We start from the raw sequence: 72,089 nt of genomic DNA, 5'->3' as shown, positions 1-72,089 counted from the left end.
AAGCCATCCCAAGCGCAGTAGGGGTCTCGAGCCAGACAACAGTCGGCACATTCGGAGCCATAGAGGGCGCACTGGTGCAGTTTGACCTGGGCCACGCCTACGTCCGAGCCCACATACAACTGTTGCTGTGAGCCCCCAACAAACACAGACAAGATGTTTAATGTGCCAACAATTCTAATCCCAGTATTGATGACAGAACACAGCCATGCAAAGTGATGCAATGTTATCATCTGGTGGTTAAGAAGCAGAATTGCAGGAATGGGGATTTCGAATAAAGCCGATATGAACAGGGAGGGAGCATATTGGGTGTATTATAACTGCACAAAGTGCACAACCAGTAGATAGTCAGTCTTACCCGTTTAGGTGATATAATAATCTCTTTTATTGGAGCTGGAACCTGGGAGTTAAAAAGAAAGATCTGTGTCAACATGTTGGTAGCATGGGGACATGCATACAATGGAAAGATATATGTACATTGGCTTTTGGTAGTGTAGTTGTACATGTAGTTCATTTCTGTTCAGGGACTGTATGGGAATAGTTCTTATCTTGTAATTTAATTTAATTGTCTAAAATTGTGAAAACAAAAATAAAACAAAGCAAAGATTATTTAATCTTGTATAAAATTTAAAGAAAAAAATTAATGCCAACTTTAATCCGGATTTTTATCCAGATATAAATTTGAAAGCAGTTTTTTTTTACCCTGCATTGGTTGATTGAAACAAAGTTTGCTTGGTGTATACTGAGTTAACCAAAAAAAAAGTTTAGCCTGGATTGGGTCCACATTATAAATTTGGCAGCAATTTATAATTCCCATAGGTGAAAACAACACACAAGAAAATATATTACTTTTTTTGCTGCCAAGTATAATTCGATTTGAACAAATTAATTCTTGTTCAGTCACCATCTATATATAAATGCATGTGAATTGTTGGTGTATTGGTTTTGATTGAATTAAAACAGGATCAACAAAAGACATTTATGGATGTAATGTGCATTTAAAATTTAAATATATAAAGTAATGTTAAATTTATTCAGAATCTGATCCAGATGTGCATTTGGAACCAATTTCCCTTTAACACCAGCACTCCCGCCCCCACTTTTTATTTTATTTTATACATATCACCTGATTTGGACAAAATTTGCTTGTTTCATCTGGATCCGGACCAGATTACAACAAACTACATTGCTCTCACATTCACACCTCAAACACTTGCAGTTCCTCCAGCAACACCTCTTCCATTGTGTCGGCGTCTTTGTTGTAGATTGTGATAACTTTGAGCACCAGCGAATCATCTGAAGGGAAGAGGCAGCAATGATGGATTGCTTAGATAATTTATAGTACTTCATTCAGTATACTATCATTCAAAAATCATATTGTCTACCACTTTACTTATGATACTCAATTGGATCCTAAAATATACCTCTCATACCATGTCATAACATTAAAAAAAAATTATACCGTGTCATATCGCATTATATATTGTCTTGTACGTATCATACTAAATTGTATCGTATTGTATAAAATCCTTTTGTTTTGGACTGTTACATACTATATCAGACCAATATCATATTGTTTGGTCGCGACGTATTGTAAAATGCTGTTGTTCGTTATTGTGTCATACTAAATTTTATCTTATTGTTCCATAGCATAATTTACTGTATCTTAACATATAGTATGAAGATGCATAGTCACTGTGTTTCATGTTGATCTTATGAATGAAGCAAATCTGCATTCACATTTATATTTTATAGAAGAGCTATGTGAAAAAAAAAATAATAACAAAAAATAAAAAAATAAAAAATCCTTACAACGTTAACTAAAAAGCTGTTCAGCAATGTGTGTTGATATAACCAGTACCTGTCCCAATGTAGAGAACATGGTAGTGTCCATCTTGGGCTTGAACCCTATCCACCGCAATCTGTGTCAACTTTCTCCTGCGTGGCTGTGTTTGCAAGAAGACAGGCCTGCGATGTTGCGGAAGAACGGGATGATACATCATAGGGTGAGAGCGCACGAAGCGCAGAACCTCATCTGGAAACTCCTTAGAGCTTGAAAAGCCGCCACCATTGACTTTGCTGGCACACTGTCAATGAGATGACAGATTTAGAGCGGAGCAAGCAGAGAAGGTAATTCATTGTATTGGCAAGGTTTTGCTGTGTAGATACAAAAAAAAAAGCGGTATGCTGTGGTCTGACTGCGACTGCCCCCCGCGGCACGGCATAACCTGCAGGAGGTTGCTAGCATTCGGCATTGTGTTCCACTCAAAAGGCATCAGTCAAAGGCAAAAACCGTGTGCCGTGAATGCATAATTGTGGTGCTATTGGAATCAACCCAATAGAGAAGACCAATACTGTAAGGACATACACAGTAAATTTTGCTCTGAAAAAGACTATATTCCATCCCAGACTTTATACTCGAAAGAGAGTAAAATAATAATAATAAAATAATAAAATAAACAATCCTCAACAGTTTGAGGAACAATCACAGAACCTTCATGTTGGGAGACAGCGAACCTAACCACTAACCCATGCCACTCCTAATTGGTGTCAATTAATTGCAGGTGTCAGGCGGAATCCTCATAGTTATACCTCGATTTTTGGCCTCCTTTGGGACACATCAGCATTATCTCAAGTGGTAGAGTGGCTGTCTTCCTGAAGGTTGTGGAATTGTTTCTCACCCCTTTTATTGTTGTTTACTCCGTTTAGACTGGGACCCAATATAGTATTTTTACAGTAAAATTGACTGCATATTAGGTCATCAAAATAGCCTGTTTTAAGTGTGAGGTCGTGTGTCATTTGAGAACGGCCTTGGTCATCTTGGCAACGAGCAGCCAGTCAAAAAAAGTGAGTGCACACTGCAAATTGTTCATGAGCTCTTGTAAAGACAGTATTAGCATGGATTGTATTTTAACGTTGTGGCAGCAGAACTTCATCACCAATCCACCAATTTTACATAGGTCAACTAGTTTAGTGATCCTAGGCCTCAGTTGCTTCAGCCTTCCTGTTTGGAAATCAAACAGCATCTTCGCATAGCCTACACAGTTAATCCTGTAGAGTAAAATCGACTCTATTTAGGGTAAATTTGACTCTATTTAGAGTGGGATCAAATAGACTCAGTTTTAGAGTCATATTTACACTTGGAAAAGAGTACGATAAAGAATTGAGAAAAAAAAAGTCAGTCAAGGTTTGAGGAACAAACTCACAACCTTCGGCTTGGAAGACTGAACCACTACCACCTGAGCTATGCCCCCCCTACTGTTTGCTTATATCCAAGACTTTTTTTTGGTCTCAGAGTTACGGAAATTCCAGCTGACACGCGTGATATACTAACACACAGCAGGAGCCGCATGGCTCAGGGAGTAGATCGGCTGTCTCCCAAGCTGAAGGTTGTGAGTTTGTTCCTCAACCCTTGAGTGACTTTCATTTTATTCTTATTTTCAATTCTTCATTTTACTCTCTTCCAAGTGTAAATATGTCTCTAAAACGTGAGCATATTTGGTCCCACTCTAAATTTAAATGTAGAGCATTTCATATTAGTTGTGTTAGTCACACTGAAAAAGCTCGAATCAAGGTGACAAATGATAACTGCCTGAACATAGAAGACAGTCATCCATGTGATCTTATTACAGAGATTAGAACACTGGGTGCATGGGTTACTCTTGTACTGCTCGAAATTGGTTCAAGTCCTAACTTGAGGACAGGACATCCTTTTCTGCAATTGGTAACTTTGTTTTAAGGCTTTGACTTGTGGGTTCCTCAGGGGTCAATCTTGAGACTCTTTTAGCTCAATCTGTACATGCTTACAATCGGTCAACTGATATCAGCTGTTCTACCGCGTGTTACTGTCAACAGATGGGCCTGCAAATTTATTTTGGAACTGCATCAAACCGATCAGTGTGTAAATGCAAAACGGTATTCTTTGTTAGGTTGGATTAAAAAGTGCTAGTAAAAAGTATTCTTTAAAAAAAATCTTCTTTGCTATTTGCCCTCATTACGGGTGCGGGTAAACTGGACTATACAAGTAATAAAAAGTCAATTAGTAAACTGGATTTACAGATCCAGGCCGTGGGTAGGGGACTTTATCCTCAGAAGGTGTCCAGTGATGCTCAGGTCTCTCTCTGAAGGCAAAGGGGCCGTTAAACGCTGCTCGGATGTCATCCATGTGATAGACACACACCGCATAGCCTTTAAATACCGCACTGCAAAAGAAGAATTGGAATGATCAGTTTGCCTTCATGCCATGAAACATCATCTTCCTCACCTTGTTGTGCTAAAAAGGCCAAAGATTCCTGGGTTTTTCCCATCTTTGTTCTTCAACACATAGACATCCTCTGGAAAACAAAATGGATGTTTTTTTAAGCTCCACCAAGGAGAGAAATTTCCGTTAGCATAATTTCAGATTCTTCATTTATTTGTGATAGTTGATAGTTCAAACAGGGCAGGCATTCTCCTAGGGAAGCGTACAGTATGTAAGACGAGACGGTAAATTGTCTAAAGTTTGATGTGGATCTGATCCATAATGGGAATTTGACATCAATATGAAATATCCTGTTTAAATCCTTCCCCCCCTCCAAAAAAATATCTCATATGATTTGATCTTTATGATCAAACCAAGTTTAATCTGGTTTGGATCCAGATGGATCAACAATTTAAATGTAAAAAACAAAAAACAAAAAAAGCCTTTTACCATGTTCCGACACTTATTTCGCTTCATCTGATTTTTTTGTTTGTTGTAAAAGCAGTTTTAGTAGATGTAGTTAGTGATGGGAAAATGAAGCTTCATGAAGCACTTGTAATATTTTTTGACTCCTCTAGATGCCACTCTTGGTTGAAAGATGCAGTGGAAATGTAATCAATTTCCTTTGCACGAGCCTTTATATTTAAACCAAGAGCACCATCTAGGGGAGTTAAAAAATATCACAAGTGCTTCATGAAGCTTCATTTTCCCATCACTAGATGTAGTAGATGTCCATATTTAATCTGGTTCTAATCCATATTTAGCATTTTACAGCCATTTCAATTTAAAATTTACAAAAAGGCCCCTTTCCAAATCCAGTTGTTTATGTTTCTTGAGTTGGACGTTTTGTTTTCAGGAGCTGTAGAATACCTGTAATGCTGTGCCAAGTCTAATCTAAATCAGATCCAGATTCAGCATTTGACAGCAATTTCCATTTAAGATTTACAACCCACTTTTTCTCTGGAGAGCTCAGTATTGTTCATTGTTCATTCGGTAATTTTTCAGAGAAAAAAAAAAGGAAAAAAAAGAAAAAAATGTACAACCCTTTTCTTGAGTTAAACAGTTTGTATACAAGTGAAATAAATTGTGTTAGCTGTAATGTGTTTTACTAGATTAAATTTAGTTTTCTCAAGTTTGATATGTTTAGACACGTTTACATGTTTATATGTTTAGAGACTCGATACGATTTATTACTATTATTATTATTTTGCTCGAATGTCAAATGTTAATTGTGAATCTAATCCTCATTGTGAATTTGGCATTCTACATTTGAAATTTGACAAATACAATCATTATAAAATGTTTAGATGCCTACAATCCTTACGTCTTTGTAATGTTGTCATTTTATTTTGCTCTGTGCTAGATACAGTGATATCAAAACAAGTTTAATCTGAATCTGATACACATAGGGCATTCACATACATTTGATGGAATTTTGTCAAATCCTTTTTGACATGTTGATCAGATGCTTATTTATCTGTCAAATTGCATCAACAAGGAATATGTAGTTGTGCTTATGTATATATCCCCCAACTTTGCACATTGTAAATTGTATAAAACAATGATGTACACCACACGTTCTCACCAAGTAAATCAAAGTGAGTATCAATGCCATCAGGTCCAGCCACAGAGCAAATGAGTCGAGTTTTCAGAAAGGAGCTCCATCTGTTCACCAGCATTCTCTGTCCTCCTTGATCATTCTGAGAGGCGATAGGATACAAAATGACGAATGAGTGCGCTGCCAGCACTATTGGCTTCTTGATGGATTTCATCCAGAAAAAGCCTTAACAATATATCAGAGCCTTACCGCGCAGACTCGTCCGACGCGGGTGTACACAGCCTTGTTGACCCCCTCTGCATCCACCTCACGTTCAGTGAAGAAGAAGTAAACTTTGTCATCATCTTTGTCGTCGTTATCAGGAATAACCGCTGAACCGACAAATCTCGGTTCTGCAGACAGACAAATGTCTGAAGTTAAAGTAAATCAAGATACAGTATGTTATAGTCTGCGCTTCTCAGTATTGCAGTTGAAAGCCTACACCACTAAGCCCCTTGTTGGGCAGCCGCAGTTCCCACTCTGTAGGTGTTAACGTGAGGGTGAATGGATGTCTGTCTCTTTATGTCTATTATATATATGACTGGTGACCAGTTAATGGTTTGGCCCGCCTTTTACCCAAGCTGAGGGATGCTCCAGTGGCCCTCACCTTGAACAGTATAAGTGGTCTGAAAAATGGGTGGATGGATTTTAGCTGACCGTTAAGCTGCTGCCTGTCGTCCCTCTCGGTGCGCGTGTAGGTGCGATTGTTGAGTCGGCACAAGGCAGCATCGTTCTCCCAGTAGTCTGTATAGAGGCCCACGTACAGCTCTCCACCTGATTCAAACGAACAAGCGCCAACACAGCATGTCATGACACAACATGACCGCAAGATGGCAGCATTGAACGGCTTTTAAATGCCATCTTAAATCTTTCTGGTATGTCGTATGACACTTGAGATTTTAGCTCTGGTTCTTATTCACCTGAGAGTGTAGAGGTGCAGGGACTGTTGTGGTTGAACGGACATCGTCCTCTACCGCTTGTAATGCTCTCCTCTTGCAAAGTAAACAGCCTGTCCTGTCAGCACAAAGCATCACGAGCATTATTACGCATCAAAATGACAAGCAACTAAACAAAACAAGCTGTGTGATTAAGGAACGTTAGAAGAGGTGAAGTGTGGATAGAAAGTGATGGATGAGAGGGAGGAGGAAATGATGGATGAGCCAAAATAGAGGCCTGTTGCTCTTACAGGTATATATGACTTTAACACATATGCACGACTGATTGTGGAGCTCTGACAACCAGGTGGCAAACGCGCACACACACAAAACTATTGATGCACAGCCGGCATTTTTACTACCGTCACTGGTGGTTCAGAGCAGTCATTGATTTATGTGGAAGGTCCTGGAAGCCCGCTGTGCTGTGAATACGGCCCCTCGGATGACTGTAACAAAGGCCAGCTGCAGGTCACCACTTACCAGACAAACAAGCACCCTCACTCACATTCACACCTTTATTTAATCTATCATGCGTATTTTTAGGAAATATGGAGGGAAAGTAGGGGATCCAGGAGATGAATGGACACAATTCACAGCCGAGATTTGAGTCCAGAACCTTTTAGCTGTGAGGCAGATTTGCTAACCGCGTTGCCTCACCATGATTTGAAATTTGATTGTTTGATTAATGTATGAAATTTGAGCAAGTAGTCTTTAATCACTAAAGATCCTGTGAAGTGAAGTCAGAGATTTGTTTCTAAACACATGATACATGTTAAACGATAATTGCCCATTTACAAAGATTGAGGGATATGTAGTAGTCAGTTGTAAAGATATAGCATTTGATTGTTTTTCACCATTTCAGTTTTGCTGATATTTTATATTTTCTCATCAGCACAATTTCGATGTGCAAGTCTTTGTTTCGGATTCTCCGCTGGCATGGCCGTTTTAGAGTGCCTCGTTGTTGCAGTGTGGAAAAGTCCAGCGACAACAAATGTTTTGCACTTTAAGCAGATAAATTTGCATAGCTCAAACATGTAGTTATGTGGAGGCTTAAAATGCTGGTCGACGAGGTAGCATGTATTTATTTTGTCGTCGTAGTGAAGTTTGATTGACAGTTGAGCAAGATTTGGTTTCAGCGTATTGAGCGAACCTGCCCGCAGTGTTCAAAGGGGGAGAAAATGCCTTGATTTTTCAAAATTTTGAAGCCTCACTTTATTCACTTGGTGAGGTTTATTAATAACATTCTTCCCTGTGGTGCGTCAAATGTACTAGAGATATTTATTTTCACTTAACAGGGAGCATGTTGTTATTGTGGTTAGTACTAGCATGCCACAAAGTCAAGAGATCTGGCTTTGATTCTTCTTAAGAACTTGTGAAAAAAAAAAACGTGTCTCATTAAAAGGAGACTAAAGCCATGAAGAAAAGAGACCAACGCAGCGAAACGGAGATTGTGGAGTGTAATAGTGCAACATCTAGACATAAGACATTAAAGCTGTGAATCAAGCGCACAAAGAAAATGGACAAATGCAACTAATTGGAGACTGACAAGCTCAGTACTGTTATGACTCACCTTCCCTGTGTGTCCCACGTGCACCAAGGCACAAATGGGGTTGAAGGATGCCGTCCCACAGACCAAGAGATGGGTCTGGTTGTACTGCTGCAAAACCTTGATGTAGTTTGCGCACTCCATCTGTTGGAGGAATTAGGACAAATAAATCACCGGGGTGATGACATTGCATCAGGGGGCTGTGAGGGGGGGATGTGTGATGGAAAAATGCCAGACGCTTACTGCATTATCAATAATGTCAATAGGGCAGGTGAAGCAAAGGTCAGTGTGCTGTAAGAGAGCTACAACCTTTATTGGTCTACACTACATAACCTACTCAAGGTGTGGTGATTTACGACAAGTAATACTGTACTGTAATATGAAATTATTGACATACTTTTTCCCGGCCCTTCATCAAGCATTCTTCTATTTGGAATTTAGTACTGGCCCACTGGATCTGGAGGGAGCAGTACAGCATTATTGACATTACTTAAAATATGACTCAAGTTACATGCCTGTACTTGGAGTCAAAATACAGCCCCGTATATGTCCAAACACGCACATTTAAGTAGGTCACATGATCCAGTAATGGGTTTAAGGGTTCATTAGTCTTGGACCAGGAGTACCTCTTTGTGGTGCGTGTTAACCTGGTCCAGGTTGAGGGAGAACAGAGCATTCTTGGCCCCGATATAAAGCCTCTCGTGGCCCTCGTCCAGTAGCATGGTCTGGGGCTGAAGAGGCACTCCATTGCCCTGGAACACCCACGTCCTGTTCAACTGCCAAAGTTCTGTCGCGATAATATCAACACGAGAGACTGAGGATGAGGATTAACAAAAATGATTATGACAACATCGCGGCGGCGGTTTGTATTGTATTTCAAACAGTGCAAAGCCTTGCATGCCCAGGTTCGACGTGGTTTACTGAACTAAGCATTATTAGCCTTGTTCTGTCAATATTCATTCACATCGTCACTGCTTTATGCTTTACACTTTAATGCAATATGTATGATGCATAATACAAGACTTCTAATCAAGACTGTTTAAAAAAAAAATATATATATATATATATATATATATATATATATATATAAATAGTGGGATGTCATAACTTGCTGAATATTTTATTTTTGTTTTTTTCCTCTTTATGATATTGCTTCAAATTGTCTATTTGCTTCCCTCTGCTCCTATTGGTTGGGTAATGAATGCAGCCAATAAGGATTTAATATTATGGTAAGTCAATTACAGCATAAAAGCAAGGTGTTCGATGATTTCAGCGTTTTCGCAGGATTTGATTGGATACGCAATTCTTGGCCATCACCTGTTGTATTTGATTATTGCTGCATTTGAGAATGGTCGTAAGTCAGACTTTTCCAAGTTCACACCAGGAAGTGTGTAAGGGAACGCCCCCTTGAACTCAAAAAGACAGGAAAAAAAAGTAAAGTACCCCGACTTTACCTACAGATTACAGACTACAATGTGATGTCACTCTATAATGGCGACCACTTTGGAAACACAGACCGTGAATGGCAAAACACAATTTACTCGAGTATAAAACTAGATAGCTTTCTTCATTCATAAATATTTAACATAACTCCACGTAACACAACGTATACGTAACAGTATGCCGCTATCTCCCTGCATGAAATCATACGGTGAACTACTGAACTGTATGAAATGCTTATGAAATAAATAAAAACAATAAATGAAGCAAAATTGCGAGAAGGCAAGTTTGCTGGAAGTCAAAATAAGTTTTGAGGACCAAAATAAAAAAGTATTTATCACTATCCGCCATTCATCTCAAACACTTTCAGGTCGGAACTGGGAAAAACCAACTCGGATATATCTGACTTTCCACCATCCTCAAATGCAGCATGAGCACCGAGCTAAAACCAGCAAAATACAAATTGACTTTTAGTGCTGAATGTTTCATCTCACTAGCCTTCTACCTCAGATGGATATCCGTCCTAAAGGAATACACACTTGAAAATTCTGTATGCTGGAATGTTAGCTTTATTAAAGCCTCAATGTCTGGACCATGAACACAAGGGAAATAAAGAAGAATGGATTTTGTTATTTTTTTATGTTACTGTTCGGCAGTTTGAGTGAGCAAATGCCTTACTTTAACATTTAATTGTTGCTTCTGCTGCAAAGTACTCTATAAATAACACACACAATAACAGTTTTTTTATGCCTACATTAATAATAGGAATCTGTAATACATTACAAAAACAGGTGTAGACCTTGAATATATAGCAGTAAGATTTGTACTGTGGAAACCGAGAACCCCCTTTATCGTTATTGTTTTATCCATGCAACGTCTTAATGGTGCTTTTTTTTTTTTTTAAGGGAGTACACCACTGAAAGCCCCAAAAGTAATTTGCACACACACACACACACACACATACACACCCCCCCCACACACACACACACACTGTCATATCAGTGAAGTCTTATTGGCTCATGTGTATAAACGTGCCAATTGAGATATGAATGATAGATAGGATTGTCCGAGTCATATCTGCGCATATGTGCCATGTGTTTCAAATTCACCATTTCCCCGAAGAATAGCCGAGAGCTAAAGAAGAGGACTATCTTTTAATCTCGTCACTTCCTCCCATGTGGTAACTCTTCCTTTTGCTCTCTCAAGTGTGTAACATCATGCATCAATCTGCCAGTCATACACCAATAATGCAAGCAGCACACACACACACACACACACACACACACACACACACACACACACACACACACACACACACACACACACACCCCCACACACACACACACACACACACACACACACACACATACACATATATATATATATATATATATATATATATATATATATATTCTCTTGGAATTGTCTAGAGCATACTGCATATGTCAATTCAATGGCAATGTAATATCTTCAGCGGCGAGCTGCTCATGTGTTCAATATGCACAAAAGTGGATGCACGCAAACGTGTGTGTCGAGACGATCTGATTGAGCCTGACAGGCAGTTCCGTTAAACATGCTCGCCATGTGCTGCAAAAGCACAGGGTGCAAATCAGCAGAAACACTTCCTAGGCTTTGAGGGTGAAACGATTTGAAAGAGGTGATGCTGAATCCAATGTGCGTTCTGTGAGGGTCTACAGTCCTGGGTAAAAAAAAGAAAAAAAAAGGAAAAAAAAGAAGCTTTCATTGTTCCCATAAGGCCTGAACCAGGCGTCCTTGTGAAGGGTAAATGGGTGACCTGGCGTGTGTTAAATTTTGATAGGTTTACTCAGGCAACAAGGGATTTAATTTAGGCACTGGCCATGCCCAATTCTTACACCAGCCCTCAATGAATGGATTTTCATTACATCCGTTCTTGTGTGAGTGCATGTTAAGCAGGCTTGCGCAATAAAAGTGTTGGCCTCAGTGGAGCTATTTGAGAAATAACGTCACAGAATAACTCGCCACATGATGTCACAAACTGTTGCCAAAACATTGCTATACAGCAGTAAACTGAACCATCTACCTGTAAATACATCATGAATTATTTTGTCGCAGTTGAGCAGGAACCTCAGATTTAAAAATATCATAGGGATGTTCAATTAATACCACCTTTTTTCAGACTCATACGAGTATGCAAATTCATTCTTTGAGTACTCACTGATGATAGCGAGAACCAATACCTCAAGTTCTTTGGATGCATAAAATGTAATTTAAAACAATGATAAATAGACCTTTTTTTTTTCTTCTTTTGCACAGTATAGCGCCAATCACTGCCACAGAGGCACTTACGTGACAACTTTCTCCAAGAGACCTATTATCGCCCATGCCTAATCATTATACAAAATGCAGTATGGGATTATTTTGTCAAATCAATACCAATGGTCAGTCCGCGCACAGAGTGTTGTTTTTACAAATTATTAACCAATGCTAAGTGTTGAAAATTACTTGAGAGCAAATCTATGAATTGTCTTGGACACTGTCAACTGTCTGACAAGTGTCATGACTCCACCTCTTCTTGAATCTGCAGGAACCTTGTGGCATTATCAGGGCTCTTCACTATCTTTTGCATTGGTAGCACTGGTGGTGCCAAAAAATTGAAAGAGGAAGAGACTGGCTAAAAGAGTGAGGAAAAAAAGACAGCGACTTTCAAGCATGTTTCAAACTGCAAACCTGCTACAGAGGACGCATTAAAACAAGCTAATGCAATTGGATGACATTTTTTTTACCAGCACACACGGAAAAGTAGAATAGATAGATAGATGGCTTTGGTGCAAGAAGCCTGCCAGCCTTTAAGGTACCGGTAAATTTGTTATTAATACAACTATAAAACGACAATGTGTAACTGACGAACAAAAAAACCCACAAAAATAGTCGATAGTCTTGCACTGTTTGATGCTGTTGTATTGCAAAAAAAACAAAACAAAAAAACAATGATATTATATGATACCATGTTGAGATTTATTTGTCATTCTATTAAGGTAGCCTATACATATTTGATGTCAATGCATTGATACTGTATCAAAACAAGCAACTTTATGATACCTACATGTTTAATTTTCATATAAATCTGCTATCAACATTTAATACTGATACTGTATCGAAAACAGCCAGCAAAACAATTTATCCCAATAAAACTTATACTACCAAACTACCTGATATATGTGGGATCAGATGTCGAATCCAAAAACTTTGCGGGTGGGCGAATGGTAACGGAACCCTAGAACACCGACTCTACGATAGGTGTGAAAACACCCTGACATATTTAACTTTGATCATAGTTGCCTCACTTATCTGCCGGATGTGTTTCCAATCCATTCAATTCCTCTGCTAGCATAGAACAACAATCCATGTAAGTTTGAGCAAGATGACTTTCGACGCTTGAGCGTTAAGCATAAAGAAACCTCTGCTGAAGGTGCTGTACTCGCACTAAATGTCTCACTTATGTGGACCACAACAATGGGGCACCTTGTCCCGAGGTCTGCTGAGGTTGCAGGGGCTAATTACTGGATTTTCTTTCCTACAGTCTGTATATTTTTGCGAAACTTGATCATTTACAAGGATGCAAGGAGCGTTTATCCCATTTTCATATAGCAAAATCCCACACCTATTTGTTTAAAATAGGATTAGGTATCCATAGAGGTGTAGGCGAGTGCAAGTAGTACTTTGTTGCGATTAAGATTTAAATGTTGGAAAAACAAGAACTGCTTGTTTGAGTAGTATTGGGTCGTTAGCGATGGAGGTGGTGTGACAAGTAGTGATACGTGCACCCTGTAATTATCTAATCGGCACAAGCAGACTCGCATCTCTCGCCGTCGCTTCTCAGTTTGACAGAACTTGGCCGAAGGAGTGCATTCCATTCCGACGCTTGAATGTCAGCCTGGCTCACAAAACAAGGAACTCCTTCTTTTTGGTGTGCAGTCAAAATCTGCTAGCACTTATTTAGATGACAGACGTCGACGTCTATTTAAAGTGATGCCTTAAATGGCTCGCGCGCCAAAGGTCTCGCTCGTCCACTTCTCACTTGTCTTGGTGGATCACGGCAAAGGGATAATTGCCATTGACGTACACACGGGAAGGAAGTAGGAAAATAATCTTGAGAAAAAGGGAAGGAAGAATGAGCAAAGGAAGCAAGACAGGAAACACACATAAAGGAACATGAAAAAGAAGAAAGCGGCAACATAAGTAAACAAATTAGAGGAACACGGGAGAAAGGTTGGATTTATTGGACAATGAAGGGAGGAAGAAGGAGCACTAAGTACAGGAGGAAGGAAAATTGAGGAAAAGAACCAGAGGAAGTTCTCTAATCGGCTTTTTCATGGTGCATTCTGGGAATTACTGTTCATTTATTTTAACAATGTTAAGCAGCACTTTAGACTGTTTGCATGCAGAACAAATGTGCACACTTTTTTCAAGTCAGTTGTCGAAACGGGGAACCAAAATATATATATATATATATTTTTTAAAGAACGATTCCCGGAGAAATGGAAGGTTCGATTCTCGAGACTCAATGCCCAACCCTATTTATGATAGATATCCACTGAAAATCCACAGCAATTGAGAAACCGATGCAGGAGCAAAATCGTTATTTGGTGGAAGACTAACGATGTGGGCAGCGTTTCGGTCTGGGCACTGTCTGGTGCTTGGGCTCTAATAAAAAGAAAGGAAATGAAAACTCTGGAAAGAAAGGGTATGCCAGGAGGAAGCAGGTCAGGAAGGATGAATGAAATGGAGGCTGGAGTAAATGAAATAAGGGAAAAACCAGAAAAGGAAAGGATGCCGTAAATTCCTCCCTTCCCATAAAAAAAAAGAAAACGCTTAGTTAAAAAAAAAAAAAAAAAGTTTTTTTTATGGTGTGTTGAACTCATTACTATGATTAACACGACTGCACTTTTAATCTAAAACAGAACAGGTGTGCACTGCAATCACACTGCTCTCTCCTGTTATTATGTGCAGCTGTAGCCACGTCTTGAACTGATACAAAGGCAACGAGGGGGATTTCTGCATCTCGGTTTCCCTGCTCTTCCTTTTCAAACTTTGCTTCCTATCATCCTAAGCCAACGAGGACTTTCTTTGCCGCTAGCTAGAGACGTGAGAGGAGGTGGCGGAGGGTTTTCCGCCGTTGGCCGAGATCCCACATCAAAAAAATGCATCGGGGAAAAAGTATTCCCCCCCAAGGCGGACACTTTCATCTGACACGCGGTGAAAGAAGATGCAGACGACGCGGAGCTCTGCAATACAAATAAACATTTTCATCGTCTGGAGTGTGCATGGAAACACTGAGACTACAATGTGTTTGCCAGTGAGCAACCTACTTTTTCATTTGCAGACAGGGCGGAGGGAATTGAATCGCACAAACTAAGAGATCATAAAAAAAAAAAATAATTCTCTCATCGTTCCATTCACTTGGAAGCTTGTGTTTTATGCCAGAATTCAAATGAGCAAATGTTGTATTTGTATGGAGTTTGTGCACTGACTGAATGTCTGTTACCAAGACAAACAGTAACTGAAGAGCGGCAAATTGAAGCAGACCCGGCTGGCCTTGAGGCCTGAGCATAAACGTGGTGTCCCACAGGGGTCGTGAAAGGGTCAAACAGGTCTTGGGTGTGTTGCCATTATCGGCAAACAACCTTGTGCTCAGGAACCCCCCTTGTGTTTGTACGAGTGGTCGTGGGGTGATGTCACATTGTGAGATGGGTCCCACATGGAGAGTGAGAAACAGATCGTTCGGCTTGTCTTGAAGACAAAAGAACGGATTTCCCCAAAATTAAGAGTCAGTAAATTTTTATTTTGTTGCCTCATTCATATATACAGTAAGAGGGCTAAGCATGGAGTCAATTTGGGTTCCTTAATCTGAGTTAAATACAGCCAAAAGTATGTCAAACTAAAAACAAACTCTGTCTAAAACAGTGGTTCTTAACCTGGGTTTTATCGAACCTCAGGGGATTGGTCAATCAGTCTGAGGCACAAGTGTCCTCGAGGGCCTGAATCCTACATGTTTTTGAGGTTTTCTACTCCAACACACCTGATTCAATGATCAGGATGATGTTCTTAAATATGAATCCGCTGTGTTGAATGTGGGAAACCTCTAAAAACATGCAGGACTCAGGCCCTCGAGGACTGGACTTTGACACACACACGATTAAAATGATTTGTGAAGACACGCCCTGCTATCTGTGCTGCAGGGAATTTGAGGCGCTCAGAAGTCGACTTGTGACTGCTGTTATCTTACATTTATGTGATTTCTTTATACTACGTTGAGCAATAAAAGAAAGTGGTCAGACAGACATGTGCAATATGAATTCGTATGTATAAAGGAATGTGTGGTGTTCCACAGGGTTCAATTCTGGGGCCTCTGCAGTTTTCATTATATCTGCTGCATCTGGGTTCCACCTTAAGAATACAGTGGTGGTTGTTTAAAAGTGCTTTATTAATATAGAGTTCAGTTGAGTGATGGGAGTTCTATTTTATTTTTCAGTAAAGAAAGGTTTAGTGATGCGCATAGGAAACTGGTGAGGTTCAGTACCTCCAACAACTTTAAGAAGTACTGGTTTAAAACCACTTGAGGGTACCAGCCGTTGTACAAGTTAAATTGACGTACTCTATTTCTGAGCGCAAATGTTGTCTGTGAAAGCTCAAATAATCTCTGCCTTCACACCATAGTCCTCTTGTTTTTTTCACGGGGAAAAGGTCATACAGAGCGTTGGATCTTCACCAGCTGCCTCCCCCGTTGACACCTGATTAATGAACACACGTACACAGTGGGAGGGCAACTGTTCAGAGATATACACAGACAAAATGAGGTAGAGCAATGAAAGCCACGGGAGGTGTGCGCTGTAGATATCGTTTTTCCTTTGTCGACCTACAAAGTGATTCACCCAATCAACATCACACTTCTATTTTACCAACAGGTCTGAAAACTGATCATGTACCATTCAAGTTAATTGGACTTCTCACTTCCCTTTTATCTTATCCAAAAAAACATCCCATCTCTAATTTATTTGAAGAACGACACACTGGTTTTCCCCTTCTTGGGGCAAAGTGGATGCCCTGTCATTTGCAAAGCTACAAAATATATGAAGTGTCTGAAATTACAGCTCAAAGAGGCAGGTAGGTTTTTATTACACTATAATTACCACATGAATAATCACTAATGTCAGCTTATTTTCACCAAGTATGCATCGCTGTTTACTCTGCTTGATGACATGTCATGCAACGTTTAACTTAAATAATAAACTGTGCTTGAGGTATGGGACCTTGCTCAAACTATTTGTGACTAGCCAGCACATTTCTTTAAGCAGTAGTGCAAATAAGTCCTGCTAGAGTCACATTTCAGAGGAATATCTGTATAAGGTTAATATTGCGGCAGGATATTGTAAGTTGCTGTTGCCATGGTAGCTTGGACATCCATTTACTGTGCGGCCCTTTGGGCGGTGTTTTTTTGGGGGGGAGGCTTTAAGCTCATCCAGTTGGCCAGTCCTGCTTTACAGTACAATGCAATTCGCTCAGTGTATTCAAAGACACTGCTGGATTGAAATAAAGCTACCAAACCTTCAGCGGCATATCTAATTAGGTCATTGACAGTGTGTAAATTGCTGCATTGCATTGACCGCAGCCCAAGCCCGACCACCTAACTCGCAGCCTGCCGTAACCTGACACATGCTGCCTGTGAAACGTTTCATTAGCATCACAATTTATGACTGTTTTTGAAAAAAAAAAAAAAATGAAAAAAGCGCTGCAGTCTGGAATTCTTGCAAATGCTCATCTAATACAGAGGAGTCCAAACTAGAGCAAAAATAATGTATCTTCTGCGAGATCATTAATTTACACAAAACGGGAGTTAAGGAGTGGAATAAGATAAGGCTTTTGAGGAGAGTTGGATGCTGCATCGCCAAACATTAGGGTCAGCTTCTGCTCTAAATACGGCTTGGAATCTTGGAAGTTCACTTAAGTTAATACGCTGTATGATTGGAGTAGAAACTTGGAATTTCCACTGTTTGGCGGTCGTCTCAAATGAATCTGGATCAAAACACATTGGGGAAGAGAAAGAAAGGTGGGGATAACTCTGAATATGAACATCAAGGCATGCAAATATTTGCTTGCTCGCAAGGTCATCCAAGACAGATATGCAGATCTGCCCTGAGGAATTCATGTGCAGAAGCCAGCAGAAACTTGAGGATTCCTATTGATCCAAGCGGGTTAAACATACAGTGCTTTTGTGCTTATACAATGCAGCATATTACAAATATTCTTTGGGCGTAGAATCAGTTCTAACTGGACTGTTATAATTGTCTTAGATTAGAAGACATTTCACTTCTCTTAAAAACAGACTGCTCATATTCATAGGTTAGATCGGACAGCCCAAGTGCTGATGTGAAAGCCAAACTGTTAACTCATTCGCTGCCATTGATGGCTTTAGACGTAAAAATTCTAAGTAACTATTTCAAATTTTTTCCCACTTTTTTTATTTTTTTATTGTACATTTAGAATAGATATAAAATGTGTGATTAATCGTGAGTTAGCTATTGAAGTCATGCGATTAATGATAATTAAAAATTTTAATTGTCTGACGCCCCTCATTTTTAATAATCTTTTCTTTTTTTCTTTTTTCTTTTTTATTGTTATTAATCACATGACTTCAATAGTTAACTCACGATTAATCACACATTTTCTATCTATTTTCAACATAAAAAAAAGGGGAAACTAATAGAAATAATTAAAATGATTTTTTTACGTCTAAAGCCGTCAATGGCAGTGAATGAGTTAATAGTTGGCCACAAAATGGTTCACTCAGTTGAGATATAATCATCCTCTTTAATATTCCACTCAATTGTAAAAATGACTATAGAGGCACCTGAAGGCCAAAATACTATTTGTTTGTTTATTCACTGCCAGCTAAAGTTATGGAGTCTCTTTGGAAGGGATGAAAGGACTGCATTAGTCGCGGAAGATAGGTGGTGTAAGCCCCCTCCTTTTTTTTTTTAAACGTAGATGACCTCTCCTGTGAATCACTCCAAGTCTCAAGTACAAATATTTCCTCCACAGTCCTGTCCATCATTTACATGAGGTGGACTTGAATACTTCCACACGATATTATAATAGCAGATGTTATTGTAATATTTTTCTGTATGCTGAGGGAGAACCTTTGAATTCATGTCAGCGCGCTCCCTGAATCGCATCCAAGCCACCAGCTTGTGAAAAATGTTTCCCTGTGCGCATAAGTGGGACTTTTCAAGTTGGGGAAAATATACAGTAGGCGTCCACTTACAGACCGCAACATTGAGCAAGGGATCCATTAGAAAAAAAAGATTGCAGTGGAGTTCTACACAACTACTGGATTACTGACACAATACATTACATTTTGGTCATATGACGACAATGTATCGTGCCGACTCTTGAATTAATTCTCATACTATGCAGATGCTAGTGTTTTAGCCGATGAGAAGCTTTTTTTTGTTTTCCCCTCCTAAATATGATTAAAATGCGGCATTTTCCCATTGTTTTTGCTAGCCAGAAGATGGCAAAGAAAGACACTGCAAATTGGTAGAGCGTCAAGCACTTACAGATTTGCTTAGAGGCTCTTCATTATTTGGGTTGTTTATTAAAAAGCATGCAAGTAGAACTGACCTTGATCATCAGTCTTTTATTATGAGCATGAGTCTATTTTCCTTTTCGAGTTTCACTGGAAGACATTTTTGGCACAGTAGATCAAAGGCACTTTCATATACCATGCCCGGTAACCTGCATTTGTAGGCTATATGTCACCACTAGAGCTTGGGCTCCTTTACAATTCAAAAACACTATTAGACTGTGCTTCACGGTGCCATGTCTGGGATTTCAACAGACAGAACTTTACATTCAGTGAAGTCCTTTGTTTGTACGTTTGTTAAGCTTGATGTTACTGCAACAAATACCTTGGCTGATGAAAAATCTACAGCTCAAAAATATACAAATATATAATGGCCCGGTTTTCCTATTTCATTTTCAGACCAAAATTAACTTGCTCTGACTGTGTTTTCTTTAGTTTCCAGAAGAAGCCAAAGCTCTCTGCCCTGATGAGAACTGGTCAACGTTACAGAGAAGGTTCAGGATGAGATATAACTTTACACAGAAGTCTGCCATATACCTACCGATAAGTGAATCCAGTGAGTTGGTTTGTGGAATGTGAGGGATACTCTGGCAATGCTATTAAACTTGACAGCAAGATATCTCTATGTGCAAGCATCATCCACACCCTCCGAACGTGCATTTTCCACTCTGAGGACACCATCAGCCAGGAATGGAAAAATACCAAGCTGTCCAATAAAACTCGAGAACGCGAAGCAATGTTGAATGTAAATTTACTTTGGTCAGAATTGATCATTTAAACTTGGTATCGAACAAAAAAAAAGTCGTTTGAAAAATTGGTATTAGTTCCGGTATCAAAAATGTTCGCACTAGAAAGCATGCTCGATTAGTGTCGTACTTTCTGTTTTCAATTTGTTTGGTTCCTATTTATGACAGAGACGTGTTTTACATACAAATATTTACTGTAATTTTTACTTTGCTACCTTTTTAGTCAAATGTGCGGTGCATTCCAACTTGCATATTTGGTTTAAGTCACCTCAGGAGGAAAGGAACTCTGTTTTAACAGAGGACATCCTGTACTCATCTTGCAACTTGTTCATTTTCGACTTGGATTCAGAATAAACCAGTTAATACTTGTAATACAATCAATACTTAATAAAATATTTTGTGTGCATTTTTCAAACAGTTTAACTATGCTTTCTTTTTTTCTTGCTAAAGTTTTTTTGCTACATTTCTTTAACTGTCTAACTTCAACATTACAGTTCAATACCTCCTTACAAAAATAAATAAATAAATTGCATTAAATTGATCTATACTTGCTTACCTAACTGAGGCTATTTTGCACCAAAGAATAACTCTGGTGAGTATTGTTTTGTGATGTTGCTAGAGCAAATTTCCAGCCTCTGCAAAAGCTCATTAACTACTTTTAACACATAAGAAAAAAAATTATCACTTTTAAGGTGTCAGTAGATTATAAATGTTCATCACCACTTACGCTAAAGCTGAGGCAAATTACGCCGCACAGATGAATAAACATCGTACTGCTTCGCAGATGTAACTGCTGACCCCAAAATGTTTTATAAAAGGTCCAACAGCGCTGTGTTTATAAGTTATTGACCGTTCAAATTCCACACCTATATCCAACCATGACTAACAGGCTTATGTGGAATTACCACTCTGTTGCTATAGAGATGAAAGAAAAGTGTGAGAAAATGACAGTGTTTACTTTGCAAATATTAAACCCTTATCATCAGCGCCGTTCACCAAGTCAAGTTTGTAATGCACATTAGCCTACAAAGTATCCATGCACACCTTTCTTCATTTCCATTGCTAAATATCTCCTCCATTGCTGTGCCAATATAGAATTAAAGACAGCCACATTGTGGATTCTCAGCCTCCGTGGCTGTGCAAAACAAACAAGGAAATGCTTCTTCATGGGATCAAGGGATGAAAACGGCTATACTACATAATGACTGCACGTTGGCGTGGGCATAAATCGTGTCATGATGAAAACCAAGGGTTTCATTTTACGGTACAAGGATACCCATATTTTTATGCGTGTGACTCACTGCGGTTGACTATTTTACTATATTGTCCCTACAACTTACTTGTCAGCAATGAAATTATGGATCACTTGACAGGCCAACTTCCTGGAGCAATTGGGGATGTGCAGTGGGGAAAGTCTAAAAGTTCAACTTTGTGAGAGGATCAGTAAACTTTTTTTTTTTCATTTGGCATGCTCTGAAATTTTACCAGCCGCTGTCTGCAGGCTTTGATGTAGCCCAAGATTTATTACAGGAATTCCCCACCCCTTTAATGCCCCACTTCTCTAGAAGTTTTTATCTGTACTTGGAACCCCGTAAGGTAAAAAAAAAACAAAAAAACAATATTTCATGAAATGTAAAGTGCTTAATAAATGTGAGGTTGACCTACAAATATTTTTGTATGTTAAAGTATTATACACAATTATCTAGAATGGTGCAAATTAATCTGAGAGCCCTCATCCCTGTTCAAAATGGTCAAAAAAATTGAAAAGTCTGTGTTAAAACACTTTACGAGATGGTCTCTGAGACGAATAGTTGTTGGTGACGGTATAAAATACTTCTTCAGCATGTATACAGTGGATCACGACAATTCATGGAGGATGGCGACCAAGCCTGAACATAAATAGCAATTTTCTGCGAGTAATTGATACTAAACAAATGAATCCATAAATATCCCACAAATTATGATCCCCACACACTTTAATAGTGCAACAAACACTTGAAAACATTTTTAAACATTGCTGGATCTTCTAATAATACAGTACGGTAACAACATTTACAGCTACGCATGCACGCACATACACAATGTACAGTACCTGTATGTACATGTCATTGATGATTATGCTGAAGAATTATCGTTGCGGTGCAATCCCATGTAAAATAGCATTTGACTGCACAGCAAAGCACTGGAATTAATGGTGTCAAGTGCCAGTGAGCTGGTAGGAAAGTAATCTGCTTCATACGCCGCCGTCTTTACAATTCTTAAGGTGGCAGTGTGTAGGATTTAGTGGCATCTAGTGGTAAAATAATAGAATGCAAAGATTAGCGCATGCACACTATGGTGCCTCAGAGATACCAAAGTTTGCAATCCTACCACTTATTAATACCAATTATTATTTGTGAGCGAGCAAGCAGCCTGGTGAGCAAAAAACGTACTGAAGCAGCTAACGAGGACTAGCGGAAGAAGCTAGCGAGAGCAAAGCAGAGGGAGACAAGCGACAGGAGCCCGAATTAAGGGAACTCGGTCACTCAGGCATCAGCTGTGGAAGGTAAGCGGCGGTCGAACATTGGGTCCGACACGAGCTACAAGTGCCAGTCCTAATTCAGTGAATACATCGTGAGCCAAAGCAGACATAGGCACAGCCATCTTATTTAGTGTATCCCCTCCTACTGACTATCAATAACAAATCTAACAATGCTGTTGTTAGATTTGTGATTGAATGAGCAAATCAGGGATTGGGAGTAGAGTGAGTAAGTGTGAAGTTTGGCCGCAGAAGTTTGGTTGAGTGGACATCTAGTTTTTGTTTTAAATGTGTTTACAGCCGCAAGTCACAGTTCATTATCTCATTTAGAGATGTGACAATACAATAAATTGATTAGAGCTGGGGTCATCAGCCTTTTTAAAACTGAGAGCTACTTCTTGGCTACCAGTTTTATACACACTTATAATTGTTTGTCAAATTGCCTTTAGTAATTATATTGTTGATATTGCTGGTGTTGGGCCGAAACCTCACAAGTCACAGTTGAGTAAAAACAAATGTTTTCCAAAAATCAATTCCACGTGTGTGGGTGCTATTTTCACAAATTATTGACTAAAGTGTTGAAAATGACTTGCTCTCTTTAATGATGTAATGTTAATGGTTGAACAAATATTCCATTTTGCTGGTCTCCTGAAAACTGGCTGTTTTGGATGTGCAGGGTTTTGGCTACATGCCAGCAACATTTATGTATGTGAAAACATTTATGTTAATGGTTTCTCACAATAATTAGGTAACATAAATATATCAATATGCAGCACTTTATTTCTATAAATCTCTGCCATTGTCCACATTTTCAAATGATAATTTCTAGATTTCCTAGAAAATCACATCATTGGTGAATTATTTCAGTCATGTGTGTCATTTTACTCATGTGGCTCTCGGGCACCACGTTGGTGACTCCCACTATAGACAATATTTTTTAACATAAAAAAAAAGGACCCCCCCCAACCAAAAAATTGTGAATGCCGCACCACATGTACGTATGCAGGGTTCCACTGTATAACATTCTTAAATTTTATTTTCGGTCTTTATACTTGTCCCTGCGACCCGACCCTGGATAAATGGAAGAAAATGGAAGGATGGAACATTTCTCAAACTAATGTTGACACCAAGACATGATGAGAAGCTTTTTAAAAACAATGACTTACTTCACAACACACTGCACATTTCTTACCTTTGTGTGAGAGCTGTATTCTGGGATAAACGCTGCTGGCTGAGTCAACTGTGCTTGGAACCAAATACAATATTATCAGTGCCAAAAAGCTGGTCCTCAAGCAGTCCTCCATCCTCTTAGGAACAAGCTCCACATTCATCTACAAAGAAATCCTGCAAGGGATGCTAAACTCGAGCATCAGTGGAAATACTTTTTTTTCCCCCTAAAAATATATATATTAATAAAGAATCTTGGCAAAAACTAAGCACAATGAGTCTTCCTGAAGGTAACGGTCCATTTAAGGATCATCATCACAGCTTGCGCTGCTTCCTCACTGTCTCCTTGCTCCGTAATTGCAGTCTGCAGTCTGCTGGCTGCATCCACCCACAAGCTTGGTGGACAGCGCTGACTATTATTTTCTCACTTGCTCTTAGTAACCAGGGAGAAGAGAGGTCCAGTTACTGCCTTCACGCTGCAGTGCCCACTGCTCTCCATATGTTGGTCCTTCTGTTTGTTTGTCTGGATGTTGAGTCGGATGCGCTCTTTCCCGTTCCAAAGGGAGAAGGGAAAGAAAGAAATGAGAGAATCCCACACAGGTGATCAATAAAATTGAATGGCATTGAGTCTTTCCCAGCAGGCAGGAAGCACTGTAGTGCGTCTATTCCACTTGAGTCCTCTGGAGTCAGTCAATATCTGGATGGGAGCCCTGCAGGAACGCCTGAGCGAGAGAGGGGAGGAGCAGGGAGCCTCACGCCTGGCGTGCGCTCGCTCTTTACAAGGCAGGAAAGTGAAGCTGGGAATTTGTAAAGCTCTGCTCAAACAGGAAGGGAGGATACCTAAACCTCACCTCAAAAGTGAGTCAGTAATGATGATTGCTAGCACCACTACCGATCTGGCCACGTGCCATAATGACTGCTTCGCTGTTTCAAGGCTGGAAAAGCTGCCTGCTACCTTGTGTCAACTGTTTGAAGAGCTCCTTGTTGCTCGGGGGCAACTGGTTTCAGCGAAGCTGTTTGACCCATTGAGATGTCCTTTCAGAAATCCGTACACTTTCACCACCTCCTTGTTGTGCCACAGAGACAGTCAGTTGTAGTTAGTTGAATTTCATTTGGAAGATGGTCTTGTGGCAAGGAACCCGTGCTTGTTTTTCCTCTCTCTCTTCCAATCTCAAGACATTTTTAAAAACGCAACAGTAAAGTTTTGTTACTCTTTTTATCACTTTTATCACTTTGTCTTTGAAAGTAGTAACAGTAGTCATTTGTTTTGTGAAAATGTTACATCAGCAGAGTGTTTCTGGTAGGTTTATTGGAAGTATCATGGCAGGGCGTGCTTTAAATTTTTTTTTTAGCAAGTATTATATTTTTTTACATTTTCGGGCAGTTACTCTACGCTATTGTTGGATTGATGACTTTCCAGTTATTTAGTGCTTTTTTTGTACTTACACACGGGTGTGTTGATAGATGAATTTATAGCTGCCATCCAAATGTATTGGAACAATTATATTGTTTATATGCTGTTGATTCAAAACATTTGGGTTTGACATCAAAAGATTCGGACTTCAGAAATTCTCAGATTTACAATTTTCCTCAAAATTATATTTACAACACATTTTCTCTCTGTACCGATACGTAGCAAGAAAACTCTCATTCAACAGAACATTAACTTTGTCCCAGAAAATGTAAACACAAATGCATCGTGCATGCTTTTGGCGAGGAAAACAATACTGTCGACAACCTCAGGAGTGAGCGTGGATATTCAGGCATCCAGTTAGGAGAGCCACGGCATCCCGCCTAAGACATCTGTTTTCTCTTGACATCTCTTTCTCATATCTTTGTGGTGACACCAACATGAAGTCATGCTAATCACTCACGTGCAAGTATCTAAGGGATTTGGAAAGAAGTAAAACTCCCTTTGGACTATGGTTATGGCTCTGCCAAAGCAATGGCTTCAATGAGTGCATTCGCTGCTTAAAACACAGGGATGTACTGTACAATGTATTTGTTTTAAGTTACAAGAGCAGGATAAATTGGGACACAGTCAGGATCATGAAATTGCAATCGACTGCATTAGCTGCAGCAGCTGCAGTCTGGCCCCTCACACCAATGTGGGGGGGATCTGGTGTTTTCAACTCCCACGTTGCACCTGTTCCCCAGAGAACAGAAGGACTTTGTGGGCTCGCACCATACACAAACTGGAATATGCCGCTGCCTTGTTGCAATTATAGGCTCTCGTCTGCTGGTCTGGGCAAGACAACTGCTCAATGTCAGGGGAATGTGGCTGACTGACACACTATCACCCGTCTGGAGCCGAGGCATTTTTGGTTGAGCGTGTGCATTAACCTTACAACCTGATGAAAGGTGCACTGTGGGATTTTTTTTCCACCCTTTGCTTAAGCCCCAGGTCCAGATTAATAGCCATTTAAAAAGGCTAATGTACATGGCCAGTGGGTGCAGTATCCATTTACTCCTTCCTACCAGTCTAATAGATCTAATAAGTCTGCATTCTACCATAGATGGCAACAGTCAGGTCCCCCACATTTTGCTTCCTAATCCCCTCTTGCTCAGTTTCCACTTCCCTCCCCTCAGCTTGATTTGTGTCAGACTTGGAGTGCTTGATGACTCCCATGTAGCACAGATATTCCACAGCAACAATAGAGGAAAATAGGGCTGGCAAATGTGGCCTAGTTTTTCTTTTTACAAAAATCTGATTTTGTACTTTGTATTTTTTTTATGGTTTTTCTTTAGCGATATCTAAAAACTAAGTGGAAGTATATTGGAAAAATAATCTGTCTCCCCTCTGTCTGGGTTGGATCATTGTTGGTGTCACCGCTCTAGTGTTTTGTTGTTACTTCGATTTTTGGTCTTTTCAGATTTTTGTTGGTTTTGTTTACCCAGTACCCCTGGTAGTGTTTTTGTTAAATAAATTGTTTTCAGTATTACGTGCATCCATGCCGTGGTTCTCCTGCCTCCCTGCATTTGGGTCCTCCAACCCCGCCGTGACAAAAAGACCAAAAAACAAGTTATTTTGTTCATTACATGATTTTTTAAAATTAATCAGCCGATTAATCGGTTATTAGAATTGTATTCAGCCAAATATTGGAATCTGCATCGGCCTGAAAAATTCCATATCAGTTGGGCCAGGTAAACACTATCCTTAATAAAAATAAATAAATAAACAAAAAAATCCTCATAGGAGTTACTGTATACAAGTGAGACAAGGGACCTCTGCAAAACAAATTAGTTTGCTCAAAAGCACGTCGTCACATTTACATCATCACGGTTTCTGCATTGCACAGTATAAATGGGCAATGTTCTTTTTGTGATTCTCTGTTTCCTATAGGGGCAATACAACTCACTACAAGTATATTTATGAAGAAGTATATTTATAAAGTAAATGGTTCCTAATTTGGTCAGAAAATTCAGCAAATTGGAAGCACTGACTGTGTTTTTGTAACGTGTGTGCTGAAAAAAACAAATAAAAAAAAAAGGTGCTGAAAACAAGCATCCTTTACACTGCAATGAACCAATACATTTGATTAATCAACCAAGGTGGGAGGAGAGATTACTGACCAGCAACATGCAATCTGAGGCATTTGCACCACAAGTGTGTAATGCCTCATAATTTTAACACTTATGAATTCCAGAGGGTCCTTGTCGAAAGGCCCCCGTCACCTTTTGGCTTTTAAAAGGCTTTAGTGAGTGTGAAAAGGTGCTTTGATTGAGTGCTGGTCTGGTGTTTGTTTGGATAGGCTGCGTCCAAATGCCTGGGGTGTTCTATTCATGCTGTCCGAACACAGTAAAAATATTTCCATTCAAGTTAATGCTGTGTCAATATACAGAAGCCTCCTACAAAGACATACACAGAGACACTCCCCATGGATGCACCTATTATACTTTTAAGGCAATGCACCACAATGAGAGTGCACAAAAGAAGATCTTAAAGCTAGATTGAGAACGGAACATAGGCGGCGTGTTTTATGCCTACACGACTTGCAAAAGCTAAAAATGAATCTGGTCTGTGGCATCTGCACTTCACAGCTAATAGATACTACAAGCGTTTACACAGGTGGCCATCACATGGGCTGTGAGCTTAGTCCATGACTAGAAACACAACCAGGATTTTAAAGCAACATGTCATAATAGTAACTTTAAAACAACAGCTTGAAAATCTATAGCACCTTTGTCGCCACGGCGACCCTGGTAACTGGACTGACTGACCGACTGCACGACCGAGTGTTAAACGTCTTTAGCTTCTAACCAAGTCTTTGTTACTTGCATTTCCTTGTGCCTCACTCAGTTAGGGTGACCAGATGTCCCGGTTGACCGGGATAGTCCTGTTTTTGAGCCTTGAGTCCCGCATGCCGCATCCCAGTGGATTTTACCAACCTCATTGTTTTGTCCCGATATTACGCAGTTCCCATCCCGGTGTCACGTTGTTTGCCATGTTGTGTGTATCAATCACACAGTTGTCATAGCGATTCATACAATAAGCCTTTTAACATGGAATTTTACTGTTAAATGCCTTCCTATTTACTTCCAAATTCATGTTAGTGTTGTCATTCACATCCACATCGAATAGATAGCAGGCAAGAGGCATTGACCGGAACTAGAAATACTTCCTGCTTTTGCATCTAAGGATCATGGGAAATGTGGTCCTCCTATCCACTGCGGTCACCACTCGCTGGTCAGACAACGCAAGCTGAGCTTTCAAATGGCATATTTCCAGTGTTACAGTGTGTCACCGACGCGAGGTAAACGGCACACAGCCAGCAGACCAAAAAAGGTCGGATAATGATGAGTGCACGGACTTGTTTAGCGCTGTTGAACTGTCAACCAAGATAGCATTTAGCACTAGCGATGGACATCCACACCGTCAATCACCCCCAACCCCCACCCCACCCCCCGAACCCCCCACCCGTCGCCCGTCTTTCGCACTCCCATCCCCCATTTCAGCATTTTAATGGGCTGTCAATGCTAAAACCATATGTGGTTAACCTACTTACTGCGTATGTGCTGCTAAAATTCTCTCAAAGAGCTCATACTGTATTTCACTGTCAGGAGAGGTTAAAATTGCGGAGCGAGACAATATAAATTGGCACACTTGACAGGTTAAACCAATTCCCTGTGACATGTACTTTATGAATTCCGACATGGGTCATTTTGAACATACGGAATGTGTGGAGACAAGTATGTACAGCAGTGTTGCACGGCCTTTGTTGAGCCAAGGCATCCATTTAAGATGAGAAAAATCTCAAAGCGCACGAGAACATCCTAAACTATGACTGAAATAATGAGGATCTTTTCTTTTATCTATTACTTGCTAATTATCTTCCTCAGTCTGAAATCTTTAAATTGAACACAACACTGTCACAGGCCGGCTCATATAATGTGGCAAAAATGAGGGGACACAGACTATGAAACAGGCTAATTAAATGATTTATTGTAAATAATAATCAACATTAACCAATTAAAAGGAGTATGGGATGTGAACAAGTAAATGTGTAAAGTGTATGCATAACAGACACGGCAATAGTGAGTGTTTACCAAAACACGCAATTGTGCCAAAACATAGCACATTCGATAAAACCACTATCATTGCTATGACATTCAATAAATATTAACATACTTACATTTTTGTGTCTCCTGCTTTTTGTTGTTTCCTGGTGTCACCATTACTTTCATCATTGCTTCCACCCAGAGGTGGGTAGTAACGAGTTACATTTTCTCCGTTACATTGTTTTAAGTAACTTTTTGAAAAAAAAAAAAAATACTTCTAAGAGTAGTTTTACCACTTTACTTTTTACTTTTACTTGAGTAGATGTGTGAAGAAGAAACGCTAGTCTTACTCTGCTATATTGGGCTACACTAGAGTCGTCACTCGCCACCCGAATCATACATTAGAGTTACCGTATTTTCACGTAAGCTCTTTGCTTAACTGACTGTGTGGGAGCATTTCTGCGGACGCATTGCTTAAGCCTTGTTTCCACCTACTCTACTCTACTCTACTCTACTCTACTCTACTCTACTCTACTCTACTCTACTCTACTCTACTCTACAAAAGCCCCATCTCCACCAACAAACCCACCCGGCTCTACTCTACTCGCTTTTTCTGGTACTTACTCCTTTCGCGGTTCTAAAAAAAAGTATCCCCGTTCCAAAACATGACGTAATTATTTCAGAAGCCATTGAATGGTGCGAGACATGTCGTCATCAATGTGCAGCGCAATATTTTGAAGGAACGCTACTCTTACTTGAGTACAATTTTTGCCGACTCTATCCACCTCTGCTTCTGCCTGTGTTGCAGAGAGGGCGTGACTGTAGTAGAACCTCGGGAGGTCGGCGTCTATCTTCATCAAACGGGACCTGCAGCCCTTGTCTGTAACCCTACCCCTACAGTTTATGGAGAATTGGGAATCTCCTTCGTCGTCGTGAACGCGCATTCCAAGGGCTGAGACAAGCTGTAAGGGGCGGTATTGGGATTGAGCCTTATTCTGTTGTAGGAATGGCAACATGTGGATACACATGGTAATTATAACGTCTGCCATCCTACCTGTCACTATATGTCGCTCTCATAGCTAGATGAACAAAGGTACAGTATATCTGTAACAACATTTTCCGACGAACTATGTGCACCCTGTTTGGGAATCTCTGATGTACACTACAATTATACTAAAATGCACACTATATAAAGTGCCTCAACCCCATAAGTGAGTGCACGAGACAGTCCAATGGTAAACACATTCTAACTTTACCAGCAAAAATGCCACACCCGCAAGGATGTGACCACTTCCAGGCAAAAAAAAAACTGCTGCTGATTCACTTGTGTTTTCTGACATCCTTCGCATATGAATCAGTAATGGGATATTCTGCCATTCTGCTGGGGTGATCACCATCTGGCCTCCCGTGAATCCTCATCCATCATCATGGCAACGGTCACATAATCTATAGGTGTGCTCGTGTCGTGTACATGCATGTCTGCTGTATGCTCATGAGCTTTCTTTATCCTGCTTTAGTACCTATTTTGTAAAGTGCTGGGTCGAAATTCAGAATAATACTAATTAGATATACGTTACTCAATATTTTTGAATAGAACCTAACATGATTCTGTTGTAATTTTTATTTGTCCCCCCCTGAGAACTACTTGGAAAACAATCACTGTCACATAATGGAGCCTTTGACTTGAGAGATTTACTCCAATACCAAACACGCTAATGAAGACAACAAATTACATATCACTACAATATATAATTGCATACTTTTGTCTGATCTTTTTGTTCTTGTGAATGTTTTATGATATGCATGGTTTTGGAACAAAGGAGAAAACCAGACCACCCATAATTTGAATGGTAAGCCTCAAAACTGTTGGCTGGCAGATGTGCTAATCACTTGTGCATGGGGCTGAAGATGGAAGGATAAATAGAAAGACAAATACTGTACACAGACAGACAGGCAGGCACTTTATTTATCACGTTAGAGAAAGTAGATTTACTGTATTGCGCTGTTTTTATTGGTAATATAGTGTTATAATAAATTGGTGGGCGATTTGTACGCAAGGTGGAACTCACGTTAGGAACTACCAGCTACTTCCGCTGAAAGCAGGACGTCACTGGACTATGACAGCTCAATTTTTTTTTTTGTAAATGTTATTGTATATATGTTTTTTGTGTATCTTGAATACGTAACATCCATACATGTATTCCGTCACTCCCCAAGCCAGCAGCACTATTAGTCATTTCAGTCACAGTCAGTTATACCTTCCGTGATATTGATGCTACTTTTAGTAGCCTGCCTATGACATTTCCCATTATGCCTTAGCATTAAGCTAACTCACGTGCATTAAGACAAAGTTACGTGGTTTGGGTCAATGGACAACCTGTAATTATTTTTGTTTTGTCTGGTTTTACAGTCAACTTAAACTGGAAATGGCAGCAAACAGATCATGCAAGCCTCTTTATTTGAGGCATTGTTCATGATTTGCCAACCTGCTGCTTGTTGTGACTGTCACGACCACGAAGCACTTGTAACACATTTTTGCCTGTATGAGTCAAGTCACTCATAAGCCAAGATACAAATACATATGTATGTTTGTCGAAAGCTACCAAAAGCTAAAACAAATATTATATAAAGGTGTGTGTGAATAATTTTATATCATGATCATTATTTAGCGACCCCTTATGATCTTTGAATATTTTTTCAACACATTTATTTCATATATTTCCCTTTAATTTTCCTACTGTATTCATCATACGCCGACAAGTGCAGACTAAACATCTGCCTGCAGCATGTACTTATGGCCTGTTTTCCTCACGCTCGCTACCCGGGTGATTGATGCCCACACAAAAATGACCGACATTTCATACAACATCAAAGCAACATGAACATTAGCAGATTGTCAGAATACAATAAACTTGAAAGGAATGAGAATCATTTTCCAACCAAACAGTGACTATTAGAGACTAGTAATATTGGAGATTTGCCGGCATTTGCCTTCTCAACATACATGAAATTTGTGCAACACTGGAAAAAAGAATGACATCTCATACATACATACTCCACACATCTCACCGAAATGCTATGTAACTGAACATCCAGTGTCAAGCGCGATCTGTTTCATGACATTGTTTTTGTTTTCTTAGTTATAAACTTTAAAAAAATAAAATAAAATAATTATCTGTGTCTAAACTATTGCCATCATTAAACATTTTACTGTGCAACAATGTTATAACTAACTGGCAAACACGTGTAAAGATAAATTAACCAATGAAATTAAGTACAATAGTTACCTAGCCTGCCGACACTAGAATTTTTTCAGTATTTTATTTTATTTTTTAATTTAACAAATTTTGTAGACCCGAGACTAGATATTTTCCATTTCTGGTTCTATTGGTAATATACTTTTTTTTTTTTAATATTATGAAACATGTCATCACACAGAAAGCCAAACACTTTTGAATTTTTTTATAATCACGTATTGCATCAATTATTCCATCCAGTATCCGAATAAAAATATATTCTGTATTATACACAATATTGTACATGTGAGGTACAAATAATTTTGTCCACTTCGGGATGCTATCCTCATGTTCTACTGTGGTATTTGTGACTTTTGAGTGTGTATGGCTTTAAAAGCCAAGGCCTGGCCAGGTGAGTGACATGGTCATCTGGGGAGTTGTCAACATTAATCGATTAATCAAAAAGTAATCAATTATCATATTAGTTGATAGCTATTTTACTAATCAAGTAATCGTTTGGAGCCATTTTTTTCATTTAAAATTGTCCAAATCCTCTGATTTCAGCATATCAACAGTAATTGTTCACATAATTCTGTAGTCCTTCATGAAAGATTACTGATTATCTTCTGTGTTTAATAACATAGTACATCAACCCCCCCCCCTTTTTTTTTTTAAATCACAATGCGAATATGAGGTACGAAATAAACACCAATCAGTGGTTAATAAACAGTAATCAGGGGGAAAATCCTTTTGCAATACACTTTAATGCACATTTTAAATTAATCCAATTAGTCGATTAATCGATCGATTAATCATTTCAAAAAATATTCGATAGTGACAGCACTAGTCATCTGTAAATGAGAGTGGGAGGTTGGTTAGCTCATAACTGGTTAACTTATATACATATTTCGGTTGACTTCAAAATTAGACCACTTTTGGGGCATTTGAATGTTGTGGTTTCCCTGCACCTTTCTCAGAATTCCCTCAATAAGACAGTTTGGGATTAAAAAAAACAACACAGGTAGCCTGTCTTGAGGTCCTTTTGTCTTTTGTTAAAACGTCCACTTTTTTACGAAAAAACAGATGTCTGTCTGTTTGTTGTAAGAAAGCCAATGAGTTATGTTGGGAATCAATGCTTAAAATAAGTTGCCCACAACCATGAATCAAGTGTTGAGTCACGCCTTGGGTGTATCCCTCCTGAGTATATCACGGCATACTGGGTCCTGTTTCAGGATTTTTTTTTTCCTTTTTTGAATCCTTGACACCTAATCCCTGTCTGAACTCACGCCTTCGTTATCTCTGCCCGTGTACACCAGCAGGACCTCACCCTCCACCCGGCACATCACTCACACCAGTTAGCAGCGTTAGTCACTGTCGACCTTCAGCAAGAGTTGAAAAGGGAGAATATCAGCATTTGGGCGAAACGCTTCTTCCAGATGTCTTCCTTCTGGCAGTGTTAACGTGTTAAGGCTCAATAAATCACTAGGACCACTTGAAATGGCGTCATCGATGACCTGTTTGAAAACCTTCCATTTACGGACGACACAGTGTTCACGGTTCTCTGCGACAACTGATGGAATGCTTAAGCCTTGAATGGGGAAATATTGCATACGTATTTCTAAACACAAGCATGTATTTATTATTTAAAGTGTAAAGTACTGTTAAGTCAAAATGTGTTGTAGACAACCTTGCCAAATTAGAATGATTAAAAAATAAAATCGGCACAGCACAATTGCATCGAATGCATTGACATTTTCGCATACAATATAACCTCACATCATGACTGAAGCACTCTCCAAAAGCGGTACATTTTCTATGACACGTATCATTCTGGGAGCTGGATCCTATCCCAGCTGACTTTGGGGCATTCGCACCTACGGACAATTTAGTTTTCGATGAAGCCGACTTGCATGCTTTTGAAATGTGGAAGGAGGTTGTAGTACACGGAGAAAAGCCGCACGAGGGGGAACGGGTAGACATGTGTTAACGACTAAGCTTCCATGGGTTCCACTCTCAAAATTAAAAAGCAAAATAAGGAAAACATTGAAAAACAATGTTATTTATTTCTTTGTCTGGTAATTATGATAACTTATGCGGGGAAGCACTTGAGGTTTTCGGAGTCAATAAATTTAACAGCCTGTGATAAGCACTCTTTTTTTCTTAACATCTGTAATTTTCTCCAAGCAATTTAACAATTTATTTCTTAGTGTGGTGAAACTACATTACATATTACTACTGCTACTACTACTATTCTTACCATCTTACATATTCAGAAGGTATTGTTTCATGTTTGGCCAGTTGACTAAGGCTAAATTAAACATTAGCGGTCTTGGCAGTTTGGAGCCTATGCCAGCTAGCCAAAAAAAGGCGTAGATACACCAATCCGACGTCGGCCAAATGTGACCGACGCATACCCCCTTTGGCGTTGACCTCGAAGTCCGCACGTCGCGTAGAAAAATGATGTAAATACACACCGCACCGACCCCGTACCTTCAGCGCATGCGCGAGAAGTAATTCCCCTCCATACCATCGGCGGCGGCAGTCATCATTCCTAAAGGCAACCGGAAACCTCTCTACGGAGGGTGGGATATAAAAACAGAAATAATACATACCGGTTACTTTTTCTCTCACGATGTCCTCCCACGTGAATGAAACCCTCCGGCTTTTTTGCACAGTTTCGTATATAAAAGTAAATTCTACCTGCTATATCCAGTCGCGTCTCCATGTCATGCCATAGTTTGGCTTTTATAACTTTGTCGGCATGCCCTAGCTAACAGCCAATCACAGTGATAAAATGACCCGACGCCCGAAACCGATTTAAAATGTCGAATTCGCTGGGTTTTTGTTAGGTGATATGCCAAGAAATTCTTTAAATGTCAAATATGTGCCTTGGCTCAATAAAAGTTAGGAAACACTACGCTGGATGATATTCTGTAGTATGTGCCAGCAGCTTGAGCCAACCAGAAGAATTCAGTCAAGTTACAGCTGGAAACAACCCAGCAAGAGTGAAAATTCACAGTAGACGCCACAAAGACACATTTTTTGGGGTATTGACCGTTGACCCGGCTCACACCTAGATTGTTCCAAACGTATCACACCTGTTTCTATGTGTTTACCATCTGGCAATATCCTTTGACATACCGCCTAATCGGCCATTGGGCCTGTCTTTTCAGATGACATTTTCCACATTCAGCTCACTGTTAGCAGTGTTTTTCTAACAGAAAAAAATGTCTTGTTCGTAATATTTCAACATCTGTTTCAATGATTTCCGTATGGCTATTCAACGTTTATTGTATGTATCTCATGTATTCGTGACATTGCTCACCATAGCACACACCCTAGTTGCTCTTGGACAATAAACAGAATAATAGAGCAGCAAATCCATACAAACGGCTGTCATTTTATCTTTTTGGGTGCAACCGCAGTGAGTCATGGGTCTACTTTGTTTTTGTTTTTCTGTCTCTGTGTACTGTTGTGGGACAGATCACAACAGATTCTCTCCAACGGTATTTTAGACTTGCAAAGTGTCAAAACTGTTGTGATGCCACAACAACTCGCATAAATAAACTGTAATTAGTACTTGACGAGCACCACTATTGAGAGTCATTATGTTGACAAGCTCGGTAGTTGCATCACAACTGCAATTTAAATGCTGCTGTCATTTAATTTCATGGACACTTGGCGGATATTTCTATTATGCTTCATGAAATAACAGACAAGTCTGGTGCCCAGAATGCATTGAAACATGAGGTTTAGGTAATATTTTTATGATCCTACCTGTAAAATATTTTTGCTAATGTACTATTTTATACTGTATATGACTTGCATGTCGATAGAACAGAACTTGGTCATAAACTGAGAACTTAATCTATTGTTTTTTTCTTCTCACTATGATTTCATCTCTATTATAAATTTAGTTTTCTTGTAGAAGTTCCGACCTGCAACATCAAATTGAAAACAATTCATCTCTGAGAGAGTGGGGTAAAGCATACATCAGAACTTTTAGTGCGAGCCTTCTATTTTACAGCAGAGAGGGTGGTCTTGCACAGGCTTGTTATTTCTCACCTAGCTAATGGACTGGAGGTGTCACGGGTCACTCTTAAGAGGGCTTGTCAGACATGTTTCGCCTGTCAGGGAGGCGTTGGACTGCCCTCTGGGTCCCAAAGCAGTTGCGCTAAATGGAAAAAGCTAAACATTTGTGTTTGATTCACATTCTATCCTTTGAAATTAAAAGCACGAACATGAAAACAACACAGAAGACACGAATTACTCCAGAATAACTCAATAAAAGTCCCATTTTGGGCCCCAACCAAAGTTTGAGGTAAACCTGATCTAAGCCAGTGTTTTTTTTTTATCCCCACTTTCTGGATCAGAACTGAAGGAATGTAAGTGAGCACATGCTTTGCGTAGAGGAGTTTGCTGTGGGTTGATGAAAGTTAACCCTTATATTACCTTTACATTTGCTAATATCTTTTTTGGGCTCAGTTTAAACCATTATTGGAAAGTCGTGTTTGCTGGTGGTCAACAGACGAACGGGGGTTAACAAGGAGGGTGTTATTAAAAGAAGATAAAAATAAAAACAAGCGAGAGCCAGAGAGACAGAGAGAGAGAGAGATCTTGCATCTCTATTAATTCCACCCCCCCCCCCCCATTAGTTTATCACTTATGATTATTCTTTTAAACCCTTTATTATGGTCTCCCATGCACTCCCGCCGTCCCACGCGAACATGGTCAAGCTCCCGCAAGAGTTTCATAGCAATAAAAATAAATAAGGCCTGTAACTTCTCCCTAATCTAGGTATGTGAGTCACTTCTTCCACTTGTGTGTATTGGCCCTTCTATCATGTCAGGGCGGCCGCACACTCATCCATGGGTTGGGACTTGGGAGCCGTCGATTTTCCATCATGCACTTCAAGGCGTGTTATTTTTCGCCGCCAGAGGGCAGTCTCGTTCTATATTAAGGCTCACTCCTATCTGGGTTACAAATGGAGATGATGTGGCAGGATACATGAAATTTATTAAAGGTGCTTAATGCTCATCACAGAGTCAAATGTAATAATATGAGGACAGTTTGCTGTAAAAACTAGATTTTATTTAAACTAAAGAACTATAGTATTACACATCATGCAAAAATATATGGTGTCCTGTACTGCTTCATGACCACCACTAGAGGGAAGTAGTGCAGCACAATGCAAGTGTCTTGTTCATTCTTGACCATATGTTGATACGTTGCAATTGATGGGGGGTAGTCAAGATGATTTCCAAGTGTTTTTGCACACTTTGAACTATTCACTCTGCATGTGTAGTTTATGGTGCTGTGCGAGTGAAACAGCTGGCTGTGCTAACAGCGGGAGATGTCATGCATTCTTGTGTTGATGTCTTTCAAAACATACAGTAAATGTATTGCCAGGGACGCTGCATATTACAAACTTGTAAAAAAAAAAAGTTTAATCATCAACCGATCAAATATGAAATTATTCACCACCTATTTTTAAAATGTAGTCATTGATTAGAGCCATTAATTGTCCAAATCCTTGGATTTCAGCCTCTCAATGTAATTATTCAGATTTCCCTCATCCTTCATGAAAGCATATTATTTCATGTGTTTAATCAAAAAAATACATTTGCCAACATCTGCTTTACTTAAAAAATGACCGAACCTGTAACTGAATTAATTTGCTTTGTTGTTTTTATCACTAAACATTGTCAAATGAACAGCAATAATTGGTTAATAAACTGTAATCTGGGAAACATGGTTTTGATATACTTTTTAAAAAATAAGTTTAATGCAAAAATAAAATTACGAATATTCAATTAATCAATGGAATAATTGATAGACTAATTGATTCTTAAAAAAAAATGATAGTAAGAGCCCTACATTAATTTGCTATTCATTTATTCTTTGGGAACTGGTGGTCTTCCAACTATGATTTATTACATAAAATGAGTTATGTAATTCTTAGGCATGGATGGGTAGATAGCGGTGAACATAAATTATTAGCACTTGAAGTATGCAGTCTAAACACACACGCACACACACCCCCACACACACCCCCACTAACACACACACACACACACACACACACACACACACACACACACACACACACACACACACACACACACACACACACACACACACACACAGGATTGCATTTATATTATGAAGAGACATTTATTGGAACAGTAGAATACATCACCATGCCAAAGCAGCAGCAGAGCTTGATATCCTCACTTGGAATCATATATTATCTCTTTATGATCATCAGCTTCTCATATTGCATGAATAGACTTAGTTACATTATTGTTCAGCTCAAATCGTGTTTCTCATCTGCCACAGTGAAGATGGTAGATAAGGCTTAGAAACACTCAAAGACGACATACTGTTTTCATGTGCTGCACACTTGTTTCTATATACATTGTTGCTTGGTATCGTGTTAGCTGGTGTGTAGATGTTTGAATAGATGGGGGGTTTCTTTATAACCTCCTTTAAACAATCAGGTAATTGTACACTCAAAAACAGTATTTACATCTTTAATGCTGTGTACTGTGCGCTGACCATGGGACGAGACATTACAATCGCGACAATAGCAGTCACATGCACGAGCACGCCGTGTCCTCAAACATGGAGAATAGTGTTTGTATTTACATCATGTCCACAGCTACATTCCAGCTTGTGCGTCATAGAACGATTTGGAGAATATTTAATGAAGCAATACCCAGCGAGGGAGATCGTGTTATTGCTCAGTGCGCATCATTGACCGTTATTGACAAATATATGTTTGAGATTTCCAGTCCTAAAATATTTGTGATAATACACTTGGTCCAATAAAACAGCCAGACGTTTTCACAATGCACATAGGAGTACAAGCAATAAATATACAGGTAGCGGAAGATTATATTCAACGTCGGAATAACTTGTCGCATTTCATGCACGGAGACGACGCGTTTGAAGAATGCTAAGGAACGCCGGCAGGAATCTGCTGAGATGGACAGAACAGAAGCATACACCACGTCTTTTGTTTTTTAAAGCTTATCTATGGCATAGACACACAGATGAGTACAAAATGGCTTCTTAAATAAATCTCTATCAGGAGAAAGGACACGGGAAAAAAATGTGAGACACTCCCTTTTTGTATGTCATACAGTATTTACATGTTTTCAGCTACATATTTGCGGTGACGTTGCGTTGCTCCCAGTGCCGCGCAGTGCTCGGGCTGTCGTCTTGTGCTTCTGTCCGTCCACTTCGCCTCCAGTCGCGTTCGTGTCGTGGACATTAAATTGTCATTGAACTCGCAAGCCCATAAAGCCCCCGAGTGTCTACGAGGCGGGTTTGTGTGTTTCACTCTTGTGCTATTTGACACTTAGTGTCTTCGAGCAGCTGAGGCCAGCTGAGATAACATGACCCGACCGTCCGTTGTGACACAACAGTCCTCGGCGCGGTACGCCCGTGCACGGAACACAGCAGCTGGCAGTTTGGGGCGGAAGAAATATGCTTTCAAGCCAGTCACTGTGGAAAGAGTCCGGAGCTCAGTTAATGGGAATAGCCATGAGGGACACAGAATGAGAATAGGGAGGGTGCTTTCAAACAAGGTTTATGGGTCAGACACTGCGGGGGGCCCGTTCCAACTCGTGGGTCCTCCGGTTGCGCCCCTTTTGCCTCTCCTGCAGGTGTTTCCACTTGGCTGCCAGGCCTTGATTGTGCATGTGGCTGTGGGTGTTCAGCACGGCCTTCTGTTGGTGCTGCACCAGGTGAGCTTTCTGCTTCTTGTGCTTGCGCTCCCGCTTCCAAACCTGCTCGCAGAACTCGTCCACGCTGTTCAAAGTCGGGTGATTGACCAAAGACAGGAAGTCTCGGTACCACAGCTTGTGATTGGCCGTCTCCAGAGGCGGTAGGAGGTCCTGAACCGGCGCGTTGGCGACGGCCTCGTCGTCACCGTGCAGCAGATCCTCAAGTCGCTCGCTGTCGATCACCTCCAAGGTCACCTTCAGAAGTGTTTGCATGAAGCCGTGCTCCACAGCTTGGCACAGATAGATTCCAGTATCTTTCTTGTTCAGTGTGCGAATCAACAGGCCCTGCTCTGTGCAGATAAAACGCTCCTCTGATTTGATCTGTGGGAAAAAAAGAGCATTTTCAAATAAGCAAGGGCAGTATCATGTGACACTGAAAACTTTAACAATTTGTGTTTTCTATGCCTGGATTTACACGGCAGGACCAAGTGTCAAATTCCAACTTAATGCCTGTAGGCTCTGTGATTATTTTGAATGTCTGCTTTTATGTACATTTCAAGTCAAACATCCAATATGGCTGTGTTAACACTGTTGGAACACATGAAACAGTGTGAACCCACAAGCAAAGCAACTTGAAACATTTAAAACGGACGGTTCGGACAGTTCTCACAAACCGTTCCACCACTTGTTATCCTATTTATCTGTACTTAAATGTTTAGAATCACACAATTCTTACCAGTCCTGACATTAGCTTACCCAAACAAGTGATGCTGACTGGATTGCCACATTAGTGCGAATGGGAATTTTTTTTTTATTTCTCCTCTTCTTAGAAAGTCAAGTTGTATTAAAATGCAGACTTACAACTTTGAACAAGATGACTTACGAATCATACAGTTCAAGTTAAAGGGATTACATCACGGTATTTTAAGCCCTTCCACAGTTACCTATAGGCATATAATGATTAAAGCTTACCTTTGACCCCATGGCAATGTCATTTTTAATGAAATATTAGGTGTTTTGCCAGTTATTTTTCTAACGCGGAAGTAAAACGCCCGGTTCAGTAAAACTCTTCGTGCGGTTGCCGCGCCGCCGGCGAGCTGGCTGCAGTCCGCTGTTGGGGCTCTGCGTTTGAAAATTCCTCTGAATGGCCACGCAACGCAAGCCATCAATTCTTCAATAAACATTTGAAACAAAATGGCTACTTGCCGCAAGAAATCGTGGAGGAGGAGGGTAGGGGAGGGAAGAAGAGAGAGGAAGAAGAAGAAGAGAAAAAAAAACTGAGTAGGTTGCAAACCAGGTACCTGCAGCTTACAGGGCGGTCACACTAACCACTACACTATTTGTTCAGTTAGGTTTGGAAGCGCAAAGGTTTTACTTGTAGTTTACACAAGTGTCAGCCAGAACCTTTTCTGAAATTTTAAGATGGCAAATTGCCATTGCACTTTGGCATTGCAAATGTGAAGGATAATTGATTTCTTTAAATTCATTTGGACAGAATGTTTACTGATAAAGGCTACTTTTGTCACTATCCCATGGAGGTCTCGGAGAAAGTGGGCGTGCATTTAGTCCGCAGAGGCGGTGCGGTTGTGGGGACGCACCTGATGACGTCAAACAGTGACACCAGATTGTTTTCTTAGGTTTGGAGGAGCTGGTGCTTGGAGAGCAGAATGACCTAAAATTTCTCATAAAGGGGCGAATGGAAGAAAACACCACTTCGGTCATGTTTTTGGTGAGGAATTAGCATTTTAACATGGCTAAAAGCCACGTTTTCAAATTGCTGACCCTTTAAGTCAAGTCAAGTCTCTTGGATACCAAGTCTAAAGTCATGTCAAGTCTTTCCCAAGTTTTTGGCAAGCAAGTCACAAGCCCTAAAAATTGCAACTCGAGTCATGTCATATGACTTTTTAAAGCCATGGTATACCTTGAAAAACACCAGTAACCAGCCTGATCGGTGCATTTCTCTGAGGTCAAGTTCTCATTGACGGATTCTACTCGTATTGACTGATATCCCTTAAAAATCATAAGCTGCCTCTTAAAATAAAATTGATACATATTAGATTTGTATATCTTATTTTCATTTTATTGAGACAAGATCTGATCTAAAGATGTCAGAGTTCTTGCATTTCCCTTTGTATTTACGCCTCATGACGCCTCACTTGAGCCATGCAGCGTAAATCCAGTTCTTGCAAGTAAGCTCTGCAAACAGCATCAGGCTATAAACGTGTCGAGGAATTGCCAACCTCCTGTTTGCGCTCGTCAGGAGAATGCTGAAACTGCCAGTAAGTCAGCGCGCGCTGCGACTTGGGGCTGCACTCGAGGAAGGTGCTGCTGTTCTCCACACCATAGACGCTCTTGTCCTCCAGGGTTTTCTGCTCGCTGAGTTCATCTAAGACAAATAATCAGAGCGTATGCTGTAAATCACGTGCGTTTACACCTCACTTCATACCTCATAACTCACTAGACTGACTGCAGTTGAAAAGTATAAAGATGTTCGGCTAATGCTGGAAACAGTCCATGATCCAATTTTGCACAATGTGAAACACATGTTGCTGTGTCAACTAAGCTCTGTACTGTAACATTATGTGGTCATTTTACCTAATTATTTTTGATGGGACGTTGACGATGACGACGTTCGATGGGAAAATGTCCAAAGCTAATCTGTCTGTACCTACTAATAACCGAGTGCTTAAGTTTAGTGTTAATACTAGACTTTATTCAACTTTTTAAGATGGACTAACACCCACTGACAAAATTGTACAAAACCAAAAGGCATGCTGTGTTATTGCCACTTTACAAAAGTCTTCCAGTGCAATCCAGGCTACTTTATATGCTTCAGTGAATTTCTTCTGTTTGCTTTCATCCAGTGTCTGCAAATGCAAATACCACTAAAAACACATTCATTTTGATTTCATCGCACTCATTTAACTGTATCAAATTTCAAATTAAAAGCACATTGTGGAAATACAAGCGCAGTTGTTTTTCAATATACGACTTGATATTTCAAAGGAAGATGCTATTAATCAGTCATACTAAAACCAACATATTCAGTTCAAGCTTAATTATCATAATTGCTGTACCGTGCTGCTGCAGATCTGAACATTGTGTAAGAGGGTCTCCATTCCTGATATCTTGTCTCCTGGTACGCCTGCAGAAACACAAAGAGCAGTCAGCAGTGACCTTTACACTTGTGTAGATCATGAATCCCGAGGTTGGAGCTTCACATACTTGTGTTTGTAGGAAAGATGTTTGTTTTTTTCAACATAAAGTTACTGTTGAATGTCAAAATCAATAAAGCCCGTGGAGCTTCGTGTGGGAGTAAATCTCACAAAAGAAGCAGTTTTTCACGAAACCTACTGTCTCTTGTCTAACCCCAAACATCAAACACCACGTTGGTTCTTATACGGATAGAACACCATCAATTCAAACAAATCTTAAACTCTAACTTGACTACTGAATTTGGGTATGAAACTAACAACCGTCTTACTGACCATCGCTTGACTCATTTCTGTGATCACCAACAAGTTTGCTCTGAGTTAAAATGCATTTGTTTGTAGTCATTTTAAGTACACATTTTGTGCAGTCTTTTGTGCTGTGTGCAATGCTTACGTTGTGTGAACGTGTCTATTTTAGTAATAGCCTATCATGAAAATACTGATAGAGTGATCATTTGGGAATTTTTATGACTTCATTTCTAATTGAATCTCTTATTAAATTATTCAACCTTGTCATAAGATAATTGCTCAAATGTAATTGCTTCTTGGCATAATTAACCTTCCATCTGGTAGTTATAAGCTAAAATAATAGCAACTGTGTTTATATTCAAATTATACACCACGTCTATCTTGGCAGAGAATGTAATACTTGGGCAAGGTACAACCCGCAGATCACATCCATAGTCTCTGACCAGCCCTCACAGTTGTCATGAAGTCAAACTAAAATGTCAAGTATGCAATGTTTATATTTTGAAAGTTGTGCTTTTTGTTTTGGTGGCCAACAACGTGTCTGTAATGTTGCCAGCTGGGCGACATCTTTGCTATATTTAGTGAGTTTTACGACCCCTCTGGCGACTATTTTTTCCCCAAAAGATACTAGCGACATTGCAGGACAATGGTCCTTGTGTTTCCTTGCACAGTGGAAGGAATAGGACAATGGGGTTTTGGTCTGATATACGTGTATTGTAGCAGCAGTTTCATATGCTGTACCTTGGCTGTATTATAATTTTTCCTTATCATTATTCATCACTGTCAATATTATTGTTAACACTCGTTGCTAGTCTGTCTGTCTCTTTATTAGGATTAGAGTCCCGACTACAAATGAATGAGTTATGTTGTCACGACATGAGTTAGCAGCTCATCAAAACAATTTAATATGTTATATAACTGAATTTAACTCCCGATAACTCTTCCAGTTTCTAATGCGGCCCCTTTGGAAAATTTACTCAAATCCCTGGTTTAGTTTGTGATCGTGAAAGACGTGTCTAATACCTCTTCGCCATGGGGAAGTATCTGGAGCACTCGGTCCCGTCCCATGCACAGTAGGGGTCCCTTGCCAGGCAGCATTCAGCACAGGCCTTTCCGTAAACCTCACAGCGATGCAAAGGCATTTGAGACACACCCATATCTGAGCCCAGGTAAAGTTGTTGCTGCACAGATAGATCACAAGATATGATTTTTTTTTTCAAAGCATCAAAACATGGATTGTTTGTGGCTAGATTCTAAACATTTGGATTTGTGAAGTGAATGTTACTTTGTTTTTCCTGAGCAAACATTAGGGGTCTTTATATGCTACAGTTACCCCTGGGGATCCAATCTGATGATGGGTTTATTGCACACCTCACTGGTGCATGAAATAAGATGCACAGTCAAATGTTTTGACTACTCAAAGGGTTAGTTTACTGAATGTACTATTAAGTTTAAATCAAATGACATAAATGAGTGTTTCTGAATGTATCTGTTTCTGTGCCACACGATGTTTTTCCGATTAATAGACATTTTTTCTTGGAAACTTCTATGTGAAATTGCTCTTCTGTTGATTATAAATACCTGCTTTGTTGAAAGCTCCATCGCTGTAATGGCTGTTGGCTTCTGTAACACGCGATATGGGAATCTTAGAAGACTCGCAGTGATAACAACAATCAAAGTGAGGTGAGAACAACTTACTCTAAAAACGGTCATTTCCTCCAGCAGCACTTCCTCCAGGTCATGCCACGAGCCTCTTGGGATGGATACAACTTTCAGAATTGTTCCTATGTCTGGTACAAAACCACAGTATTCATTACGTAAATCGGCTTAACAAAAAGTTACAGAGTTCTGAACTCTTTCAGTGACTTGTAGTACCTGTGCCAATAAACATGACGTCATACTGGCCGTCTTCTGCTTCTACTTTATCCACCACTATCTGCGTGAACTGATAGTCCACGTCAGTTCTAACAATGATGGGTCTGTTGTTGATCGGGTAGACAGGATTGAACATGGCCGGGTGACTTCGGGCAAAGACTACGACTTCATCTGGAAGGTCCTTGGTCGTGCCGAATCCTCCGAATGTCTTGCTGGGACACTACAGAGAAAGTCAGTCATCAATGAGTCCCATTCATCAAAATTTGATTTACATAATCCTGATTAATACACTCACTGTGCCGGGCCTTGGGTAAGGAACTCGCCCTTGAAAGGGCACCCACTGATAGTTGGGTCCGTCTCTATGAGCGTACGGACCCAGGAAAACTCTGCGGATGTCAGTCATGCTGTACATGCACACCGCTGAACCCTTGAAGATGTTGCTAATGGTATGGAAAGAACACGTTCAGCTGTCAAATCAGTAATTGCAATAAAATTACTCCACAGTCAGCCCCAGTACCTGGATGTGGTGAATACCGCGTAGATGATTGGGCTCTTGGGATCCTTGGTGCTGATGAGGAAGACATCCTCTGAAAGGCAAACAGAGAGCAACATATCTTAAAGACATTTACAATTACTGTACAGAATTGTGCCATTTATTTAGCGGCAACTCACGTAGTTCATCAAAATGTGTGTCAATGCCGTTACTTCCTGGCACAGAGCAGACGAGCCGAGCCTTCAAGAAGGTGGTCCACTTATTCACAAGACTCCTGTGGCCCCCGAGGTCGTTCTGAGTAATTAAGAGCAGGATTTTACATCTCAACGCCATCAATTGAGCATCTTGACGTTCTGTAAGGTGTATGTGAACCAATCAGTACTACACAGTAAATCCTGTAGAGTAAATTTGACTCTATTTAGAGTAGGACCAAATAGACTCCGTTTTAAAGTAATATTTACACTTGGAAGAGAGTAAAATAAAGAATTGGAAAAAAATAAAGGTCACTCAAGGGTTGAGGAAGGAACTCACAACCTTCCGCTTGGGAGTCAGCCGATCTACTCCTTAAGCTTTGCCGCTCCTGTTGTGTGTTAGTGTATCTATATCGCTAATGTTGAGTTGGAATCTTCATAACTCCAAGACCAAAACCGATTTTTTTGGTCCCCTCTTGGATATAAGTAAACATTAGGAGGGGCATAGCTCAGGTGGTAGTGTGGCAGTATCCCAAGCTGAAGATCATGAATTCGTTCCTCAACCCTGACTCTTTTTTTCCCCAATTCTTTATTTTTACTCTCTTCCAAGTGTAAATGTTGCTCTAAAACTGAGTCTATTTGGTGCCATTAAAAATCAAAGTCAAACTTACTCTAAAGTTAAATTGACTTTACAGAATTTACCGTGTACTAATTAGGGATCATAGTGGTGCCACTGAGATCATCTTTGACTCCCAGCTTCGGGTGACATTTCTCTCAGATTTTTGTCATATGGGATGATTGTACTTTGAAAAACAAAGCGCACTCTCCTGTAAGATCTAAATATAACCATAGACAACAACCTCTGAGAGCAGCCATTATGCAAGCCTCTCAGACACCAGTCAAGTGTACTCCCCCCCCATCCCACTGTATGGAAGCCCCTTCACATAATGGAGTGTGTGAGTGAGTCTGTGTTGGAGGGCCTACTATTGTTCATACTTTGCAGAGCTGGCCAATTCGAGCATGTGTGGCTTTCCCGGCGTGCTCGCCATCAATGGCGTTCTCTCTGAAGAACAGGTAGATTTTATCATCCTCGGGGTTGTCGCTCTCTGGAATCAGATGGACACCAACGAACCTGGGATCTACCCCACATGTGGAGAGACGCACATTAGGCAAATACAGGTACACAACTGCACATGATTCATTTCATAATTGAGGGTTGGGTTAATCTACGAACGCATAGTGCACAATTTTGTTGTTGTTTTTGCTCTCAAGTGACACAGTTGGGATGTGGATAACGGCAGCGGAAAGGGGAAAAAAACGGATGGAATTAAACATCAAAAAAAGGTCATGTCTTGATTTGTTTTTGTGTCATCTTTGCTCATCCTGGTGCAGAACGCACAGATCTAGGAACACTTTGAGGAAGGCTGCGTTCTGTTCCAGCATGATAGTTCACAAATTAACTTGAAAGGGGAGTTGTGTCTCACCATTGAGCCAGCGGGAATCATGCTGCTCTGTCCTGATTGGGTGATGCTTTCCTAAAGTGCGGAAGATGGCAAAGTCCCGTCCCATGAAGTCAGCCGATGTGCCCGCGTACAATTCCCCATCTGAGAGCACAGGGAGAGAAGTGAGTAGAAGCACAATGGTCTCTTTTAATGGAAATCCTGGAAGGGTGTATTTTCCTATTGAAAATGTCGCAAGATGAGAAAGAGATGGGGTGTGTTGGGGGTGTTCATAACAAGGTGTGGGAGAGTAAAGACAGAAAAATAGAGATGAAAAGTGACAGGCTGGAAGGCAGCCATCTGTCAGGTTAAATGGTGCGATGTCACAGATAGTGACAGCCAATAATTGGTGACAGATGACTGTCTGGCTTTTTGTTCACCAAATACTGACCACTTATCGCAACACAATAGCTGAGAGTGTCATGTGCGACAAAGCAGCTCTCAAAAGGAGGTATCCAGACTGAAATAGTTTACAGTCCTGTCAATAAGTGGTTCCCAGTGTCTCAATAGCATACAAAGCATATCCACTTGCATTAAATGACAGGCTAGCGCTCAGCATTCATTTTTAACATCAATGAAAGAAAAGGGCAGAGGGTGTTTTCACAACTCCCACGCAATCACGTTTCTAGATTTTTCCGACATGTCCGGGACTCACCGATCAGCATGGACGCAGTAAGAAGTTTGGGATCGTAGGGACTTTTTCCTCTGCCGTTTTCAATGTGAGGCAAGAGTCGAAAGATGCTGTCCTGAGTGGAGAAAACACAAAGTTGCTCTCTGTGGATTTGGGGGATTAAAATTCACTGCATATTGCAATTATTATGGGTATGTGCCCCCCCCCCCCCCACCACCAAAAGGCAGTTGATTAGATGAGGTGCATTTATGTAAATGCATTTGTCCAATGACCTCTTGAATTGCATTTTCCCCTTTGTTTTTATCAATCCTCAATGAAATAAAACAGCTTTGTGTGTACTTATCTATACTCAAAACCTCACCAAAATGTGCTCTTTTGTTCATTCTGCTAAAAGTGTTTCTTTGGTAACCCCAAAACTACTCAGCCCCTGAGCCGGTTTCAGTTGGCTACTTGGAATTTGGCAAGCAAACCAAAATGTCACAAGAACACATGCTCAAAATGTGGACCATTTTAGAGTCTTAGCCAATTGCAGGTATCCTTTAAAAAACATACATTTTGCCAGATTCATGCTAAAGTTGAACTACATATACTAGACAGCCCTCTGGAAGTTATAATAAAAACATCTCTGCATAGTTATGTGCATCCATGTTTATGTTCTGAAACTTGTTCAGTTTATCTCGATCACTTGGCATACATTCCATTCCAGTGGTAACTTTGTTTAGTTTTTCCAAAAATTTGAAAGCAAAGAACCATAGTAGACATCATATTGATTGTCTTAATTACGCTGCTATTTGTGGAACTACAATATATGGAAAAAGTCGTTTTCAGCTGCAATGATAGTGAAGTAATTTATTTGACTGAGTTTTAAAAAAAAAAAAACTTGGAAAATGTGAAATGTTTTGGTTTTCATTATGACTTAGTAACCTTAACATGCAAAGCAACTTCCTTCCATCAAATACATACACGAGCTCCACATGAGTCGTACACTGTAGGTTATTAAAAGAAAGAGTTCTTCCTTACACCTTTGTGTGATAATGTATTAGTGAAGAAGTGATTTTAAAAGCTATGCAATATCACAGACGTACCTCTAATTTTTTGCCCACCTCGAGGTAGGAACACACTGGGTGAAATGCTCCTGTTCCACACACGTAGAGGTGAGTCTGGTTGAATGGCTGCAGCACCTTGACAAAGTTTGCACATTCTCTCTGAGGAATAAAAGCAAAAATAAACCATCATTTCCGACTGTTCCAGGGCTCAAGCGGATATATTACGGTTGATCTGTGGGGAAAACAAACACGCGGCCAAACACAAGAGGAAAATCCGATAAGAGATTTGAGAACTGAAATCTAGGGTAATCCCACACAGAGTGCACAATGATGAGTCATGAATGTGTATGTAACTCTTTCAGCAGATTGACATCTCCTCCCTTAGTCCACCTTCACAATTGCACTCAAACATAATTCCCGCTTTCCCAGACATCCTTGTCTAATCTCAATTACCATAAATTACACAATTGGGCCGTTAATTGACATCTTCCATTATTTACCGGTGGTGACAAAGCAGCACACTCTGTATCAAACACATTGTTTGATTACTTATGACCCTTCATTGAGCAGGCAGACATTATTATGCATCTTGCATGTGACATCTGAATGTGTTTGTATCCACTGCCCTGCTGCCATATGGCATATTGATTTCCTTGTACACTCTTGCAGCACATGGCAGGCAGACCTGACCTCAAATGAAAGTAACTGTGTCATCACATATTAAAAAGGGCATCGGGGGGAAAAAAATGTCACAAATTATGCATAACTAAGCTCATCTGGCTTTAATGGGCCGTACGCAGACAGCCACTGACTTTTGCAGCTGTCACACCAACGGATTTATGAAAGTAGTGCAATGTTTTGCAAGTTTAAACATTGTCATCTCAAATGTAGTGCACACGTACCGATTTTTATCATCTTGGTTAACTTTTTGTGTGAGGGATCCCACGTTTGGCGATAAAATGAAGACTGAATTGTGAGTGTGCCACAGGGCATACAGACTGTTAAAAAATACAAAGAATAAGTAAGGGGAAGAAGCAAAATCAGATGTTCACTTGCCAGGTAACTAATCTTTTTTTGGGGTTGCAAACACTTCCCCTTACCATTTCTATTACGTTGAATACTCACTTATGAGACATGTTATTCAAAAACTAGGCACAACCTGTTGCTCCTATTTATGTCCTGCAACAGTGTGAGCGTCCTAATTTGCTACTCTTCCCTTTTAATGCCACAATTACACAGTCAGTGGCTCGGGCCAACTGTCTTGACCGCAGAGAGTACATTTGGATTTGCCATCGTAAATATTAAACAGGTTTTACAACAACAATTGTCTGCCCTGAGTGTTTTGTGAGCAGATTGGGGTTTACCCCACACAACAAGATTCCAATTGGGATTATACACTTCCGCAAGACAAACCACTTGTATTTGCCTTAAAAAAAAAAAAAACAAGGTACTGTGCCCTAGTAGTGTAAAACTATCACAATCATACATTTGCAAATAGCCAATAACAAGCAGCTAAATGTATCTGACAGAATTAGAGATAAAACACATTACTCTCACCTAACGTTATAATTGTGCAAACTAATGTTAACCTATAATGGTTTACACTTCACAGCAGATTAACTGCATTATGTCATCAGGCCATACTTAATGATGCATGCGCAAGTTGTCCGGCAACCTGTTTACCGGTTTGGTCACGTGACTTTCCGCATAAGGCCCATCGCTCAGGATAATCTTTCAGAAACATCCGAGTATTTGCTGACTTTAATTGTAAAGCGGAAAAATGCTGAAATTAGGCCTGAATATCGATACGTGGTTGAATCTTTGCCACTTCAGTGTCGTCACACTTTGTGTATGCATTTTCTTTCTCCCAACTTTTTCAATGCATTCTAGCATCCTTTTGTAACTCTCAATCTGTTCTTCTTCCTCTATGAGGGATTAAAAAAAGAAGAAGCTTTGGCCCACTCTATTCATCTGTGCCATAATATTTACAGATACCACACAAAGGAGTTCACGGTCCTTCAAATCCATCGTACCATAGTCTTATCTGGCCAATCTCCAAACTGTGAGCTCAGGCACAAACAGCAACATGGCGTGAGGCATCATATCATCTCAGTGTGCTTACACTGATCTTTAACTATGCCTTAGGGACATAGTGTGTTTTTTTATGGTCTCAGCCTAATTCATAACAAGATTTACAGTTTTACAGTTCTGTTTCCAACATAATTGAGCTGAATGACTCTGAAGAGATGTATTGTTTGACGTCCAGGAAAGGATTGTTTTTCCCTCATCTAAAAGAAGTCAATAATCCCAGTGTAACCACTGCATATTCAGTGAATAGTTTTGGGTTATGATCTTTGGTACCACTTTGGTACTTTTGCTAAGGTATTTTGGTATGACTGCAAGGAATAGATTTGCTAACTGCAAATTGAAAGTTTCTGTAGTACAAAGGTGATGCGTAATGTGGATTATATATACTATACATATGTTTCATGCTTGGTATCATAGAATTAGGTTGGAAAACAGTTAATAGAGATCCACTCGGACTCACTCTTTTAAATGGAGCTCTTGAAAGCTTTAGCTGTGATTAAGGGCAAATGCTGGTATGAGTTGATGCTGAGATTGCGGTCAGACCTGAGGCAAGTATGCCAGTGAGTTCTCCTCATGACTGCTGAAAATATGAATGGTATTATTATACTCTGTCCACAAAAATGTAGTAAAAGCTTTTTCCTTTGCACTATTATCTAAAGAAGTGGTTGTTTTCAAAGTGGATAGTTCTTCTGGAGAAAATAACCATAAGTAAATTGAAGTCGTTATTTTGGTAATGGACTATTAAAAATGTATTTGATTATCAGGCCTGTTTCTTGTCCTAATTGGAAAAATTCAGCTTCATTACCGAGAGATCTTTTCCGGCCCACTTGCATTCATCTCTCCTGATGGGAGACGCCGGCCAAGGGATCTGCAAACACAAACCAAACAGACCAAAAGAATCATTCCTTCCATGTGCATACATGCGTGTGTGTATACAGAATGGTTGAAAGGGTCATGGTGCGATTTGTTCTCCACTTTGTTTACAGTTTACTCTATTATTCATCCAGGCAGGTGAACATAGAGCGGCTAACGTGCAAGGCGCAGCATGTGATGGCGTGCGACAGTGCTGACTTGAAATATTAATGAGACACTTTCCAGTCGAAACTGAACAGAAGAAGTCTGAGGTACATCAGACTCTGATTGCAGAAAGTCGGCCAGACATGACCCCGAAGGGTTTGTTTTACCTGTACAATATCGTTGCTAATGTTTAGGAGGTTGAAGGAGAAAATATGGTCTTTGGCTCCCACCACCAGTCTTCCTTTCTCTTCATCCAGCAGGAAGGTGTGGTAAGATGAACTGTTGAGTAGACCTTCGAAAGTCACAAGGTTGTTGGACTCCAGCATTTCTGCAGGGGGAGGTGCATAGTTTAAACCCACTGCAAAGAAAGCTCCAAAAACAGAAAATGTATATTTTATTTTACAGTATTTCTAATTTAATTAAATTTCTATTTATGTAAAATAGAAAATAAAATAAAAAATAAATCGAAAATAGAATGTTAATGCTTGCTTTAGTTCAGTGCTGAGCTGTGTATTTTACATTGGGCATATTGCTAGTATTTACAGTAGATACAACGGGATTATCTTCTTCCTTAAATCATCTGTGGTTCCTTCTGTTTTTCTTTGCTGCCACTGGCACTGTTGTCTTTCTTTGGGCCATGGCGAAGAAAATTGTCGTGGAAAAATCCAAATGGACTCGCGAACGTCGGAGCACCTCCATACCACCTTTGTGAGTGTTCGCGCTCTGGCTTGAAATGAGCAGTGCCTCACCAATATAGATTACTAACACATAACAAAGACATGATTCTCCTCAGTACAAGCCAGTGCACCATTAGAATACCTTTGAAGATGTTATTCCAGGTTACAGTCATTTCTGTCAGTTTTGCCGTAGAGTTGTGGTTTTCTTCAGTTTTCATAGACACCATCATACTTCAAAAGAGTTGATGTTAGGAATTGTACAACTGGGCCAAGGAACGCAGCCAGCAAAAAACAAGGATACAGTGCCAAGCTTAACTGAACTGCCCAGGTGATGCCAGCACTGTGAGCCAATGACCAAGTTGCCGGCATAGTGAGGGTCAACCTCACCAAAGCAGCCAAGCAAAACTCAATGCGCTCACAGTGGAAAAGTCAAAGGAACATATACCATAGTAATATAGTCCACAGCTCAAACTGTAATATTCACAGTCTTACGCCTAACCACAGCTGCTATTAGGGCAAATTAAATATGGTTTGCAGATCACGTTTTGCTGTGTAATCGGAGGGTTTGCCAAGGCGACATTTGCTTTCACAGCGGAAAGCTCGACTTGTCTGACTGACGATGAGAGCCCTCATCTCGGCATATCCTTTAAGCATGCAATTATCACATTATAAAGCCATTTGTGTAATGCAAATGGAGGACACTCTCAACTCTGAATTGTTTGAGAATGTAATTGAATGATGATAAACAAGCTAAAACCAAACATGCTTTGTAAAGAACAAATCCTGCACCATGAGCACATTTTCCGTCAATTTATTTTACCACAATTTTGTTCAGATGCAAAATGTGCTGGTCAATACAAGAGTCCACATACCCAAATAATTATAGCCAAGACCTGTAAATGTAATCGTTCTCTCTCCAAAATGATCACATTTTAATATTAATATTTTGCTGTCAATGCATATAAACAATCTTCTGTGCCAAGTATGCTCATGTTTATTAAACCTCTGATGTTATTGCATTGATTTAGTTGGTTTCCGGTACCTCAGCACTAGTGGAGGATTTATTTTAGGCAGTCTCCAAAATGTAAAGCCAGTATGCTGCATTATTTCTAAGCCCTCAGGTACGGACTAACCCCACTCCCATCATTCTCTGAGAACCTGATACCCAACTTCATAAATCCCAGAGGATTTGAAAACATTCTTGAAATTGTGACGCCAAAGGAAGCTGGAGAAACTGAATTGTTTAAAATCACACCATCCTGTCAGTTATATATCTGGATTTATTGATCAGTTGATGATAACATGATACTATGGGACAGTTGGGCTACTACTCACAACGCAGTGAGCATCTATAAAAGTTTCTGCTCAACCGAGACAAAATTTGCATTCCAGATTTATGTTCTCCTCTGGCCATGGTGATCCATCACGGGTAAATGTGCTCACAGTAAGTCATTTTACTGACAGGACCGCAACACCCACCTGATCCATTTCCACCTTCACTGAGGCTGTGGTTGTAAAGATGGATTAGAATATCTATTACATATATATGCAGTAATATTGTGTAGACGTTCATCACTTCCTGTTGAGTGAAGAGAACGGTTTTAGGGTGGGGGTTGCACCGACTTTATTATTCACAATATTTAGAGATAGACATCGACTAGGCTCTAATCAAATGTCTTTCGAGTCTGTAACCAATTTTTCTTCTAAGCAGTGCAATTGTGCACAGCTTTCACCATCTCAGTGCATTAAAAAAAATGAGCTAGCTTGGCATTTTCCATTTTCACATTTGCCTCATACAAAGAAATTAACATTTTTATGGCTTTAGGTTAGTGTTGGGAGGGAGCGGGAAGAAACATTTCTTTTTGTTCTTTTTTTAAAGACGGAAATTGCTGAAAGTGTTGAAAGCCTTTCAAACTTTATTGCACACTATGTCCAGTAATCATTGTCACACGGGCCTTGCTGAAAATGCCAACTAGGTTCATTCAACTAGTCTTGGGTCGTACTGTAGCTTCTTTCTATTAATATTAATGTTAAAGTACATGAAGTGTTGATAGGCAGCGTGTGGTGCAATTCACATGAGTTCTTGCAGCGCCGAGCTGCCTCACGTCATCAATGCATGAGCCGCGAATGATCACACTTTAGCCGGTCTCAGCTGTAGCTAGTCATTTGGAGGCCCAGCGCAGATATAGTCAGAGCCCAACACTTAAAATAAACCTATAATAGCTTAATTAAGTCTCAATTTGATACCCTGAATCAAAAAAACTAAAACTGCTTAGATTCAGCAGCTGACACCATCGACTAGCTGTCTTGATTCAATATCATCTGACCTTTTCAAAACTATTGCGAAATCTATGTTGAATTACAGCAAATAATCAACTGATCACTTCAGTCAGGCGAGTTAACTAAACATCTTAAAGTAGAGCTGCCGTCAAGCCTCTTCAAAGAAAGAGAACAATGGACGCTTCATTCTTAGACCCATCACAAACCTCCTCTTCTTAGCAAGATTGTCAAGAAAATGTTTTTTAATGATTTGAAATGATGACAATTTAACACTGACGCAGTGAATGTGTCCGTGCTTGTCTCATTAGATCTCACTGCAGCATTCGATGCAGTTGATCATAATATACTCTTAAACAAGCTGGAATGTTGTTATAGTCCTAAATTGGTGCATGTCCAACGATTGGAAGTTTAGAATCAAATCAAATAGCAATGACGTGGAGTCCCTCAAGGGTCAGTCCTTGAACTACTTTTGTTCAGTTTTTATATGTTACCATTGGGTCAAACGCAATTCCAATGTTGTCTCTCATAGATTACATATACATAGATTACACACAGCTTCAGTTCACTTAACGTGATGTGTCACAATCCAACGTAAATTAACAACTTTGATTAATTAAAATTGCAGTTAAATCAAAACAAAACAGATTGTTTTTGGCAATAAAGAAAGGAGTGTTTTCTCTCTATTCATCTGTTACATGTGTTCTATTAAAACCATACAGGCTCATACAGATGCTTGCATGTCGAATGTATCGCCACCTGCATCCTACAGCAACATACAGAAAAGATCAATCAGCTGATCCGTGATAACTTTCCATGGGAATAATTCAGTTACATGGGAACAACTCAAAGCTAATCATCTAGGGAAAGACACTTTAAGGGTGTTGTGTGTGTGGTATGTCTGTTTATGGTGCTCGCTGGGATTTGTGTTATTGGAAAGAAGGAAAGGATGTTTTTCCCGAATGGTTTGGGCCTCTACATGTTGGAACTAGTATGTCCCCTATGGTTAACTACAAACACCCATTTTGTCTTGTTCAACCTGCAATTTCAGAGCAAAAAATGGATGCACATGATTTTTTTTTATGCATTCAAATGGGCCACTGCCAAACATATTAACAGCACACAAGCAGGTGAATTGGAGGATGTGCCTCTTTTAACAGGTGTCAGCTGCCTCTGTGCCCAGTCTCTCTGATCTGTCCACCTGCCACCTTTTGCTTTTCACCATCTGATTTGCTCTCACTTCCTCAGTCGTGTACCTTCCTTAGCTTATTTAACAGCTGCTCTTTCCTACCCACTTCTCACCCACTCTCACTCAGTCTTACTGCCTCTTCCGTCGCAAATAATTTGTGAAAAACCAGCAATGGGAGGCCAGATAGAATTGATGCAAATAATCAACATTCCCATGTGAGACTGATAAAAATAAATTATTTTACCCGACTTTCTCTCTTTCTCTTTCTTGACTGGGGGCAGCGCTAGTGTTATCTAAGTGCTTCCAGAGAAACAGAAGGAACACATCTTGACAAAAGCCCACGTGTGGCATGTATTTATGAACACTTGATGCATCACTCATAGTACTGATTGTGGGAATGTACACATTGACAAACACAAGCAGAGCACATGCGTTTCATTTATGCCTGAGGAAATGCACCACAAAGCTTCATTAGTCGAGTACTGTATGTACAAAGACGCTGAAATGCAAGGAAATATCTCGGCTGCCTATTTTTACTTATTGCATGCTGGTTGGTCTGCTGCTAATCTGGGTGCACACAAGAATGTTGCGGATGTCGTCGTTATCATTTTTGCAGGATGTTGGCCTCGGATACATCCCAGTGTCCTGAGCTGTTTTAAATCATATGATCTGGAAATATTCTTGTTTGTTTGCCTTCTTCAGTCTATCCTTTTGGCTACTCAATTCAAATTCAGTTTTATAGGGTCCAAGTATCTGTACAGATTTGGACAGCCAGTAAGTGAATGTTATCATCTAGCCATAGTGAGGTAGCTGAAGTCTATACCAGCTGACTTGAGAGATTGTTGTATATATTCTGGACTGGCTGAGAGTAGACTGCAGGAAAGACAACCCTTTGCACCTACAGATCATTTAGTTTTCAATGAACCATACATGAATGGTTTTGAAATGTATGAGTAGGCCGGAATAACTGTGGAAAACCCAAACAATGTCATTTAAACCACATCAGTATGCTATTTTACAGAAAACAAAAAACATACCACGGACTAAGTGAACCTGTTCAAAGTTTTACATGGAGCTGACATTCGCAATACAGAGTTCCGTTCCAACAGACTGAAGCCGTATTTGTATGCAAGTCAAAATATGTGTCATAGTCTATCACTAACTTAAACTGTAGTCAAGTCTTAACTATATTGTCTATGGAGAAAACATATTCCAGCCTCAAGTTTCTTTACATGCTTACCGACCACTGTCGTGGGGGTATAGTAGTGTTTCATAGGATTGCAAGATTCTGAGAATTTCAAAGTTGGAAACATAGGAAATAGCAGAAATGTATGTCAATTAACAAGGAATGTACAAAATTGAAGCAGTGGTTTTGCATTGCAGAATGCAGATCAAAATACATTGAATAGCAACATTGAGAATCCAAGATTTTTATGTTTTTCCGATAACGACGGACCTATAATCTGGGGGTCAAGGCAAGCTCTTGTCCTACTTACGCCACACCAGATAGTTAGCAATGAGTTTTGGTATCTATTCTCTTTTTCTCTCTCTCTTTTCTCTCTCTCTCTCTCTTGTTCTCTCTCTCTCTATCTATCTATCTATCTATTAGATAGATAACATAATCAATCTATATCCATTTTACTAAAGGACTAAACAACCTATCCAGAAATACAAAGTTTGAACTGAAATTTGTGTTTGAAATTGCCGCACTGACAATGTTTATAGATGAGAAAAGTTTGCTGCTATTCACAATAAGAATTTAAGAAATAAAAATGTGGATTATATAAAAAAGGAAACCAATTATTCATTTGTTATATTGTCATATTATAAAAAAACAACAACAACTTTGCTTCATGTCTCTTGGATTAACCTGTAAAAATTGCTCCTCAAAATTAGAATGTTGCTTCTCAAATTAAGTCACTGATTAGGATAAGTGCTCCGAAAAGAGTTATTTTATACCTTGCTGAAGGCTTTGTGTTGCCAGTTAATTCCCATAAAATTTTCAGTTTCTATTTTGGAATATTTCCAGGATTCCCCAGTTTAAATTCCCATGGGAATTCCCACCCATTTATAATTTTAGCACTGTATGTCCTAGTACTTCTGGCAGTACATCCTATAAAATTAAAGTAGCATCTCATCACTCGTTGGCAGTTAACACCTCTTTTGGCTCATAAAGCATATGTATGGTCATTTACTTCCAGGATCATGAATTCAACGGCACACTGCATTGTCCTAATGTCCATTCCTCTTGTTATTTATCATACAGGAGTGCATTTCTTGAATGCTGTCACCCCGTTTAGACACTTTGGCATCACCTCACAGCATGTTTGTTGATACAGTTGGAACTTAACTAGTGTTTAGGTAGCCGTGGGGTATCGTTGTTATCTTTCCTCCTACGCTGCTGACCTTCTGGCCTTCAACCCTCACTTCTAAAGATCAGTCAGACTCTTGTAGGGTTCAGCTGCATGTGTGTTTGTAAGAAAATTCAGTATGTATCAGATAGTATGTTTAGTGAGGAACTCGTACTATGGGGGCAGTGGGCGCTTTGTGATACACATCTTAATGCTTCATTCGTACGAGGGAATCCTTTGTAGTCGTACGTCGCCATATGCATTCATGCTGGTTGAGACCCGCATCATGTATTGACCTCTAGGGGTCAGAGTTCTTTAAGTTCAGCGCCTCACGTGCCGCTGATAATGCTGGATTGGACCATATGTCACTGTCAAGGAAAAACTACCTTTTAATCCCTCATTGTCAATAAGAGAATGTAGTCATTACAAATAGCCTGTTCATATGTTGTTTATTTATGTGTAGTCAGAGTTAATAATAATGATTTTAACTGAGTTGTGTTGAATCTATTATATCTATTTAGTCAAGTATCCTTTGGCATTCATGTCTGCATTTATTTATAGATACTAGTGATATTGTTTATATGCAAAGCCACTGACTTTACTTTCTGCTTTTATTCTCATTCACTTTGAATACATAGAATGCGTCTATTAATTTCATTTGTATTATCATTGACATAGACTATGTATTGATAGGCCTACATGTAGTTTTTTTTTTGCTATGCTGCTGTTCACATTCACATCTGCATACATAGTAGTGATGTCCACTTATTTTCAGACCGACATCAGCATAAAAGCTCCACTCTTGAGTAGTCTCCAATACCAAGTACGGATACCACTAGTAATTTTGTTAGATTTAAAAACAAAACAAAAAAACACTGATAAATCTTTTTTAAAGAATGACATATATATCCCATTTTCCCTTAAAATTTCATGAAATTAATAATTTAATTAGTAACTAATTTCTACTTCCTGATTGCAAAATGGCCACAAGACGGTGGCCAATACTGGTATCGTCCAACATTGCGAGTACCAATACCTTGAATTAAGGCTGGGTATCTTCCCGATATTGATACCAGAAATTGGTACTCGCCCATCCCAACTAAAACATAGTATTATTCATATACCGCTTCCCAAATACAGTATACTCTAGTATTGCCCTCATTCATATATGGATGGATGGATAGATAGATAGATAGATAGATAGATAGATAGATAGATAGATAGATAGATAGATAGATAGATAGATAGATAGATAGATAGATAGATAGATAGATAGATAGATAGATAGATAGATGGACGGATGCACAGATAGGCAGATAGACAGATTGTCCACCCTGTTTGAATAAAATCTGCTAATGAATCAGACTAATTGCTGACAGTATGAATGATTCATAATGTTGCTTTTCAGGACAGCACAGTTGTTAAATAGTGCCCCCCCCCCCCCCCCCCCCACAGGGGCTAATGCAAATGAGGGCCTCATTGAGAAGCGCACAATTAAATAAGCAGGTTGGCTTCCGCGGTAATGGAGACATCAATGCGTGTGGGCGTGCTTCTACCAACTGACAACGTGTACTTTTTAACTGACTGATATGCTCACAGGTATCATTAGCCATTTACAGATGGCAATATGAACATGCACGCGCGCGCGCGTGTGTGTGTGTGTGTGTGTGTAATTATGGATCTCCCAGTGCTGAGCGAGGACTATTTCTCTTCGAGGGTAAAGCCATCTGCTTAAACAGACCTACACCATTCATTCCAAACATAATTGCCGCACATTGTGGAACAGAGGGGGGAAAATGACACGTGGGAAGAGAAGAAATAAATGACACTTGGCTGGCAGGGAGTCGGCATCTGGCACCACTTTTCACGACGGGTACACGGGTAATTTAGGCAAAGATAAGATGATGAGAATGAATCTCGGACAGACTTGTGTAATGAACAGTTGAGTAGAAGCATGCATACATGACAGACAAATCTGATACAACCACAACAACATATTTGGTTAGATAAATATCCTGATGACTTCACAGGATTATTGTCATTAAATCGTGCATGTGTATCTGAAGATGTTAAGTGGTACAGTTATGTTTGTCAACAGTTGGGCTCAGTTTGAGCGTTATTTCTCCCTCACGATCAGTCAGTAGAGAACCGATTATCAGATGTCCCTGAAAGATCATCCTAAGTGATGTGATGTGGGGGGATTATTTTGTATATTATTTTATATATTTATTATTATTTTTATTTTTATTATTTACTATTTTATATTTTTCCTTTTTCCATTCAAAATTTGTTTTTTTTTAATGCAAATCCTGAATTTCAGGTACACACATATATCTGACCTAATTTCAGCATCTTCCCATCCTTGTGATCAAAATCAACAAAGTACATATTATTGAGTGTCTCTGATTGTCCTGCGGTGTGCAACATAGCGTTGGGCTGACTCAATTGGTATTATTTGAAACATAATGATAGCCATTCAGGAAACACTTGCTCTTGCCTGGACACAAATCAAGCAGCCACTGGTTGTGTTAAATGTAATTTTAAAAAAATACAATACAAAAAAATGACTAAGAAGAAGTTGCCACCGCAATGTAATCAGGCTGCCCTGTGGCACTGAGTCGCATCAAACAGGTCGGTCTTGGTACTATGGTAGACACAGTCATGTGTGTAGTTGACTGTGTTTATCTGACTACACAACACACTACTGTATAAGAGCAGTCAGAACACATGGCAATATTGATCGAAGTTAATCACGAGGTCTCTCACATACAGTATTAAAAATCAGTGCAGAGGCTAAAAATCAAGACACAATTCCAAACATGGCATTTATGCTGTAAATAATAATAATGATGAAAAATAATAATTTAAACATATTATCGTGTGCAGCTAATTCAGGTGCTAGTTTATTTTTTCAAACACATAAAAACAAAGAAATTGACCAAGTGAGGACAATATCAGAATAATTTCAAGATTGCGTGTAGGACGTCACTAGTGCACAGAACTCACCTTTGTACGAGAGTTTTAGTCGCGGGACATTGGCCTTGGTCTGCTGGGCTCCATCGCCTCCTTTCCGAAACAGAATCACGCCACAGGCCAGCACAAAGCTGCCCCAGAGAAGAGAGCCCATTGTCTTGAGGTGAGCAAGGCCAGCGGCGTCTGTCTTCTGCACACCTCTCGGGTCCTTCTACAAGATCCACTCCAAAAAGTGTCCCTGATTTGTGTGGGTCAGTCTGCACTTAAAGAGGGCCAGTTGAAAGCCAGTCCAAAAGATGAGTTTGGCAGAGGGGGTCACAGGTCACCGTAACTGCATGAAAGCCGGTCCCAGCAACAAGCCCAAGGTGAACTTATTAATGGAGAGCGGAGAAGCAGCAAGGTAAATCTGCCATCTGTCCTGGTCATTTAAATACCATCCACGCCAAGTGAGGGAAAACAATGTCCTGTTTGTGTTCTGCTCTTAATCCTTAGTCGTCTGTTTTGAGTTTTCCCTTTTATCCACTTTTTCTCCCTCAAATCTCCTCTTCCCGTTGAGCTTGCACAGCTCTTTCCTGTCCGCGCTGCACAGTGCAAGTGAGCACAGCTGAGGCAGACAGTGTGCACACAGTCAGGAAGGCAGAGTGAGAGTGCAGTGAAGGAAGGAGGGAGGGAGTGAGAGAGGAAGCACACGTTAAGGTTAGGGCAAAGCACACAAAAGAAAAGACAGGAAAGTATAAATATGGAACATGAAAGCCTCCTACTGTTTATTGTTTTGTGGGTTTGTAAAGCTTTGGAAATATTTTTTAACACCCATTGTTCATAACATGAAGACAAATATTAAATGCTACGTTGGGTTTCGATGGCTCGGGCTGATCCCTTCTTCCGTTGATTGAAGTGACAATATTTTCCACATTATGTCACTGGCCACAACCTGTGATTAGTTTTCCTATTTAATGATGCGAACAAAGTCTGGACAGTGTCATGCGTGCACTGTCAACATATTGTCACCCCGATTGAAAGAATGCCACTATGTCATGCAGTCCGACACACTTGACTATTTGAGCCTGTTCTTAAAACAGCGACATTCTCTGCAGCACTGAGATTCTCTGGCAGGCTGCTCCACAAACACGGGCTGCAAAAAACTGAAACGAGGCCTCGCCATGAGTGTGTGTCCTGAGCCAAACGACGCCAGTTGCATCTCACGGGGGTTAATAGGTTAAAAGGAGTGATTTAAAAATCGGTAGATTGGACTCAAACTGCTCTACATTAATCTATGTAGTATTTTGATTATTTGGTTGCAATATGTTTGTGCAGGAGTATCTAATGAGGAGCTTTCGCTTTCCAAAAGGCCGACAAGTTTGAAATCAGTAAAATTTCAAATGTTACCAGTGTGCACACTGAATTCTTGAAAAGTCTTACATTTTAATGTTAAAAGTTACAGCAATAAAAATGGAATGAACACTCCATTGCTTGGAAACAAATGTTGGAATGAGTGCAACCATCAATCAACAATGTTCTAGTTCATCAGAAATATAACCATATGGACCAATTCTAATTGTCGTCTGTCATGAATGAGAGGCCTAAATTTGATTGAAGTGGGCTTGAAAAGTCTTCCTTAATTGCATTTCGAACATCTAATAGATCCTTTCACTTTTGTCAATAGTGTGCCCTTAATGTGCCGCCATGTGTTCTCTTGCCATGCAATGCTCCTTATACCAATTTTCTGTCCTTTGGTAAACTGGCTTGCTTTCATTCTCTGGTATTTAGACTAAAACATGTATTTTTCATTAGCTTTTAGAATACGGAAGTTTGGAATACATTTTATTATTTTACTAAATTGACTTGCATGTGCCTGTCAGCAATCTTTTTTTTTTTTTGCTTTCATTAATTTTCATCTACTTCAAAGTGTAACTTAAATATTTCAAAGGCAAACAATTGTGCGTATTTTGACAGATACAAGCAAGATTGTCAGGGTAGTTGAGTTCTATAATTAAGTCAGTGCTGTTGTCACAATTGTATCTCTTGGGTGCAATCTTGTGTCCTTAACAAAATGACTCTGGTCAGTCAAACCAGTAAATGTCCTGCCACATATGCAGGGTTGTTGGTCAGTATGAAGCTAAGCACACAAATGCTGCTAAATGCTACTGAAGTACATGGCAGTGAAGAGTCGTGATCGGTCACATGCAACAAGTATTTCACAGTTTTTAAAGTGAATGCTAAGTCACCTGAGACCAATGAATAAGAGATGAGGCCGATAAATCAGTGATGTAACTCCATAATAAAACAAACATGTCTTATCAACTGTTACATGGCGCCAGTCAACCATGGGTAAGAAAGTTAAGTCCAAGAACCATGCTATGATTGTAAATCCAAGATTCGGACACAAACACTCGAACAACCTCAACGTTGAAGTAAAAACCCTGTAATGTAATTTCAGAGATATTTCATCAAACATTGTTGAAGGAAGTTGTTGAAAAAATGTTCAAACACTGAGAACTATGTAAGTGTGATGCTATATCTTTAAACAGTTTTTAATCATTTCAGTTTTCCAGATTTTTTTGGGGGTGAGGGCATGGCTAAATTAGATTTGAAAGCCTTATTTATTTATTTATTTATTTATTCAATTTGGCAGGGTTGTTAACACGCTGAGTGTCTTTTACAAGACATTTATTTTCATTTATAGAGATGTGAAATGATTATAATCAACCTCACCAAGTCATTTAGCAGCGTTTTAAACAACACAAGCCACTAGCAGACCAGATGAACACTCTTAAGTAGTGAAGATAGATTGACTAGATACTCCATCATAGTCAAAGGGGGAGTTCCCTGTCCTTTCTCTCCGAGCGTGCCAAATGTGATGTCAATCTCCCTGCAAACAGCGGACCCTCAGTGAGCCCATTCCTCCTGGTGTTGCATGATAATGACGCCAGCGACCATAGTGGTGTTCAAGACCCTCTACCGAGGTGGATCTGTGCGGATAAAGAGCCATCAGACAGTGGGAGGAGAGCAGAACTAATTCAGTAGTGAGTGGATGAGGCCTGGCCGCTATGCTAATGTCCGTTGGGAGCCAGCATCACGCCACAGTCTCTGCTTACCCCTGTGGGATTTTCATCACTATGCCAGGGATCTTGTAATGCAATCTGCCATTGCTGTGGCGCAATTGTTGGAGACAAATTTGGACTGAATGGGATGCTTGAGAATGTACCCAATAGTTCCGCTTCCATGCACTTTGCATGTTAAATATACAGGGGGTCCTTGATTTGCAATGGAGTTTAATTCCTATGAACGTCAGTATGACTAACTGTAGTCTTTTAAGAAAGGCCGAGGTAAACATTTGTATGAAAAACACATCAAGGGCATAAATCTAAAACAATCAAATACAAATCAGTAATTGCATGGTGGCGAGGGCTATGCACAAATCCAAGGTGATTCGAATGGTGATTTTGAGAGGGCATGGAAAAGCAAATATCAAATCAACATTTTTGCACTCCGGTCAGAAGGAAATCTTGCAATACTGTAGTGTGTACGGTCCTTGTAATGAAGAGCTCAATATATATGGCATATCTATGTGGGGAAAGCACATGCTTCAACGCGGGAGTGGGTTAATACTAACTCCACCATGTTGCCCATCTCTCATTGTTATAAATAAATAACTTGACTAGAACGACTCTTGCCAAAAGAGATGACTATCTTGACTATCTTTTGAGTTATTCCCAGCTCAAATGAAGCGCAGTGTTTCAAGGAGGGGGATGGCCTCAACCCACCTTACAGTTGAAACTGTCTTGGCCTTCATCCTTGTCCGTCTCAGAGTCGTGTCTGTCAATACCCATTGAAAATCAAAGCCCCACCACATCACCCGCCCGCCCGCAACTCAGTTCACTTAAAGAATGTAGTGCCCATCTCAGCACACATGTTGACAACACAAGTGCTCTCCAAGCCTCAGATCTTTGCTCTCTGCCTCCCGTATACAGTACGCCAGTTCCACAACCACTTCCACATCCCACCACTTACACATGCACCACTGAAAAGCCACTTTCTCCATTCCACCTTTTGTTTGGTATGGCCCCTCTCACTGCACAAGCATGGGAACGTCAACAACAATCCTCTAAACGAGAGGATTTGGCTCAGCAAAATGAACCACAAGCTTCCAGAAAAGCAATTAACCACATTTGCTGCCCACCTACCCTTTAGAAAACCAGCCCTTAGAGCTTACCCCACGCATCCACGCACCCAGCTGGAGTTCAGATTAGCCTCGTAGGGGAGCACCTCAGTTGCGGCAGGTAAAACACATGAAACATATTTATGTAGTTCAAAGCCCACATTCCAGTTGGTTGAAGATGCGTACACCAAAATATCTCCTCAAAAATGATACATGAGAACCATAAAAGAATACCTGACATTCATTCACTTCTGTCTTTTACACAGAACCAAGTGAAGGCAGGATTTGGCCACATTTTCACAGTATCCCTTCAATTAGATCAGGGGTTGGGAATCGATGTTTCCCCATCCACTAACACACCTGATTGAAAGAACAAGATAGTTATCAGGCTCCTGCAGAGCTTGTTGATGAGCTGGCCATTTGAGTCAGCTGTGTTGGAGGAGGGAGACATTGAAAACAGGCAGGACACTAGCTCTCGAGGACCAAAGTTCCGGATCCCTCATTTGTTTTACTGCACACTGTTTGTAACCTCAAAACCTGGTATGTAGGGACCGTCACAAACAGTGGACCTCTGAAAGTGGGAATTGCATTATTTACTACAGGATATTAATAATATTATCATCATTATTATTATTACTAATCCCTTTCGTATTAGTAATTTTCCTGTTTCACTTTTGAGACTCACAAGGTCACGTACAGGAACATTTGATTGCTATGCCACACATAGCGTTGAAAATGATTATTTTGAATACATGAGCATGGGATTGTTATACCACACATATCTTTGAAAATGATTATTTTGATTACATTATAGTGGGATTACACCACACACTGTTTTGAAGATGATTACACAAGCGTGTGATTGTTATGCCACATAGCTTTCAGAATGAATAATCATACAAAACAAATGTGTGATTATGCCGCGCATAGCTTTGAAAATGATTATTTTGACCATGTGTGATCGATTATTGGGCCACACTTAAAAATGCCTCAAATAACCTTAATTTTCTACTCAAAATTTTTAATATGCCTCATGCAGCTGACCACAGGTGTTTTATTGTTGTGACTGGTTGTTGATGTATCCATTTTTTGCCTATGAATCAGAAGAACGACAAGGAAAGGCACTCCCTGAAGAAATCATTTCACCATTGCAGAAATTCCACTACACTTTGCACCTTTATCCCACTTTTCCAGCATTGCCTTACACAAGCTACGGTTGGCTGGCGACCAGTTGAGAGTCTAGCCTGCCTCTTACCCAAAGTCAGATGGGATAGGCTCCAGCACAGCCACATTATCATGAGGCTAAGCAGTACAGAGGATGGATGGATGCCTTACGCAAGCCCTGGGGCGAAATGGACTTGGCAATTTCCTGCCTATTGCGGTAGCATCCAATGCTGGGATAGAGAGATTAAGTTTAAACATGTCACATTCACTTTTCCAGTCAAGTTAGCTCAGTCATACCAAGTATTTGTCACACAATGCTGATGTTATAGTTCACGTCTTAACAGTGTTCTGTTTGAACAGCAAAGTTCGATTAAATATTGTGTCAGTTTGTTTCTTTTGCAGAATGTTGTAAAATTACCAGGTCATTCTCGAAACCCCAATTCCGTGTCAGGACAGTTTATGCGTAACAGCGGTATGACGACTGAAGACTGCATGAAATGGCCAATATTTTTTTCTTTGTGCCCATTTGTGGATACTGTCAATGTCGATCCTAAACAAGAACAAACAACAATGGGTTCCTTTCTACGGCTATTGGGTTCCACAAAATGACAGCAATGATGTACATATATTCTATGCATTATTTGCCCTTGTAAACCTGCTGTGATGGGAGACAGCTGTGTGTGCAGGCATGGATGAAAAAGGAGGGCATGTATACTCCTTGCAAACTGCTGTGCTAACCCATCCCAGTCATGACCAGCTCGCCCCAGGCAATCTTGACAACATACGACAGGAGATGCACGTGCAACTTAGTGCTACGTGGCTTTTGCTGCTAACTGGAACAAAACAAAACCATAACTTATCTGATATTTCTGGCGTTAAAACAAATAGGGGCAAACTCTTTTCCACGCCAGCTCTTCAATTTGAGACGACACGCGAGAGTGGCACATGCACAATTCATGACTACATAAACCACACGCTGTTGGTTATTTACTGTTTAGTAATAAAAAATGGATGAAAACGCAGTACAGACCTCAGAGTCATGAATTAATTACTGCCAAGGTTGAATTGTATCAGCTCCGACACGCTAACCACACCCTCGTTATGGCGACCACATGCTCCATGATAGCTTGTGATGGTGCAGGAACAGGAACATTTGTATGTTAACCCAAAACCTATTCGGCATTTTATATAATTCCAGGACATGTACCGGCATCATCCATCAATATTTCAATTTCCAGTGTTACCTGATTCTTGTCTCCATGGTTATGAATAAAAACACACACACAAACTCTTATTGACTTGGTTGCAGTCGGCAGTAGCGGAGGTAGCGCCAGTACCCGCAGACTGGCTCTACTTTCCATTCTGTGGGCTACAGTGACAGCAATATTCCTTTCAGGAGACGTTCCAACCACTTTAGATCCAACTGCGTTAATAATATGAAGATATGTTGATAAATGGATATTAACAAGCCCTTTCCGGTTATGGCAGGAAATATATGTTCAGTTTTTCATCACAATAATGTATAAATCTCTTTAATTCAACCAGTGTGCAAGCTACACCCATTAAATTAAAAAAACACATACACATGCTGTATGCCACACTTATTACACATAGTTACAGTGTAGTCGCCTTACCCAGACTGCGGCACAAGTGTTTTACATCTAGCGTTGATAGACGATGTCGAGAAGTAGATGATAGTCAGCAAACTAAACTAGAGCTAAACTCCAGCAGTTGGAATTCTTTCCACAGAACAGAGAAAACGTATGCGATACTGCCTTCTTTGGTTTTGCCATGCTTAATATACATTATGGAGTTTCCATTGTAAATTAGCATTAAGTTAGTGGATTTATGTTGGGCTAATGATGGTGTGCTGCTGTAGTACTTTGAAGGGAAAATTATAATATTACAATACTTAACTAATATTTTGATTTACAAATGAGAGTGACATTTTTAAAGAGAAATTGTGCACTTTGTAGTCATAAGAGCTTTATGACTCTACACTCCACTTAGACGTGTCGTTCATGCTCTTGGAGTTTCACGCAAGTAGACATTCAACTCTGGGCGTGAAGCAGAAAAATGTTTGGAAACAGTGGGTGGAAATGAATCATCAAGTTCTAAAAACCATAGCCATGCCATGTAATGGTATTCCTTTGAGAAGTAGACAAAACACTATAGCTTCTCAGCAAACGTGACTGGGTAGCCCCCACCCGGTAACACCCCCCACCCATATTGTGGTTGCGGTGAAAGACGCACAGTAGCTACTGTTCCTTCACTCTTACTCTTACTCGCCTATGGTCACTAGTAAATCTAGGATTAAGAACTGATTTCAGGCCCATGTACTGGCATGGAGAGCAAGCAACATTCATGTTCTGTTTCAGACATGTGTCACCACTTCACATCAATTGACATGGGCCCTGTTGTACTGAGGGGATAAAGGCTATACGTCATTAAAAAGCAATACCAAAGTCTCCGGATTACACTCTTGCTGAGTCTTTCCTTGTGGGTCAAATTAATGATTGCTGTGTCACTGAAAAGCATTAAAGCCAACCTTCAATCCTGGCGTGTCACTAGTTTAAAACAATAACCCTCAAGGGTTGATTAAGTGATTGATTGAAACTGATTATTCTATGTTAGCAACTCCAGTTGACATACTTCCTCTATTTGAATTCTAAATTGTAAATACTGAATGCCCTTCTACGTGCATTTTAATAGCATTGATATTTCTTTACTGACCTTAAATGTGCACCTAATCAGCATCCATAAAGCCACACCACGTGTTTCAACAGCTAATGATGGAGAGGATTGACCTTGTCGGGAGTCTGAGGGGCATCATCCATCGATTCGTGGTCATCTTTTTTAATATGGCTCCCGGTGTTAAGGTGAGGTCAAAACAGAAGGGGATCTATTTACTGTATGTGGCTGCAACCTTCTGCCAAGATTTATACCCTCACCCAGAACCTTGACTCACATATAAACCCACTCATCTTTGTGCAGTGCAGCCTTGGACTGTCATGTATACTTCCACCTTTAACTTTGTGAACTGGACAAAACAAAGCCAAAGAAAGACTTGGAGGTCCCGTCCTCCCCTTGGTATAAGACAACCATCCACCATACCATGTTCTGGTAATATCAGTAAGTCTGTGTTCACACAGTTAAACAATACATTCTATGGGTCAAGTGTGAATGCTTAAATCTGGGCTATGAACATTGGACCTCTCAAAAGAACATCAGAGGCACTGAATTGACCATTTTGTGCAATCACTCATAACTTAGGTAACTCATTCATACCCAAAAACTTATATATGTGTGTTTTAATAATTTGCCATTCACTCCCAAAAACGTATTTATACGTTTTCATTATTATTAGTATTATTGTTATTATTATTATGCTAGAACATACAGAAGGCCTTGATACAGCTTCTGATCAGAAGAGGTTGCTTAAAGCAATGGTAGTTATGACAAAAAACGGCCAGCAGGTGGCAGCAGAGTATAAGAGATAAGCCAGGGCTATGTTGCAACAAGCTCTTTTTGCTAGTGTTTTCAACAGGTTTGTGAATAATGATGAAACTTAGCTATATTTTAAAGCTAATTGCTGCAAACTGAAACAAATACTATTGTACTTTTTTTCCTGATGAAAGAAGAGACTCAAATATTTATTTTGGTTGGTGTCCATGTTTTTATAGCAGTAGAACAGAATATTCTGTTCAGCCTGGAGTAAAGGGGGTTGCGTCAGTGAAAATGGCTTGGAGTGAATGAGTTTTAATGTCAAATTTCTTCACTTTTCCAATATCCCATGTATGGTAGGATGCATCTTGAGCTTTAAAGAGAGAAACACACATTTCAAAGTAGACTATAGGGAAAACATTGAAAGCCCCTTTTAAGTACAACTCAGGAAATGTAGCCTCAACTATTTGTATTGAGCCTGAAATGGTGGGTAGAGGTGAGGGGTGGAGGATATTCACAACAAGCATTACCTGAGGCCACAGGCATCTGTTTTAGCTGACAGTTTTGACTATGAGACTAGAAAGGAGTTATTTTTCAGCCCACATTGACCCGTATAACAGACACTTCCTCTCGTTGAGACTTAGGACCAAGTCTCAGCAACAGTTTTTTGTTTTGTTTCTTTTGTTTTTTTCAAATATATTGTGAGGGTCTATCTTATTTGATACCTCAAAGGTGAAATTGCACCAATTCATGATGGGTAAATTACAGGTCACTTTAACTTATTGCTGGAAATGATGCAGAGATGGGATGGAACACCCTCTACTCTCTACTGCCTACACAGATGTTCTTTTTCACCTTACTTTAACACAGTTAGTAACATCAGATTGATTTGTAATCAATTTACCATTTTGGATCAAGATTACATAAATGCTTCAAAGCAAATATAAAATCAATTTAAACACTTCTTACAGAATGTGTGTTTCTTATGTCATGAGGAAATGATTCTTCAAACCATATTAACTCATTCACTCCCAGCCATTTTCACTGAAGCAATCCCCTTCACTCCCGGCTGTTTTACTGGATTATGACTGATTTTACAAGGCCCACAGAATATTGTATTCTATTGCTATAAAAACATGGAACCTATCAAAATAAAGATTAGAGTCTCTTCTTTCATCAGGAAAAAAATAAGTATATTTCTATCTGTTTTCGTTTTTCAGTAATTAGCATTAGAATATAGCTAAGTTTCATCATTCACAAATGCAAGAAGAGTATGAA

At 39.9% G+C, this 72,089-nt stretch overlaps 2 protein-coding genes across 5 annotated transcripts in view; both read right to left on the bottom strand.

The window, feature by feature from the left end:
* The window catches only part of sema3e (sema domain, immunoglobulin domain (Ig), short basic domain, secreted, (semaphorin) 3E), a 29,082-nt gene extending 4,475 nt beyond the window's left edge, over positions 1-24,607 (bottom strand). For all 4 annotated transcript variants that reach the window (XM_086073584.1, XM_086073585.1, XM_086073587.1 and 1 more), the window contains exons 1-14: positions 23,837-24,607; positions 8,942-9,102; positions 8,713-8,772; positions 8,340-8,459; positions 6,755-6,848; positions 6,492-6,608; positions 6,045-6,187; positions 5,823-5,937; positions 4,262-4,331; positions 4,055-4,199; positions 1,859-2,084; positions 1,202-1,293; positions 356-397; positions 1-125 (exon numbers count right to left, since the gene is read on the bottom strand). The exon at positions 1-125 is cut by the window's left edge and continues 42 nt beyond it. In XM_086073584.1, the coding sequence (XP_085929710.1) occupies positions 1-125; positions 356-397; positions 1,202-1,293; positions 1,859-2,084; positions 4,055-4,199; positions 4,262-4,331; positions 5,823-5,937; positions 6,045-6,187; positions 6,492-6,608; positions 6,755-6,848; positions 8,340-8,459; positions 8,713-8,772; positions 8,942-9,102; positions 23,837-23,975 (1,649 nt within the window). In that variant the 5' untranslated portion in view covers positions 23,976-24,607. The remainder of the gene's footprint in view (positions 126-355; positions 398-1,201; positions 1,294-1,858; positions 2,085-4,054; positions 4,200-4,261; positions 4,332-5,822; positions 5,938-6,044; positions 6,188-6,491; positions 6,609-6,754; positions 6,849-8,339; positions 8,460-8,712; positions 8,773-8,941; positions 9,103-23,836) is intronic.
* Positions 24,608-38,711: 14,104 nt separating this feature from the next.
* Positions 38,712-68,475, bottom strand: sema3ab (sema domain, immunoglobulin domain (Ig), short basic domain, secreted, (semaphorin) 3Ab). Its single transcript, XM_086073171.1, has 18 exons — positions 68,398-68,475; positions 62,078-62,648; positions 52,745-52,905; positions 52,366-52,428; positions 49,512-49,631; positions 48,451-48,541; positions 47,781-47,900; positions 47,293-47,435; positions 46,285-46,399; positions 46,130-46,199; positions 45,908-46,052; positions 45,613-45,832; positions 45,436-45,527; positions 45,319-45,360; positions 44,761-44,918; positions 43,354-43,421; positions 42,517-42,662; positions 38,712-40,657 (listed from the first exon to the last, which is right to left on the bottom strand). Exons 2-18 carry the CDS (start codon positions 62,196-62,198, stop codon positions 40,148-40,150), a joined length of 2,385 nt encoding a protein of 794 aa, XP_085929297.1. The 5' UTR covers positions 62,199-62,648; positions 68,398-68,475; the 3' UTR covers positions 38,712-40,147.
* Between the last annotated feature and the right edge of the window lie 3,614 nt (positions 68,476-72,089).

Source organism: Leptonotus elevatus, chromosome 4, assembly GCF_054856555.1.
Source record: "Leptonotus elevatus isolate MCC_2025b chromosome 4, RoL_Lele_1.0, whole genome shotgun sequence".
Classification (NCBI taxonomy): domain Eukaryota; kingdom Metazoa; phylum Chordata; class Actinopteri; order Syngnathiformes; family Syngnathidae; genus Leptonotus; species Leptonotus elevatus.
Note: the sequence above shows the minus strand (reverse complement) of the source record. Positions and strands in the feature narration are given on the sequence as shown.

What these genes read in the sequence shown, in the direction of transcription:
- sema3ab (XM_086073171.1), bottom strand. Translation starts at nt 62,198, where the DNA reads ATGGGCTCTCTTCTCTGGGGCAGCTTTGTGCTGGCCTGTGGCGTGATT. An exon ending in ACTAAAACTCTCGTACAAAG is followed by an intron (nt 52,906 to 62,077) that starts GTGAGTTCTGTG and finishes CTCCCCCTGCAG; the next exon opens with AAATGCTGGAGTCCAACAAC. An exon ending in AGGTGGGCAAAAAATTAGAG is followed by an intron (nt 48,542 to 49,511) that starts GTACGTCTGTGA and finishes TTCTCCACTCAG; the next exon opens with GACAGCATCTTTCGACTCTT.